The sequence below is a fragment of the Mus musculus genome, chromosome 13 (genome assembly GCF_000001635.26).
Source record: "Mus musculus strain C57BL/6J chromosome 13, GRCm38.p6 C57BL/6J".
Taxonomy (NCBI): Eukaryota; Metazoa; Chordata; class Mammalia; order Rodentia; family Muridae; genus Mus; species Mus musculus.
In genome coordinates this window covers 98527624-98599712 of record NC_000079.6, presented here as the reverse complement: position 1 = coordinate 98599712, position 72089 = coordinate 98527624, and the positions used below count along the sequence as shown (strand labels likewise).

Here is a 72089-nt window from a genome sequence, read left to right as displayed (position 1 = left end):
GAGCGACTATTCCTATATTGGATACAGAGTCGAGTACCAAGAGGAAAGAAAATGAAAACAGCGCCTGTGACTGCTTTCTGAGAAGCCCAGTGGGGACCTGGCAGAGAAGTCACCTGTGCCTTGATGTCACTGCCACCCATACATCTTGCTTCAAAGCTCCCATAAACCAGAAAGAAAAGCTGTTGACATTTGAACCTGTGTTAGATCTAAGTTGTGATTCTCATAGCTCAAAGCCCCTTAGTGTCAGTGGGCTAAGAACATCTCTTGGTTTTGGAGTGATGGACACCATTTCAAATGCTTAACGATGCAATTATAGTAATGACCACAGACCCTACCTCCTCTCTCATTGACGAGCCAAGTTGCAGCAGAAGGCAAATACCAATGACTCCATCATGTGTGAGCTCTTGAGTCTGGTTCTTTTTTTTTTACCAGTTCACATTATTGGAAAAAGCGGTGGTCAAAGTGTAGGCTCTGAACGTTTTCATGAGTCCACCATCTGCTGACTTTATGCATCTGCCTCAGTTTCTTCATTTGTAGTTAGTTTAATATTGTTAGCTCAAAGTTTTTAGATAAATGAATTTGTTAACTATTAGTAATCATTCACAAATATATATATAATTTTATTTATATTCTTCCTTTATTTTTTCTTTCTTAATTATTTTTTGCGACCTTAAGATTTTGTTTGAGGACGAACTAAGTTAACATGCAGTGTGGCAATGTTGGGGTCGATAGTATCCCCCCACACTGTGGTGATCTCAGATTATAAAGGTCTGGAAAATTCCTTTTTCAAGTGATGACATAGCCATTGTGCCGAGGAACTCATTGTTTGCATTTTCTTAGTGGTATGGTGCTGGTTTATAAAAGTATAGCACATGTACTTATATACAGCCCATAATACGTCACAATGATGGTAACATATGTTGCTGACGTATGTATTTATTATACTTGTTTTTTTAAAAAAAATATCTTTTTGTTTGTTTTTGAGATGTGCTTTTAATATGTAGTCTTGGTATCCTGGAACTTTAAATGTACATCACGGTGGCCTTAAACTCACATAGATACACCTGCTTCTTGCTCCTGAGTGCTGGGATTCAAGGCTTGTGCTGCCATGCCTATTCATGGCCACTCCGCTATAGTTTGTTTGTTACAGAGCTTGATGCAGCCCTTGGAACTCGTCACATATCAGAGGATGACATTGAATTCCTGACCCTCCTGCCTTCAACTGAACACCATGCTAGGTTTATGGGTGTGTGCCACCACACCCAGCCACTCAACTACAGACCTTTAGTTGTTATTCTAGAGTGTAGTACTATATCAATATTAAAAGTGGATTGTAAAGCTGTATACCTTGCTATCCCTACAGCAGCTTCATGCATCTCATGCTTTCCATATCTCTTGATTGTACCAGGAGCCCATGTCTCATAGGTGACCTGTGCCTTGTAGGTTGTATAAGTGCACCCCGTGATGTTTGCAGAGTGACGAAATCACCTAATGACTGGTCTCGGAATGATCCCAATCCCTGTCGTTAGGTGACCCGTGATGGCGCATCATTTGGGACAGTGACTGACAGGCCAGAAGAAGCTCAGAGTTGAGACCGCAGTGATTCCTGCGGACCCTAGCACAGCTCTCGTTGACGAGGAAAGCAAATGGAAGACCATCTGTGTTCTGATTGATTTAGAGGAGACAGTATGAAATTGGATTCTTTTCACCAGTGAATACAAAAGCATATAATTAAAACCTCCTCCTCCTTTTGGGCACTCAGGAATGGCCGCATAAAGCAGAGAATGAAATCCAGCAATGGCACTGCATGAATGAAGACAACAGTGTCCTTTTGACTGGGAGCAGAGCTGAGTGAACTTCTACTGCCTCTGCTCTTGAAACATGGTCATGTGTGGCTTTGTCTAAACAGGGCATCATATTTGTGGTGTGTTTTCCATTGTTTTAAAAGGGCTATAGAACCTTGTAATAACTGCTGGGTCTGTTTAGTAAGCTCATTGGTATGCAAAGACATTACATTCTGAACTAGGAAACTAACTTTCTTTTCTTTTTCTTTTCTTCTTTTTCTTTTTGTCTAAGAAATTGGTTTTCTCTCTCAGACAGCGATGGTATACATTTATGGCACTCCTACTGACTTGGACCAGTATGGGATCCCTACATTTAATCCCACACTTCCTCACTGCCGTCCTGCTGGGTCAGTTCCTTCGAGTCACCAAAAGTCCATGCCTATTCGAGGCAACACTTTTCCCTACTTCTTTCAACACCTACCATTACAAGTTCACTCGTCTTCATTTTTAAGTTAACTTTCATGTGTTGCACATTATCTAAACACTGCATATATCTGTAAGGAGCCTTGCTCGGGTCACTGAAACTCCTTGCCTTCTTCAACACGCAAGCTTCACACTACAGTACCAGGTCCTGGTCACAGCAAAGGAGATACTTGCACAGCTGAAGAGAGCAGATACGTCTCTGAGTCTTAATAGTTCTCAGAGTAGCAGTGCCAGCTGGACTGTGGCTCTCCTTTCAGCATAGGTGCCCAACACCATGCAGATCCCCCACATCATATGAGTCCTTAGAGCCTTTTGTGTGCCATGAAACCCTCTAAATTATATTGGCTCAGCCAGGCTCCTGTTCACCCATCCTCTCTCTGGTTCCTGGGTCTTCATCAGGATCCACTCTCCCCTGGCCCTTGGCCAGCCCCTCCTTGCATCTGGTCCTCTGTGTTTCTTTCCTGGCTGGTCTCCCAGCATAGAGTTTATTCCCTGTCTTCCACCCTGGAAGGACTCAAAGACAGATCTCAAAACTGTAGCAGCTCCCCCTACAGGATAGAGGAGGGAATTCTTAGGGTCCTAGAGCCCTCTCAAGAGGAACCCAGACACACACATTGCTGTGCTCGCTCTATAGTGCGTATATGTTGGGGTGAAGGAACAGAGGCGTGCAGTGTTCACCTCAGATCCTACCCCGAAAAATGCTGTAAGTTTGAGCTTCTGCTGTCATCAGCAAGCAAGAGAACTGACAAGTGCATCTCATGCAACTTTGTTGAGTATTGTCAGAACTGGAAAACACACACACACACACACACACACACACACACACACACGCCTGTGTGCACCCCCCCCCCCCCCAGTCTACATCGAATGTCTCCTTCAGTTGCTCTCCACCTTATTTTCTGAGATAGAATCTCTCATTGAAATTGAATCTCTTTTTGATTCCACTAGACTGGCTGGGGAACAAGCCCTAGAAATCTTCCCATCTCCAGTGTCCTCAGTGCAGGGAAAACAGACCCATACTACCACATCTAGCTTTTATTTGTGCACTGGAGACCAAACAGAGGTCTTCATGCCTGTACAGTAAGCACTCAGGTTTGGACAACAAGCACTTTGCCGTCTGAGTCATCTTCCCAGTCCCTCACTTTTTGTCATCGTTAGGATTTCCATTGTTGTGAAGACCATGACGCAAACTTGGGAAAGGAAGGATTTATTTAGCTTATACGACTACATTTCAGTCCATCAGCTAAGGAAGTTAAAAGAGGAACTCAGTCACAGAGGGGGCGTCTGGACACAGGAGCTGATGAAGAGGCCATGGATAGATGCTGCTTACTGTCTTGCTCCTCACAGCTTGCTCAGCCTGCTTTCTTACAGAACCCAGGAACACCAGCCCAGGGGTTGCTCCACCCATTGAGAGCTGTGCTATCTCCCATCAATCAGAAATCAAGAAAATGTTCATTTGACTTGCCTACAGGCTGACCTTAGGGGACCATTTTCTCAATTAAGACATCCTCTTCCTAGATATGACTAGGTTCAGTCAAGTTGACAAAAGCCAACCAGCAATTTCTTCATTGTATTTCTCCATAGTTTGTTTGTTTTTGAAATAACCAGACTTGTTTTTCCTCTCCTGGTCTCTGCTTTGGATGGGGTCTTCCCCTTCTCTATTCTTTTTTTTTTTAAGTTTTTATTTGTTTTATGTATATGTTTTCTATCTACACATACAGCTGAGTGCCAGAAGGAGGCATCAGACCCCATTTTAGATGATGAGCCACCATGTGGCTGCTGGGAATTGGACTCAGGGCTTTCTGGAAGAGCAGCCAATGCTCTTAACCACTGACCCATCATTGACCCATCATTGACCCATCATTGACCCATCAATCATTCAACCCAGGTGCAGAGCTCTTTACCCAGAATCCTTTCTGCTGAGCTCAAACGCAGCTTGGCTCCTCCCTGTCCCTCAGTCCATGGCGCCTGAGCACAGTGCCAACCCATGCTCAGGTCTTGAGATAAATGCCCGTGAAATGCCTGGCTTCTTCCCAACTGTCTTCCCTCATCTTCCCCTCTTGTGTACGGAGCATTTCTCAGGTGCTCCACATACAGGGAGTGCTCAAAAGCTCCAACTCAAGCTGTTGCATATGGACAACCCAAGGGACTGTCCTCCAGGATGGCCATTCTCATTCTGAAACCCTCGAGAGGGCTTAAGGGGGCCCTACAAGCCCTCTGAATGAGGCGAAATCTTTGGTAATTTTAATTTTATGGTAAGAGGGTTTAAAGACTTCTTTCATCTCAAATGAGCCTATGACCTAACAACCGTGGAGAACTCCTGACCCTAAGTCTGCTGGAGTATGACAGATAAGCAAATGAAAGCCCAATTGTTTCATCGAGTGACCTCATGGCAGGCACTTGCTTGTGCGCATGCTCAGTAAACAGTAATTACTGCTTTAGTGTCCCTGTCCTGGTCTCAGAAATACTCCCACTCTTGGCCCCAAGTCCTAGGTCGGGGGCGGGGGGGCGTGTCCAAACTATCCCAGGGGAACTCCTTTTAACTTATTTACTTAGTGTCTGTGGGCGGTACGCCAGAGCATATGTGTGAAGGTCTAAAAACAACTTGCTCTAAGTAGCCAGTTTTCCCATTCCATCACGTGTGTCCCAGGACCTAGCTCCGGTTGTTAGGTTTGGCAACCAAGCCCTGTACTCAATGAGCCATCTGGATGGCCCTGGAGAACTTTAGAACATATAGATTCCTGGGCCCCATTTCAAGGACAGAAGAATGGACTAACTAGGAGAGGGCCTGATTCTCGGCGCCTTTGTCATGCATGTGTCCTTGGATGGTTCCAGCAATCAACAAGGCCTGGGGTCATCATTCTGGGGTCCTTGTGAGCGCCACACGATCGGCCATGCTCACCCCATCTTTCTTGCTCTGGGAGGTACCTACTCTGAGGGTTGAGGCAAATTGCCTAAGCCTTTGAGGAACTGTGGGCTGCAAAATCTTTCCAAACAAAGGATGAAGTATCTTCATAATTATATCCAGGCCTAGATCTAGGCCACGGCTCATATGGCCTCTTGAACTTTAAATAAATACCTATTCTGTTCCTTGTTTAAACAGGTGTAAGAGCATCGGCGCAGACTGGATTCATCCGGGCAGGAAGGCAGCTCTCGCAGCTGTCAGAAGTGTGCGGCTCTTTCATTTCTTACGAGAGAGGAAGCTAATTATACTGTCACTGAGAAAAATAAATGTACAATTCCTACCCGAAGTTCAATGAGCAGCAAGATAAACCTTGTGTGTCGTGCTCTCCAGCATGGCTCGGTGGCTCAGTGTCAACCCAGGTGGCACAGGTCACAGGGACTTTGAGGCCATTGCAGTGGAGAGATTGTAGGCTGGCAAAACTTGTCCCCAGAATCAATCAATACTCAGTCTCTCTCTCTCTCTCTCTCTCTCTCTCTCTCTCTCTCTCTGCTGTCTTTCTCTGTGTGTCTCTCCGTCTGTCTGTCTGTCTCTGCTGTTTTTCTTTCTGTGTCTCTCTGTCTGTCTGTTTGTCTCTCTCTCACACACACACATGCACACCCCCCCCGCCCCCACATATCTATCACTGTCATGCACATGAACACACATGCAGACACTCTCACATTCTACAGTGTAACTCACATATACCATCAACACACATGCCTTTCTCAAACATACTCTCATGCATGCACTCAAGGAGAACTACACACACACACACATAAAACACACACACACACACACACACACACACACACACACACACACACACACACACACCCATCCCCAGCTCTCACCTCGGATCCCAGGGTGCCTTCAGATCTGACCAAGTAATTATGTCTACGGGCTTCTGTTTTGCGGTTCCCTATTAAGACGCCTGGGCAGTTCGGAGTTTTCACATTTCCAAACCTCTGACTCTGCTCAACCACATGAGCTCTGCTCAGAGGGGCACTGGAGAACTGGGACTATTCTCCAGCACCATGGCTACCAGGTCTGTGCATCTATTCACGGACCTGGTACCCACCCCCCGGGGAGACTGAACAGGACTGGAAGCCCAGGCTTTACCAGGCTTCATTGGCTGGGGTGGACCCTGGCCATTGACAGATAGTTCCGTGGTGGTTGCATGGGGGCAAGGCTGAAGGTCACTGAATCAGAGCAAAGGGTCCATCCATGAGGTCCTTCCCTGGACTTCCTTTCCCTCTGAAGAGGCACTTTCATGAAGTGACGCTAGGCCCTCTGCCGTGTCACAGCGAATGGAACTTTCCCCATCCTGGCCTTTGAAGGGGAGGATAAGTCCACACACAGACCTGTGCATGAAGTGAGCAGAAGTTCAACGTGCCAGCAATTTCCCATGATGCCACTGGCCTAAAAACTTTCAACGGAAGCCTTATTTGCAGCCTAATGTGGTTTTAGAAACAGCAGTAGGCAGGCTGCTTCCATAGAGGAACCCCCCAAGGAAGACGAGGGAGCCTTCTGACTAGGAGTGAACTGGGTAACTAGGAGTTCCTACAGGTGGCCTGGGGTGCTTGCTGGATGTGTGAGCTAATCTCTGAGAAAGGAGAAAGAAGAGCATCGTTGGGATTTGCTGAGAAGGCACGTGTGTCTGAGGGTGCAGCTTCAAGGACATCAGTTAACCATGTTAAGCCCCAGCTTCATCCTCCATATGAAGTTCCTCCCAGCAGGTCCTCAAACAGACCTTAGTGACGAGACGGCAGATGGTAACTCTTCCCCTAAGGGAATAGCTGGGGACACGGTTTCATTCTTCATGTTGTATCGGTGTCCCCTTCAAAACAAGAACGGTATTCTTTTATCAAGCCGTGCTAACAAGCTAACCGGCGCCGTGATGTCTTACTATTAAAAAGCAGCTACCAACTTCAGTGGCTTAAAATAATGCAGATTTATTAGCATACAGTACCGGAGGTCAGAAGTCTGAAATGGGTCTCACTGGATTCAAATCAAGATGTTGGCAAGGCTTCCTCTGCGGAGCCTCTCAGGGAGAATCCATCTTTTTGACTTTTCCAGCTTCTAGAGGCTCCCTGCATTCCTTGGCCCACGGCCTCTCCCTTCATCAGAACTAGCAATTTGGCATCTTCAAATTTTTCTGTCTGTCACTCTCCTGCCTTCCTCCTGTACTTACAAAGCCCCTTGTGACTACATGGGGTCCACACAGATCATTCAGGAAAATGTCCCCATCTCAAGTCATAGACACCTCTGCAAGCCTTCTTTGCCAGGAAAGGTAGCAGCCACCACTCTATTATTAGCATGTGGACCTGCCCGGGGAGGCCTACTTTATCTGAGAGTATAGTGAAGTTAAAGGTTTCACTCTTCCAACTTTTGCTGCCAACTGTGGACGCTCACTGCTGCTTGCCCAGTAACAGATGTCGATAGAGGGCGAAAGAAAATATTCAACAAATAAACTTCACCAGGAGATTCACAGACTGCCAGTTGGGGAGTTTGGTCATTTCCCTCACAGAGACAGGAAGGTGTGAACCTGTTTACTTCTGGCTGTGATTTTATAGCTCCTGACACACCAAGGTTGTAGTTTTCGCTTGTAAAATCATGCCTAACACATTTGAGAGGTCTGATGGTCTCCGTGGCAACCTGCGGAGATGACTAATTTTGCAGGTAGTTTAATCTTTGGGGAGTCTACCGCCTGGGGATTAGAACCTGACTGAGGCTAGTCCTCCTCCGAGACAAGAGCAAGCAGGAAGAGAAGACTACCACGCACGTCAGTTCGGAATATGTGACTTTTTTTTGTACTTTTCCAACCAGTCAAGAACTCATATGTGGAGTTTGGACTGGAAACTGGAACTCAGTGGGAGGTCTGTGCGAGTGGAGGATGGGGTGTTCCAGGCTTTCACAACACAAAACAGGTGGTTTCAGCAGTGTTTTGGTGTGGAGGCAGAGGAGGGAAGAAGGGAGGGGTAAATACAGAGGGGGGAGGGGCTTCTGGGAGGATGGGACCCAACCTCCCAGATCTGCTCTGAACTATACAGAGTAAGAGATGAGACTGTGAACCTTCCTGGGTGTTGCTGGGGACAGCATAGGACTGTCCAGAGGCCCAGGTAGGAACCCAGAAGCTGGTCTGGCAAAGGCTTTTCTGTACGGGAAAACCAAAGTATAGCTCAGAGTCCTTAGAATGAGAGACATAAAGAAATGGAAGTCTAGCCAAGCAGGAACTTCCCCCAAAGAAGACTCGAGAGCCCAGTGGTAAATCTTTCCTCTTTCCGAGCTGTGATGTGGAGTCCAGCTACAGGCAGGACCAGCCCAGCCTGTGACAGGCTTTAATTATTTTAGCGTAAGAAATGTGTGCTTTGTAAACATACCAGATGTCTTTCTTTTGTTTATTTTAATTTTTTGTTTGTTTTATTTTTGTTGTCACGGATGTTGTTGTTTTAGTAGAACTTTAAGGATGGGGGGGGGGGGACAGGGTCCTTACCCTTGTTTGGGAAGGTCCAGCTGGAGAATCAGAGAATCTTTTTCCAGCTCAAGACCCTGGGGAGGTAAATCATGAAAGTGTGATAAATCAGGACCCCAGAAGTGGCTGCTCTGGGATTCCCTGGGGGGCTCTTAGTAACCTCCTCAACACATTGCATGGATGGGGGAGGCAATGGGATTGTGGAGGATAGAAAGGAAAGCACCAGGGGCTGGAGAGGTGGCTCAGCGGTTAAGAGCACTGGCTGCTCTTCCAGAGGTCCTGAGTTCAATTCCCAGCAACCACATGGTGGCTCAGGACCATCTGTAATGAGATCTGATGCCCTCTTCTGGTGTGTCTGAAGACAGCTACAGTGTACTCATAAAGAAATAATTCTAAAAACGGAAAGAAAGAAAGAGAGAGAGAGAGAGAGAGAGAGAGAGAGAGAGAGAGAGAGAGAGAGAGAGAGAGAGAGAGAGAAGCATCCCCTGTTAGGCATCAAAATGAACAAGTGATCAGAGCCCCACCTTTTCTCACAAGCCCAACAACCTCCTTACAGAGCTTCCTGGACAACAGGAAGTTGTTCATGGCTCGTCCACCCAATGCTGTTGCTGATCATTCCCTCTTTTCCACGAAGAGCACAACACATCTAAGCCTGCAGTCTTTGCAGCAGAACTGCCTGGCATCAATTAGCACCAACTTCTGGCGAATGGCAATCCTTAAACAAGCATGGAGATGTTCGCAGTGTGAGTATTTAACACGATCTATAAATGAGCACCCATGACTTGGCCCCACAAGGCAACCAGACTCAGGCAAATTGTGACCCTGTGACCCAGGGATAAGCCCGTGACCAGAATCAAGTCCAAGGGTCCAACTCCCCTCATCTTCATCAAGCTTTTCAGCCAACCACACAAAAACAGATTTCCCAGGGCTGACAACAGACGGATTAAGCCCAACTGCTCTTGTTCTAAGATGTCTTCAAAAACAAACAAACAAACAAACAAACAAACAAACAAACCAACCAAAGCCCACAACTTCCCTGTTCACAGTGGGGGAGAAGCTGTGGGTGTGGAAGCAGAGGGGGTGGGTAATTTATTCAGGAGCTGGGAAGCTGAGAAACAGATTTGAAGACAAATAACTTCAAAGCCCTCAAGAGAACGTCCATAAAACATAAGCCAGCCAGCCAGCCAGCGAGTGAGTCAAGCCCACTTGGAGTTTCTAGGGAGGAACGTTTACCAGCACCACGAATAATTTTTCATCTGTCACGAGATCCTGAACCAGCAGAAACCTGGATGACCACAGGGAAATGAGTCTCCATCTGCTCTTGGTTTCCCAAGCCATATTCGTCAGGGGCGCAGCAAAAGTCAGGAAGCCTACCCTCTTCAAGCACATTCGATTTTCACCTTGTTTGACAAACGGAGGATAGTATATTTTTTTGGCAGCTGAAATCCAGAAAGGCCACGCACCCACACTCGACCAGATGCGGAAGTCCTTTATAGGCAGTAACCTGAAACACATTCTTGTGCCTGGCCCTGCCAAAGGGCAGCCAGGCTGGTTCACCTGGGACGAAACTATGCCCTTGTCCATCTCCTAACTCCATACTGTAGATCCGCTGTCCTTCCACCGTAATCACGTGACTGCCCAGAAAGCCAGCCAGGTCCTTGGTCAACTGCCTTAGATGGCCAGCTCTGGAGGACCTTTCTCCTGTCAGAGCCCACAGGGTCTCCGTACCTCGGCGTCACCCAATCGACAGTTTTTCTGCTCGGTGCCCCCCCGGCCCCTGCCCCCCCTGCACTAACTCAAGTGTCTCCCATCGGGTCTGCGGCGGCGGCAGCGCTGGTCCTAAGTGACCGAGAGACCCACGCGGTTTTCCCTGAATGGCCACGAGGGGGCAGGAAAGAGGCTCGAGGCCGCAGGTCAACCCAGCTCCTGGTGGCGCAGAGGCGCGGAGCAGGGACAGAGCTGGCAGCCAGGAGGCGGCGGGGGCCCCCAGGAGTCCCGGGAGGACAGTGAAGAGACGCAGCTGGGTCCGCACCGACGCCGCCGCTCTGCGACTGGTCCGAATCCCTGGGTTCTGCTGGCGCGGCGACTCGAAACCGGGAGTCCTGCAAGTGGTCGCCAGGGAGCTCCTGGCTCTCTGAGCCGGGAGGTCCCTTCATCCCTCACACGGACATTTCATCCTGGGAAGAAAGGTGTCCATTTCTTCCCGCCTTCCCTTCTGCCTCTGAAACCTCCCTGCCCCGAAACTGGAGACCACTGTTACCCTTCCACCCGCCACCCCAACCCCACTATATATTTGCATACGCGGAGTGCAGAGTTGCTGAAATTAGCCCATTAGACTTTTGTGACTCAGGAGCCAGCTTTTGATATATGATTCACATTGGCTCCCTCAGCTACCAGTTTCCACAGGTTTCTGTCACCTCGCCCCAAGAAGATACCGTTCAACCGGTTCTCCTCTCTTTGCCAAGCTTTGTCCCTTTTTCTTCTCCCGGATTCGAATGCGTTCTGAATCCTTGGAACTGGAGCTAAACAATGGTTCTGGCTCAGCAGGGTCAACATAGATTTAAAAACAGACTGATCAAAGTTCAGTGGGATATTTGTGTGCTTTTGAGCGGACATTTAATTCTTTGATTAAAAATATTTTCCAGTTTTCTCTTTTAAGGAAAAAGAAAACTCTTGGCTTTAAAAATATTTGCAGTGCTTTGTTTCCTTGGTGATAATTATTTTGGAATATCTAATAAGATATATAAAAATGATAATGTAAAATTTTATTGTTTTTTTCAAAACAGACCTGGCTCAAAGAGACTAGGGAACTATTCTGATGCTAATAAGCAATCGAGTAAGAATATGATTTTAAAAGCCTTAACAGCAAAACCAAAGAAAGCCTGCTTTCCTCCTCTGGGCCTAGCTATCTGATGTTGTGTCTCAGTGGAAGGGAGCAGGTGGGCCCCTCCCAGAGCTCGGCTTGTCTGGGGCTACAGCCCCCCGCCCCCCCCCCCAGCCGGCCTCGGCTTCAGGCTCCACTCTCTCCCACCCCTTCCAGGAGGAAGCTAGTCCAACCTGACAGAGAGCAATGATCTCAGTGTACCAGCATGCAAACGAGGGACAGCGAGGCTCCTTCATGACACTGTGGCCCAGGGCTCCTAATATCTGCGCCAGTGGTTTGCTCCTTTTATGTCAGGATCTTCGGTTACTCAGTGTCTAGTTCTCCAGCAGGGCAGTGGCCCAGGCGGTCGGATTTTCCACTCGCTCTTCTGCTGGCTTTCTACCTCCACCCCTTGGAAATTCGGGCGATTTGCTTGCATCTCCAGCAGAGGGTAGGCAGGAGAAAGAAAAAAAGCTGCGGTTCTGAGTTGACTGTTCCAGGGTTGGTGGGAAAAGAGCCGCGCTGTTGGCTAAAATGAGATTTGGGGATTATCAGTGGATTTAATCTGGTCTCACATTTACCATCTCTGCAAATAATTAGAGATTACTAGTCACATTCAGAAGTTGCATTAACCTCAAAGAATTCACAGAAAATCTAAATAGGCTTAAATCCCATCCCGGGATCCAGAATGTGAAGTGCAAGCTACCGTTCCAGATAATTAACATTTTAGGCTCTCCCCTCCCACGGGGGCGGAGCTACAACGACACCTAGGTGTGTGAATAGACTTGAAATACAGTATGAAGGAGAGAATAGCCCAATAGGAAGAGGACCAGCCGTGCAACACTGCTTCCTTCTCTAGTCTCCAAGAGACTATTCTGATTCGGGAGGTGTTGAGAAGAGCTTTGTTTTTAGCATGTGTTGGAGGCCACCAGGCAGCGGTTGATTCGCAGGGCAATACCCACTCTGCTCCTGAAGATCATACTGGACATAGAGGCCTCCTGTGGGGACAGGGAAGGGGATTACAGAGAACTTTAGTCCAGAGCCCTGGTGAGAGAGCACCCTTACATTGGCAGTCAAGTGAGAATGCTGTTGGTCCTACAAAGTTCGTGAGAACTGAATGTGCTGGTGTCGCTGTGGTGGTTAACGTTTTCGGAGACGTTTCATAACCGTTCTTTGCTTGATCTCCATGGTAACTATGAGGTAGGAGAGGAGCTCTGACGAGGAAAGACCCAAAAACTAAGAATAGAGCAGAATTGGAATCTCAGCCTTCACCTGGCATCCGATTTTATAATACTCTAGCTTCTTATTTGGCTACATTTTCATCCTTGCTGTATGTGTTTTTTTTTGTTTTTTGTTTTTTTAAATGGCCACTACACTAAAATGAACTCACTTCTATTTGCTTAATTACATCGATTCTACTCCCGAGACAGACATCAGGGCTACATAAACATTGTCTCTCCTTTGGAATGCAAGCCCACTCCTTCGCTTCTTCCCACTGACTGCGTTTCTCCACCTTCATAATCAGCAGAGCAGCTCCTAAGTGACTGATGACATGCCATCCAGAAGCCACTTCATTCCCCAGGGCTTCCTTTCTGTGCCTGGAATTTGAGTGGGGACTGGGATTCTCCAAAGAAAATGAGCAAGCTCACCCAAGAATCCCCAGGCTCCAATAAAATGTTTAGTGTGTAATAACTTCAAATTGTTATATCCATTCATATTTTTAGAAAGATTTTAAAAAATACTCTGACATACCTCACAAGCTGATAGTCTGATCCATGCTCAAAAAAAAAAAAATCAGAACCAATCAACACCATTCATACAGTTGTGGTAGAGACCTCCAAAAGTGTTTCCTTCAACCTCTGCCAGCCTGGAGGTGGGGGTAAGGAATGGTAATATTATTATATAAATATCTGCACTGAGTTCTTGGAGAGAATTGCATGATGACCATATATGGTAAAAGGTACATCCCCACCCCCACTCCCCCAAGATGCTGCTATTGGAATATGTTAAAATGCATATGTCTCCGTTCTGTTCCCGAGAAGCTGGTGTGCAGATGTGAGGGGCCGGGCTTGTGGAAGCGCTGCTGTCTACAGCTTACATGTTGTCTACCAGGCCCCCAGAATGTTTTTTAAAAGGCACTGTGCAGAATGAGGCCCGGACCTTCTTTGACGTAATTGTCTTTCTTTGGAGAGACATCTTGAAGGAAAAGATGAAGATTTGAAAAGGGGATTAATCTCCTCAAACCGATCTGTAACTTTCCCTGTACTTTGTAGGAACTCTTTAAACACAACAATAACCACAGCAAATCCATCTCATGGTGGATACCTACCTGAGCAAAGTCTCTGTTTAAGGGGCTGGACGTCCCTCTCTGGTTTCTGACCCTGCCCAGCCAACTCTGTCTTAGCTGCCGCTGTGAATGGAGACTCGAAGCCCAGACTGAGTTCTTGCTGGGGAGTTTCCATTATAAAAGTTGAGCTCTGGTAGCCTGCCATAATTCAAATATAATTTCCTCTCTATTTTCTGTGCTCAATGGACTGTTACTAGCACAATGCACTTTGAAACGTGGTACGGTGAGGCAAGGAGGGGAGATCCAATTTTAAAAGATCCAATTTTCTTGGTACGCACGCTGGACAGATGTTGCAGTGGTTAATAGGTTTGTACCTATCTTCTAAATGCAATAATCTCTAACCACCGCTTGATCATTACAGATTTACAGTCACTATAATTTATGTTAACTTATATCTGGGATTCTTTCCCCTCCAATGTTTGGTGGCCAACTGCTGGCCGACTGGCATGTTTCACATTAGTCAGCAGACCTCTTAAATTATTCCTGTGAAGTAATTTATGGCGGATTACAAATTCTTATATGGCATTTTAAGTTAGTGATTAGGCAGGGAGATATATCAAAAGCGTGGCTGGTCATGTTATGTGTCTGACTTGTGTGGCTCAAACTCTATGTGTGCTGTATAAGGGTTGCTTTTCACTCCGGGGAGTGCGTGCTTTTCCAGTGAAAGGCAAAGTATTTTTAAAGGAAAGAGGAAGAAAGACGGGCACATTCTTCCAGGCTCTCTTCTCTAACGAGAAACACTCACCAAATTACCTTCTGTTTCACGAGAGCCGTTTGTAAGAATGGTTAAGCAGCGTAAGCTCGCACGAGGTGATGATGGCAGCAATCTGTTGTTTCCTATTTAAGGTCCAGTGTATAAAACTTCGTTTAAAAGATGAGATTTTTATGGACAATATTAATGTCTCTCACAGAAAAGGAGCTGGTCATGAGATGGCAGACTCCTAACATGAGGAGAAGCGGGATAGAATCCCCATCTTCCTCATTCACGCCTTCTTTTCCCTTATCCTTTATCTCTGGTGTGAAGACTCTCCACATCCCATGTCATCTATTTCCCAGGATAGATATGCAGAAGGACGGCCCTGAGATCATCCTTACAAATTTGTTCATGTGACAGGGACACCAGGAGGACCTCTTTGCATCCGAGGCACCTATTTCTTTCTTTTCCCCTTCTTCTCTCAGCCCGTGGCTTTAACACAACTATTTATGATTCAGTCTATGAAGGGCTGTTTTTCTCTGCGGTCCTAAAAAGTCTTAAAGTTGTTTTAGAGACAGGCAGCCACAAGGACCATCTTTCTTCATGCCATAAAACAAAGTCATTGTCAATAGTCTACAGCCTGCAATAAACTATTAAAAAAGGAATTTATGATGGCCGGTCATTATCCTCCTGAAGAAATGTTGTTCTGAGTGTGCCCTTGTTGGTCATCCACAGGAGTCATGTGTTGAACCTCAAACAAAGAGAGTGGTCTGCACCCACACAGGGGCTCAGGCAAATTGCCCAGGGAAGGCTTTGTCTGATAGTCCCTTATGCCCTTCTTCACCATCTCAAAGCTGAGAAATAATAGCCACAGACATACTTCATACTGATTGCTTGAAAAGGCACCAGTTTGCGAGGAAGAGGCAAATGATTTGCATAGTCGGTGGCAGTGGGTTGTGTGGGAGGCCTGGAGGGCGAGGGTGGAAGACATGATCCTGCGTTGCATCCTGAGAAGTTCTCTCCTTTCTTCTCCTTACTTATAAGCACTTTCCTTTGATGAAGCTCTATATACTGCGGAAGCTATTTGGGAGCCCCCAGGTCAGCAGGGGGTGGAGAAGGAAGGGGAGGGGCTTAGGGCGGAGGACTGAATCCTGTGGCCCTAAGACAAAACAACAGAAGGGTCTGCTCATCTAGCCACTACCTGCTGGAGTCAGAGGGGTCACCTAAAAGCAGGAGTTATGGACAGTGACTTCCAGGGAAGGGGATTTAAAGTGTGTTTGCTAGAGTGGAGAGTAGTTGAAAGTGCAGTGAGGTCAGGTAGAAAGCAAGCAGGAGGATGTCTGAAGAGGACCAAAGGCCTGGTATGCTTGGATTCCAACCACTGAAGATGTAAAAAAAATCCCTTCATAAAATCACGTCTTCAGTTCCCAAAGATTTCCTAAGTGCTGTGTCTAACAGAAAACCCGATTTCCTTTTACAGGGTAGTAGAATTTTGAAGTGAAAGGCCATACAAAGAAATATAGTAAAACAATCAATGCCCAACCGATGCTCATTTACATTAATGTGTTCAGCTTCTTGTGCAATTTCAGAGCAGGCCCTCCACATGTACCTTTATAAAGCAAATGCTCTGTTTCCCTCCAGGGAGAGTAGCAGAACCTCACTGGCAAACCGACTGCTTTCCGTACTAAGAGGGAAACATAGGGTGTGGTTGCCAGTGTGTGCTACAGGGGAAGCAGGGGAGGTGTCTCAAGATGTAGCAGACATTGCTTAACGTTACATGTGAAGACAGTGAAAACTGATTTTAGAGTGAGAGTAAAAATTGCAAGTTTTACTTTCTTATATCTTGGCTATTAATTTAAACACTGTGCCGTGTGTGTGACTGGCTTCAGAAAAGTGTCCGTGGTATCAGTGGGTTATGGCTTTGAAAGTCAGACTATAATGTCTGCTGGTAGTGCCCAGGGAGAACAGAAGGGCGTGGTTAATCATGGTTAATCCCATTGTCTTTTAATCTTTTTTTTTTTTTTGAAACAGGGTTGTTCTGTGCAGTCCTGGCTGTCCTGGAACTCACTCTGTAGACCAGACTGGCCTCAAACTCAGAAATCTGCCTGCCTCTGCCTCCCAAGTGCTGGGATTACAGGCATGCGCCATCACTGCCCGGCTTGTCTTTGAATCTTAGAAAAGGCTTAATATCAACTGGAATATTAGTTTAAGGATTTTAAATGGTGGACAATAGAAATGCATGTAATAAAATAATAAAATATGGCCCTCCAAAAATGTTAATTTAGACGAGATGTTTTGTTGTTGAGACAGGCTCTTGTTGCGTAGCCCTGGCTGGCCTAGAACCCACTAAGTAGAAGAAGCTAAGACTCATGGAGATCAGAGATCTGCCTACCTTTGCCTCCCAAGTGCTTGGATTAAAGGCCTGCATCAATGATCAGCTAGTGTCAGAGCACTGTCTATGCCCTGGCATTTAGGGAAAGTTGGCCAGGGTTACCACCCCTGCCCCGTCTACATCACATACCTAGTCCATGCTGGAGTGCTTTCCACAGCTTTTATCAAGAGTCATTTTCAAAAGATTGAAACAATCAATGGCCTTTTAGTGAACTGTCTACCCTTGACCAAATGTTGACACAGAAGTTACCTCACTGAATTGGCACAGATTAGACCTGCAATTATGTTGTCAAAACAAAACACATTTAAGATATGCAAAGAAGAGAATTTTTAAATTAGATTTCAGGAAAAAAAAAAGCACGAAAAAAAAAAAAACCCATCAAGACAATGCTCACTTTTGTGAGACAGCTTATTACTTGGTATTCTCTACATAAGCAGCGCAGAGGAGGCCTAAGCCAGCACCTCTCTGGTCAGATGATGGAGAATCTGATCTGTTTCACTCTTGAAAGCTTACCAGAACTTGTCACTGTGCTAGAAAAATAAAAATCCAAATAGAATATGGTTTTCTAAAATATTTTTCTAATTATCACCTTGGCTTTCTGTGGTTGTGCAAATACAAATAAATAGAAAGTGAAGTCCTTCATTTCTTCCCAATTTCCAGTGAAGCTCCAACAGCCCTGGATGAGAACGCAGCACTCTGGCATTCTGAGATGTCAGCCGGTGGAAGAGCAGCCACGGCAGGGCTTCCGGGGAGGGCTGTGGGGGCTGCGCGGCAGGTGGGGGACAATTTTGGATGTGCCGCACAAAGCCCGTGTTTCAAGTTGTCCCCTCCACACTCAGATGCATTTGCAGCGATTTGGAAAGGGCCATTTTGCCATGTGGCCCGGCAAACAGAGTTTATTACTGAAAGAAACACTGAAGCCACTATGACCAGGGTTACCATAACCCCCTTGTAGCAAGTAAGTGCAGGATCAATCAGAAGACGTTGAATGTCTGGAAGACACATTGAAAGAGGCTCCTGGGAGCAGGGCTTAGCTTAGGGATGTGGTACAAGTAGCCTAGCACGGGCAAAGTCCTGTACTTCATTTCTGGCATTAGAAAAGGGGAAAGAGAGAAAGCGATCTTTCTGGGTACAATTTTCAGCTAACAATAGGACACTCATAAAATGCAATAATTGTTTATCAATTCGCAGCTGTTTAAAATGTAGCCAGTAGATGAAACATTTTAACATCCATTGTTAGATTTGTACTGAATTAATTAATTAATTGTATTATAAAATTGAGACCAGCTCCTTAGAATCCCAAATTAAGTCCGTGTCACGTTGTTCCCATTCAAACCATGGACACTAGTGCTGCTCACTAGAAGATACACACTGTGGGTCAGCTATAGACTTTAAAACTTTCTTATAGCCCCATTTTTAAAAGCTAAAAAGAAACCGGCAAAATCAGTTTTACACTTGACCTTAACCAAAGTCTGCGAAGTAACTCAAGATAAATCCTTAGAAATAGCACATTCCTTATTTGATGTTGCAACAATTTATTTCAAAACCTCGCTGTAAAACCTTCATGGTTTGTCCGTGAGTTAGCCACACACGAGTGGCCACACACGAGTGGCCACACACGAGTGGCTGACCTTGACCTTGGCAGTCCTGGCTTGGGGTTTCTCCTAAGTCTGCAGTCACACTGTGGGCTTGGTGACAGCCTTTGCAACACTGACAGGGACATAAGAGTCCTTTTGCAAAAACCTCCCTCACTCCTATGAAGTCTCACGCCTATGGCATAGGCCTGTTGCTGGCTGTCACTAACGCGCCTCATTTCTCTTCCACAGGGCCTCTCATCGTTTTTTTGTCTTGGTTCATTTTGTGTTGCTGCAAGAAAATACCAGGACGCTAGGTGATGTGTAAGGGAAAAAGGTTTATTTGTTTTCTAAGGTGGTAACTGGGACCTCTAATCTGCATCTGATAAAGATTCACCATCGGCGGCATGGCAACGCCCTGGGGGAGTGAGAGGCCATAGGAAGGACAGAGAGTTAACTGAGACCCCAAACTTCTCTCAATAACCAATCCAGGTCCTCAAGACTGAGCCCCCACTTAGGGGACAGGCGGGCATGACATGTCCTTTCTGAGGACAATGCCCCCATGACCTGATTATCTCTCTTAAAGACACTATGACTTTAAAGTCATACCCTCGGCCTCAAGACTCCAGAACATGGAATTTTGGGTGGCAGACCAGAGCTGTGTTCTCTCTGTTTGGCATCTTCAGCATGGCATTCCGTCCTGGGTGACTGGGATCTGAGATAAAAAGAGAAATAGGGAAGATCTTGAGGTAATGCTGCAAGAAGGAAAATCCAAAATGGCAGCCACAACCTCTTTCTGATCTGAGCCTGGGGATGATATGCCATGAATTGAACCTTGTGGTATACTAAGATTGTGCTACTCTGTAATCCAAGAGTAGTGGCTCAGCACCGGATAGGCTCAGACCAGAGGGTGGCTGTGTGTTTGAAGCCAACCTGGGGTATACAGTGAGTCTGAGACTCCACCTCAAATTAAAAAATAAACAGGAGATTGGAATCAGAGGGGACTAAGAGGTCACCTACCACAGATATATTTTATCTAACCTAATACATCAAGGAATTGTATAATATAAAATTATTGACATACATTATAATTTTTCATACTGTCCTCGCTATAGACTATGTTTCCCCTCTGATACTTCCATTCATATGTTGAAGCTCTAATCCCTAATACAAAGGTATCTGGAAGTGAGTCGTTAAGTAGAGGCAGTTAAGTAGATGCAGGCAGAGCAGTGGAGCCCTCAAGGTGAGATCAGTGTCCTTGTATTCTGGTATGCTAACCTTGGACTTCTGAACTCCAGGCTTGTGTGTATAAATATTTGTGGCTAAGGCACCCAACCTGTGGTACTGCATCAGCGGATTCCAAACTGACTAGCCCAGGCCACAAGTTCCATTTACACCCATAACACAGATGAGGGTGCACTGGCCAAGGCTCAGGAACTGTGGGTGGCAAGTGGCTATGTAGATCAGAAGAAATCTAGGTCTCTCACAGACACCTGCGTGCTTAAGCCATTTGCGTGGCCTATTGTACAGGTGGGGGATGAGCTGGGCACATGCAGGCACATTACTGAATGTGGTAGTGGTGATGCCTCCAGCATAGCCCTGTTCCCAGAGGAGGATCCAATCACGGTCCTGATCCACCAGGATCAGTCTGTTCCTCTGGCCTAGTCTCTCACTAGGGTCTTTCTGGCTTCCCTTACGTTCCAGGAAGAGTGAGCCCTGCAGGCTTATCCACAATGATAGAAACCAATTTCTTCAGGCACCAGTGGGGCTCACAGAACAAGAACTGAGCTGATGGTAAGCCAGACTGCACTTGACTCCTGATATTTATTTATTCTCTCAGCTTTTTGCTTTCTTCTTATAACCAGATGTGGTTACCCCATTTCTTCCCAGTGTGGCCATAATGAATGACCTTCCTTCTTGGTCCAACCCTCAACTCATCTTTTTGAATGGATAGACTCTCGGCAAGTGACCACGTGTGGTGGTCTGCTGAGACCCTGAGAGTCAAGTCTTTTACCTTAACCCCAGTAATAATATTGTCAGCTGCGTGTTCCAAAGGAACTCAGACCAAAAGTTACCCTTTGATTCTAGATCAGCAATGCAGGGCTACCCCAGAGAACTCTAATCTGGAGTGCACTCTAGAATAATGCAAAAGTCAGTCCCTCCACTCCCCTTGACCTCCAGAATCTGCCTGGTCCAATCAGAGCCTTTGCTTGGGACTGTACACATCAGTCACTCCCGGACCTGACCTGAGCCATGTGCTCTCGCCCTGAACTGAAGCCCATATGTTGCCCTGAAAGCTGATTTGCCTTGGATGTGGAACAAGTTAAATATTTGCTTAACTGAGTACATTGTATGCTATACTCTCTTTTTCCACAGGCAGGGCTTGTGCAGAAGGCAGCTATCCGGGTTCTCTTCAGCCTTGCAGGCTTTTTCTAATGCATTAGAAGAGACTACGGAAATATGAGGGCATGTCACATTGTGCCAAGCTTCAAACCCGTGATGAAACTAATGTGGGAAAAATGCCATTAATTATGTCACTAGCTACGCGAATGGCTTTGGCCAGAGACGTGATTGTCAAATTGATGGCTTGTGCTTTGACAGAATGTGACAACGTATTTGACTTGTATCTTTTCTCACAGCCTGTGTTCTGAGTCATATTTACGGGGAATTAGAATCGTTCTCAAAGTCTAGCTGTATAGCCAGCAAGCCCAGGGCCCAGTAGAGAAAATGCTTCCTCTTCAGAAGCATTTAAATGCCTTTCACACCCCTAGCCGTCCTGTTAAAGAGTTCTCAAGTTTCATTTGAGGAAAACACAATATCCTTTACATGAGAAGTAGAGCCGCTTTCTGAGTGGTCTTCCCACCAATGTAAATGGTAGTCATTTATTTAAAGTTAGAGCAAGGGCCATGCCTGTCAAATGGGAAGACATTTGTTTCATTCATGTAGTGTCTGGAAAAATGGTCACAGACCTTTCTTTATGAACTTCTGTCCTTATTAAAACACTGCTTATAAAGAGGTAAGGCAAATGTGAAGACAGTTTCAAGTAGAGGACTACAAAGAAAACAATCTATCTTTCTGTCATGTCGACCCGGTTCCAGAATTTTTTTTTTTATCATACAGATGCACACAGTTTCATCAGTGTTACGGCAGCTTCGTCTTTAAGAGACAATGTCTGTTCCCCGTGATGTGTACACAGCTTTCAAAAACAGAAGACGGCACACATCTCATTTCTATGCATGAAATTTGGGCTGCTCTAGTCCTGGGCTTAGTCACATAACCTGGAAAAACACTCAAGAGGGGCTGGAACACAGACAGTTCCCCAAAATTGCCTGGCTGGAATGCAAGGGGTGAACGGAGCGCTTCTGTTCTGTGTGAATCTGTCCAGATTTATGTCTTACAGAACCAGGCAACGGTATTGGTGCCAAGCCCTGGCTCTGCCTAGAGGCCCCTCGGAGAGGCGGAAACTCCTGTGCCCTGAACTCAGGTTCCATAGAGGCAGAAGTGAATTTCCAGCATTCCACTCTGGATACAATTTATATCTGTCGTCTTTACACATGTAGAGTGACTTCGCTCTGCCATAAAGTTTGCTCTTGCTCTAGAGGTCCCGTAAGGACGAAAAGTCAGGAGCATTTTAAGGATACCAGGCACTGTCAGGTTAGGCACGTGCAGCCAGGATATCAAACTTCTTGCAGCGCACCAAACTTTTTGAGGCATTTTAGAATGCAAATTTAAAACTACATTACAGTTGGCTGGAGAGATGGCTCAGCGGTTAAGAGCACTGACTGCTCTTCCAAAGGTCCTGAGTTTAAATCCCAGCAACCACACGGTGGCTCACAACCATCTGTAATAAGATCGGATGCCCTCTTCTGGTGTGTCTGAAAACAGCTACAGTGTACTTACATATAATAAACAAACAAACAAACAAAAAAACCCTACAGGACATATTTCACACACACATCTGCATCTATCTTTATTTTTTAAAGATTTTTTTTATTATTATACATAAGTATACTGTAGCAATCTTCAGATGCACCAGAAGAGGGCATCAGATCTCATTACCGGTGGTTGTTAGCCACCATGTGGTTGCTGGGATTTGAACTCAGGACCTTCGGAAGAGCAGTCAGTGCTCTTAACCACTGAGCCATCTTGCCAGCCCTGCATCTATCTTTATACTCACAGATAATACTTGACTCATTTATAGATACACAGGATCACATCTCTCTATACATCCACTTCCATACAGACCCTGGTAAAACCCTTCTCTCTTTTATAATTTGTTTTTAATCATCATTTGTTATCTTCCTGCCTGAGGGTGAAGCAGCCTCCATGGAGGGAGAGTATGTGCAGATCTTTGTAGGGAGGAAGAGAGTCCAGAGCCAGCTTTCCCCAGCTGTTTTGCATCTCTTCATAGATGGAAAAGGTGCTTGAAGTTTGCCATGATTGTGATTTTACTGGGAAGGCTGAGGTAGGACAAAGATGAGCCCAAGGCCAACTTGGACCCAAGAATGGCCTGTGTCTCAAAACACCAAAACAGTAACAGCCCTCAAAAGTGGAAGCTGAGCTCCTCTGCAGACAATGGAGCCTGCAATCGGCTCTAGAATTTAATGTCCTCCATTTGTGGGGGGCAGGTGGCTGCCAGCAGTCCCCCAAGGCCTCTAACTCCTAAGGGGTATTAATCTGTTTAATAGCTTGGTTCTAAGCCATGGGGGGTTTCCCAATTCCAAGGTCTTGTTTGAACTTTCTTTCTAAATCTGGTACTCTGCTTGCCTTATGAAACCAGAGCTGCGTGCTGGGCAACAGACAAGTAGGCCTGTGTGTCATTTGCTCTCAGGAGAATGGTCTTGGAGTTGTGTCTTGTTGCTGGCACTCAAAGGGTATGGGACCTGGCGGGTGGGATGTAGGGGGTGGGCAGACTTGCTAAGCGAGTTCCACAGGGGACCCTGTCTCTCCCACCCCCATCAGGCCACCTTTGACTCTGGAGCTGCTGGTGGTGGCTGGAGAGGCTGCCTCCCCTAACCCTCCACTGCCAAGATTCAGCAGCTCCTGGTTGCAGGGGCTGAGGACTAAGGATTCTATCTTTCCATCAGGCCTTATAGGGAAAGCACCTTAAGTCCCTTAACTCCCGGGACGTTCGTAATTAAGCTTAACGTTTTTCATTCCAAGGCCAATCTGTGTTCACTCCTAGAACCAGCAGGTTTCCTTTGCCAGAGGAGCCAATTCAGGGCCATCCTAGTGCAGACAAAACTCCATAGCGCTTTCTAAGCAAGGAGAGGTGGCCCAGGCCTGTTAGTCAGCACTTGGGAGACAGAGGCAGAAGAGTCATGACTTCCTGGCCAGTCTGTGAGACACCCCTCACCCAGTTTAAAAAACAAAACCAAAGGAAACGGACAAAACAACCTACGTTTAAAACTTCGAGCTAATTTATCTCCAACGTCACAAAGCTTCACATCTCCACACCTCGCTCCCCACAACCCTGGCGATTTTGGAATGACTGCATTCAAAAGGCTGGCAGGCCCTCCCTGTGGGCTCTTAGGAGCCCTATGCCCACCTCCTTGCTACATCCTAAGATCCACACTGGGATCTGCTGTGCTCCTACCCAGCATTCCTTGGTTATCAGTTTGTTTGAGGTGCGGCCTAAACCCTATGGAGTCACCCTGGCACACCAAGCTTGGTTTTTGTAGGGCACAGATTCAGACATCTTACATCATTTTCACCCCTCCCTTTGGAACTGGCTCACGGGGACCTGGCCCACACAGCAGTTTAAGCAAAAATGTTATAATTCTGATTTGGTATATAGTCTATGGGAGTTCTTGCTGTTTAATGCGCTTCTCTCTGTCTCTGTCTCTGTCTCTGTCTCTGTCTCTGTCTCTGTCTCTGTCTCTCTCTCTCTCTCTCTCTCTCTCTCTCTCTCTCTCTCACACACACACACACATACACACACACTGTGGCATAATAAATAATTCCATCTCTTAGCCAAAGCTCTGGAAATGAATATTACATTTTCATCTCTTGGGCCAACACTCTAAAATTGAATGTTCAATTCCATGGTTTTTAAAAGTTGTTGAAGCGACTGTGGCATGATGAAATATATGTAGTATTAAATCTCAGAAACAAAACAAACCCCAAAACCCAAACCGAAGCTCTCTCTTCAGGACAGCCTGATTAAGGCAGCTGGAGAAAGAAGGGAGCTGGCTGTGGAGTCAGGAGCAAGGAGGTCTCTCTTGCTGTCATCAGAGTCTTCTGCCTAGCCCCCCTCGACAAATAAATAGAGCACTGATTGTCTCTAAACATGAGCTAATCCGGGAAAACATCCCCTGCCCTCCCCCCAGCAGCCTCTGTACCAACCCATTTCTCCACAAGGAAATGTTTGTGACTTTGAAAATAAGCAATTTATAATTTCCTGAATTTTACTCTTCCTGGACAAACTACACTTTTTCTTATCTAGAAACATGATCTTTTCTTCTCTCAGATCTTTTCAATTATTCTAAAGAAACCAGGAACCTACAATTTAAAAAGTAAAACCGAAGGGAGGGGAAATCCATCTAGAATTATACACTTTATACTGTATTGTAATTTATACTGCATTTCAATCTCCAATGGGCTGTGTGCATTTTAATAAATGCTGGCGATTAGGGCAATGAAAAGAGATATTCAGAAAACACGATTTTCTTTCTATTCTTGGTAGCCAATCATGCTACCCTAACTGGTTATGTTGTTGTTTCCTTAAACCCATGGGTGAGACTAAAGAGGGGGAAAGAAGTAGACAAGTGGGCAATTGCCTGGATATCTTTGTCAGTGATGGTAGCAGTTGCTATGAACTGGGATCTGGTATCCACAGGTAGCCAGTGGCAGGCTCGGGGGGATCACCCCAGTCACTTCTCCACCCAGTCCCAGGCTGCATTGGAAAAATTCGAAACCTAGAGTTTCTTGAAAGCCATAAAGCCACGTCCCCTCCGCCGACCAGGAGGCCCTAGGGTGCGTCCACGACAGAATGGGGTGGGGGCCTGGCGTCAGCTGGCTGATCTGTCTGGGACACAGCTGCAGGGACCGGAGCCCTTCTCGGACTCGGCTCCTTTCAGAAAACATTTTCCCCCTCGGATGTGGTTTTCCGTTAATTAATCACTCATGGGCCTGCGTCCGTGGAGCCGTTTTCCCACTCATCCTTCGGCTTCGCTACAATCCGCGTTTGGAAAGGGCCAATTGGCTCATTTCTTAGGGGTGGCTGGGCTGAGGATTCTAACATGGATCTGCTCTGTGGCTACTGCCCGCATGTTGCCAAACGACCTTGTAGAAGGTCTGCTTCCCTCTCCAGATCTTCTAGCCTGTAGGCCATGCTAGTCTTGAGCCTTCTCGGGTCTAGGCTGCGGCCTGGGTGGTCCAGGTGCTCAGGGTGGTCTTTGCACCGCATCATTCGTTCCTTTAGGATCCTTCGGCATCCCGCTGACACCAGCCCCGTTTCGCTCCTCCCCTGTCTTCCTTCGAGGGCCTCTCCGGGCCTGTCTTGGCCTCGGGCACTAGAACATTCTGAACTAGGCCAGACAAACTAGCCAGGCTGCTGACTGTGGGGTACCCTGAGGCTGTCTTCCCCTGGCCTTAGCTGTGCAGTATCCTCTTGGCAAAGCCTGATCCAGGCCCCAGCATCCTGCGGGCGGGGCAGGAGAGTCCCCACGTAGTGGGAGAACGCTAACTCTGTTCCCTATTTGTGTTTTAATGCTCTCGCCGCTTCCGAGCCACGAACAGAAGCCTCCTACGCGGGCCTCAGCTTTAAGAACGCATCCAGATGTGGCTGGGACCACCCTGTGCCTCGGGTGTCTCCAAATGTGGCGCAGGCCACCCCACGCCGAGCGAGGTGGGATCGGATATTCCCGTGTGTGGGTGTTGGTGGAGATTTTGGGCTGCTGGGCCTGTGAATTTGACTAGTGTAATCGCACAGTCTGAGGCCGTAGGAAACCTCTGCGTCCCGGGGTCCCTGTGCCACTATCAGCCGCAGGCAACGACGCACAGGGCATTCGCCTGGTGGCGCAGTGCTAGCTGGGGGTCCCAGTACCGCAGCGGGCTTCCCAGACCGCAATTCCTGGACGACAAAGTCCGCAGTGTTTGCGATCGGGGGATGGGCAAAGCGCGCACACGAATGTGGTGCGTGGACACGTCCCGCGACCATCCCGGAGGGTCTTCTGCCCACCCGCAGCCCGGCTCGGCGCGGTTCCCACCAGCCAGTGCTCGCGCTTCCTCCCTCGGTCAGCGATCCAAGCCGCTGGTCCAGCTGTCAAAACAGGGGGTGTCTCTTTCATTCTGGCTCACAAAGTCCCAAAGGGGAACAAGGGGGCCTTAATGCTTGTGTTTGGACACAAGCAATTATCCCTAATTATTCTTTTTCTTTTGAGCCTGCCCGTCCTGCGGGCGAGCCCGCCGAGGAACAGGCCCCGTAATCCTCCCCGGCCGGCGAAGCTCAGTGGGTTCTGTGCGGCCCGAGGCCCGGGCGCTTTCATGTCATTGCGGGTTTAGAGCTGATTCAAACTCATTGCGATGGGGGAATTAACCCCGAGGCCCTGGCTTTCAGGGGCCTCTGATAAGAGATTATACGTGTTGATGGCAAGCTTTTCCTGGCAAAATGTTTTCAAAGGGCTTGGAGTTGTTAAATCAAAGCGCCATTGAATTGCTCCGGGGGGGGGGGGGGGAGCCGCCCCCTCCCGCCCCCTCCCCCTCCTCCCGCCCTTCCCCCAACTCCATCCCATTCCCCTTCATCCATCCGCCCATGTCACAGCCCAGGACTGCCCACAGTGAGTAGCTCAGCCTCCTCAGAGCTGCACACCACCTTCTTTTTAGACAGTTTCCCTCCGTGTCTCACCCGGGGAGGGTTGTTTTTGTAGGCGCCTGCAACACCCTTCTCTCTTGAGGTTCCCCCACACAGGCGCAAGCTCTCTGGTCAAGAAAGCCTGCCTCAAGTGAAAAAGTTTCTCCCCAAAAGTGTGTTTTGCAGAAAACGAAGGCAACAGGGAGGGATATCCGGAGAAAGGATGGGGAATTTTCTCCTCCCAACCCCTACCAAAGGTCAGAGGAGTCAGAGGGGAGCCCCGGGGTTAAAATGTGCTGTGAGCAGAGTTCACACGTCCCAGTGAATCACCTGGTCTTTTTAGGAGTGGGTGGCAGCTGATGACAAGGGGCTAAGGTTGGAAGACTTTGTGGATGTGGATTCTGAGCTGGAGTAAGTCTATTCAGCAAATCTGTTCCAATTGTAATATACAAAGGATTAATTTGTACTCTGCAGCTCCGCACTTATGTGCAGTGTTCCGAGAGAATAAATAAATAAATAAATAAATAAATTCCTCCAGGGGTTCAAAAGGTACTACAGAGACCAGATAACTGTGTGCCTTTGAAAATGAAGTACTTTTAAATGTATAAATTTAAATATATACTTAGGCTTATTTATTTTGTGGGTAGGAGTGTTTTGCCTGCATGTATGTATGTGCGTACCATGTGCGTGCCTGGTACACACAGAGCTCAGAAGAACGTTTTGGATCCTCTGGAAGTGGAGTTACAGATGGTTTTGAGTCACTATGTGGGCGTTGGAAATCAAACCTGGGTCCTCTGCAAAGGCAACAGTGCTCTTAACCGCAGGGCCCCAATGAAGTAATTTTTAATGTCAAATATGTAAAACTGATGAGGACATTGTCTCTTGTCACTTTGTGCTCCGCTCCCCCTTGCACACTTACCACACTGTGTTGGTCGATATGTGTAGCCAGATTTCTTCAGCCTTCTCCAATACTCTGAGATTGAAACCCAGCCCTTTGAGTGCCTGCCTGCTCTGATAGCCTGCTTCTTTTCCCTTGGATGCCTCCCTTGGGAGAACTGAGGTGGGAATGCTGTGTTCTGCTGGAAACGGAGGGGTTTCCTGGAGAGCTGACTTCCTGCCTGCCTACAGCCCCATCACCCAGGACTTAGCTCTGACCACCACTGGCTGTGGACATTCACTGGAGTCTTACCTAGAGACAGTCTTACCTAGTGAAAGGCTTGATGGCTTCATGAAGGGAGTGGGTGCCCCACCCACTCCCTTCCTGTTTACTTTCCTCTTGGAACTCTTAACCACTCACATTCAATACGCCTGCCCATGAGCTGGTCCAAGTTATAACAGAACTTGGTGTTGAGCTGGCACCCACTGTGTCTGGCAGCTTCGAGAAGGATAAGCTGGGTCTTTGGTGGAAGTTTGTTTGCTGATGGCCTTTGATGGGCCCTATAGGAAGCAAGTCAGTTATGGCTTTTTTTTTTTTCAACATAGCTACAGAGTTTTGGCTCTTTATCTCCTAGCAGCTGGCTACTATGTACCTCCTCCTCCCCCCAGTTCCCCTGACCTTCTTTCCCCTCCCCATTTGTGTTATCTCTAAGGAAAATTTGTTTTTTTTTGTAATTTTAATCTATTTAAATAATAATGTTTAAAATTTTGCATCGCGCAGGCAACAGGCCCCAAAACAGGCAAGTGGGGTTACACCAAACTGAAGTGCCTCTGCACAGCAAAGGACATCAGTGACAGTGAAGAGAGAGCCCACCAAACCAGGGTAAATATTTCTAAATCAGTCATCATATACGGGAGTGAAAGCCCAAGTCCTCAAGGAAGGCAAACTACTCAGTAATAAGAAAACAAACAATATAGTCAGAAAGATGGTCAGTGGCCTGAAAAAAAAAAGATTCTTTTTCAAAGAAGATATAAAAATAAATGGTCAACAGATATATGAAAAAATGAAAATGGCGCTTATACGGTGAGACCTTCCATTCCGAAACCGTGCTCTCAGTTCCAGCACACAGGAGGAGCCAGTCTGGGCTACATCAGGAGTCTCCAGAAACCTAGAAAACAAACAAACCAAACGATGGAAAATCAGTGTCCACGGGGCATGGAGAAGAGGGAACGGTGTACACAGTCACATTGTAAAATTGGTGCAGATGCTTTGAGGAATGACATGAAGGTGCCCCAAAATAACCCAGCAGAGTTCCCGTGAGATCCAGCCAACCTATTTCTGTAGATTCATCTTGAAGAAACTGAAATCTCTGTGTCAAAGTGCTGGCTGGGCTCCCATGTCCGTAGCTGCCTAGTTCACAATGCCAGATACAGAAACAGTTGAAATGTTTGCTCAGGGCTGGGGAGAGGGGATATGAAAGAAACATATCCTGATTGTGGCTGATTCCAGTGAGGTTTCTTTTAGGGACAACGCAATGTTCTAAAATGGATTGTGGTCATGGGTGCACAATTCAGGGAGGATACTAAAAAGCAGTTGAATGGAGTGCTCCGTGGATGAACTGCACGGCATTGTGTCAGGTAAGCTCGTTTTGTGCTGCTACAAGACTTGAGATCTGTACAACTGTACAGAGCCTCCTTTGGCCATTGTCTAGAGGCAATGAGGTCCTGGAACTTGGTTGCTTAGCATCTTGTGCAGGTCTTCCCTCTGTATTATAACATGACAAAGGAACCTCTTGGCAAGATGGAGCAAGAATGCTAGCGTGGGTCTCTCTTCCTTTTGTTACTAATGCCATTTGGAGGCTTCACCTAGATGCCTCTCCTCATCTTAATTCCTTCCCAAAGGCCTCACCTCCGACAACCTTGTGAGTTGTGGACTACATTCCAGTGAATGAATTGGAGAAACGCGTACCCTCAAACCACAGTGTGGATAAAGTAGGGCGTCTGCAAAGGAATGCCACAGGAAGGGGAAGCAGCCACAGCTCTGGGTACCCAATGCACAGCTTGGCTGGTGTGAGTGGACTGGATTGATGGAGAAGGAGGGAATCGTAGCAGAAGCCAAAATGAAGTATGGCGGCTGCCGAGGGGGTGCTATGAGCCGTCTACCCAGTGAGGTATGAAGGGTCAAGTAGAGGATTGCTGTGGAACGCCTTGGCTCTAGCTCTCTAGCAGGGTGCAGTGGTATATGTGCTCTAGCGTCTATCACACTGTGAAGAAATTTGCTAGCATCATCATCATCATCTTTATTTTTAAATAATTGATCAGTCTTTCTTCTTGGTAGCTTCTAGGAATTTAAATCTTGAATTTAAGAATATAAGATTCCTTAAATTATGCTCTAATTTTAATAAGTTAGCTCATTAAATTTAAAGACCACTAGATGATAATGAATACCAGAAAAAATGATATTCAAAACTACAGATGACATTAAAGGCTTATTTCAAATTTAAGAATATTCTTTTAAATATTTAAGAATATTCTCATTCATATGATAGACCTGGAGATGTCTTTATTTTGAAATATACTTTAATTTTTGAAACCATTACTGCCTTTTATTACTTTTGATTGTCCAAATAACGTTTCGTGCACATGCGTGTGTGTGTGTATGTGTGTGTGTGTGTGTGTGTGTGTGAATGAGGAGGCCAGAGACTGAGCTCAGTTGTCTTTCCTCAGGCGTTGGCTCCCTGGATTTGGGGGGCAGTGCTTCTCACTGGCCTAGAACTTGCTGCTGATTAAGATGGTTGCTCAACATTTTATTGACTGAGTCCCACCGTATCCCCTTCCTCAGCTTTTGACTGAGATGCATGTCACATTCCATACCTTAGCGTGTTCACAGTCACATGACCATTGCCCGCCAGTGTCTTTGAATACTGTTTTCCCACCATCTATTTTTAAAGGTTTTATTGGGTTTAAAAATTTTTTATTACATGTAAAAATTTGTGTGTGTGTGTGTGTGTGTGTGTGTGTGTGTGTGTGTGCATGCATACACACATGTAGAAGTCAGGAGGCAACTTTTAGGAGTTGGTTCTTTCCTTCTACCAAGTGGGTCCCAAGGATCAAACTCAGTCATCTGGTGTAGAGGAATTTTAATCCAGCAACATGGCCGCTCTTGTAAGGCATCACACCCAAAGAACTTCTAGGTCTGTATGATCTGGCTTGAATACAGATTTGCCTTTAATCCCAGAAGTCAGAGTCAAACAGATCTCTGAATTTAAGGCCAGCGTGGTACAGAGCAAGTTTCAGGTAAAGAAAATCTTAGGTCCAGGCATGGTGGTGCATACCTTTAATCCTGGAACTCAGGAGATAGAGGCACACTGCTCTGAGTTATAGTCAGTCCGTTGGGTTGAGTCAGTGAGTTAAGAGGTTGTGCAATGGAGCGGAGTTTGTGGCAGTTCAGTTCATGGAGTTCAGAGGCAGTTTTTATAGGGACAGTTGTACTGAGACAGGAGGAGGTTGTAGAGAGAACAAGCTAGACACAGTCGAAGACAGAATGAGCCAGAGAATAAGAAGGAACCAGAAGATTAGAACAAATTGCCAGAGTTAGTATGAGGTCAAGCAGAGCAATTCAGAGAAGCTGAGATAAGCCAGATTGAATCAGTCAGTTTAGTGAGGTGTTTGGGCCAGAACAGTTGAGTTGAACCAGCCAGCCAGAGTTCAGAAAGAGCTAGAAAGGGTGAGCAGATTCATCAGCAAGCCTCTGAGATTACAATTGAACCAGGGGAATAAAAGTTACTTTTCCAATCAGCGTTGGTCGCAGGTCTCATTACCTACTGAGCCACCTCACTGGTCCTCCATGATGTATTTTGTTCTGCCTCTGGTGTCCCTTTTAAGTGTATGCTACATTCTTGGGATTTGAGGGGCCTAACGTATAACACCCTTTCCCTGCACTGAAAGTCAAAATTAATTAAGTTTGTTAGGCAAGGAAATTAGACAGATGGAAATAAAAAGAATAGTTTTATAGCTAATAAACGCAGGATTTGAGGATGTGGCTGGGATGTGTGGCAACCATGGGTTTCTCAAAAAACTGAAGCTTAGTTAGAAGCACCCATGCTCTCTGCCTCAGACAGCACGGAGCTGCCACATGGTCCCCACATGGAGGCACCTCTGTAAGATGTATGGCTGAGTTGTACATTTGGGAAGCATGGGCAGTGTGGGCAGGCTGGCTTTCAGGAGGAGGTGAGGAACCATGGGCCTGCTTAACCACAGCTCACCAAGAAGGCAAGTCACAGTGACAGACAATGAAGAGTTCACACTGATAATGTCCCCCTGTGTGTATTGGAGCTGGCCAGGCCAGAACAGTCTATGAAGAAAGCATAATTCTGACACTAAGTCTGATAAATGCAAACAATAAAAAAAATATCATATTGTTTCATGTTTACATAAAAATATATAAAATGCATACATGTATACGTGTATATAGTTTAAATGAAGTTAAGCTATTCATAATAATGTTCCATTCAAAAGCTATAGACTATTTAACAAAATCCTCCGGCAGCAGGGATAAAAAACCTCCTTCCAAGCTGTTGGTCAGGGGAGCATAAACAATATTGATGCTACCTTTGGTTAACTCCTGGGAACTGAGAGTAAGCCTCAGTTGCTGAAGACACCATATATTTCAGACACAAGACTTCCAGGAATCCAACTGGATTTGAGCTTTAAAAGCCTCCTCCTTGATAGTTTTCACAGCACCAGAAGATGGTATGTAAACTGCCAAGGGAGAAAAAGCATTTGATAGCCCTACCCAGCTGTGACCCTGTGAACCATGATGATAATCAGCCTGGCAAGATCTGTAAACGTGCAATAGTGGTGCGTCCATCTTGGTGATAACTTAATAGCTGTCTCACTGGACTTAAGGCCTGGCCAGCAGAAGGGAAATCATGCCTGCTAGCGGACACCTAGCCTAACATTCATGGCTAGCCAGCTGTATGGATCTCCATGGAGAAGCTACTACTGCCACCCTCTTAAACCAGTACAATTCCTCCTCACTACACTCTAAATGCTTACGCTTATACTCATGGGTAAGTGAGTCTCACTACTCGTCAAAATTGCTCTTGTTTTCTTCAGTAGACAGAGACCACTACAGCGAGCCACAGGTAACCAAAATGCAAAGAAATTCTGACTGTTCTAATTAATAATCTACAACACAACCCCCACACCCCAGGCTCAGGGAACATCCTGGAAGACTGTAAGAGCCAGAGGACGAGGTGTCTGCGCAAGAGGGTGTCTTTTAGATACAGTAGGAACCTAGAGAAAAGCACAACAAATGAACCTAGTGGCTGTATTTTCAGTTTCCTGATGGCAGGACACGGAACACAGGAGAAAAAGAGGGATGGTAGAGGTTTGTCTCTGCTGGAGATGGACACGCTAAATGGTTATGTAATGCAAAATGGTCAGCCCTAAAAAGTATACACACAAACAATACTAAGTGGATCCAGCAGGCTGCTTTTATTTATTTACACACACACACACACACACACACACACACACACACACACACACACACACACACAGAGAGAGAGAGAGCATTTTTTAGTTGATTGTAGCTCTTCATCGAGGGGTGGGGCCCCAGGTACTTTCCCACATCCACACTGACAAGTCAACTGGTCTTATCATTGTTCAGGTCCTGTTTAAGCATCCATATTGCTGATATTTCAAGAGTGTAGCTTTCCTGTCACATCTAGAAGACTCTGTGTGTGTGTGTGTGTGTGTGTGTGTGTGTGTGTGTGTGTATAAAACAATAATTAAAGAATAAGAGGCTATAGATTTGAAAGGGAGAGGGGAGAAAGGGGACAAGGTAATTATGTTTTAATTAAATAATAAAAGGGGGTAAAAGAAAATATAAAACCTGGGGAAGGAGAGCTGGGAGGCAGAGCAGTGGTAGAGGACCCGCTCAGCTTGATGAGGCCTTAGGCTTCACCCCCGACACTGAACCAAAGCAAAAGCAAGCCAAGTCAGTAGGAAAACAGACAAATATCATATGTTGATTATAAAAGCCAATTACATAAAATATATACAAAGTTCAAGGATATTACAACTTAGATATATGAAGATTGAAATAAAAAAGGTAGCTGTATTTGTTTTGTATTGGGCTAGTTTTTAGTGTTGGAGATAAATCCCAGGGTCTTGTGCATGTTGAATATGAACTCTACCACTGAACTAAATCCCTAGCTACCAAAACTGTACATTAGTGTCACTAAGAGACACTATAATAATTTTAGCATATACTTAAGTTAAAACCCACAGAGACAACAGAAGAGGATATTTCCTTGAGCCAATATCAAAAATTATCCAGCGATGCATTCAACACCAGTTACTGGAAAGTCTACAATGACCTTGACCTCAATTATGTTAAGATTATTGAAACATTTTGAATAATACAAGATAAGTAATACAACTGAGATAAATAAATATCACACATCATCAGTCAAAATATCATTTTTGGTAGATGATTATTCACCAAGAAGAAAACTAAGGAAGATTCAACAGAATAAATGTCAGCTATCCCCAAATTGATCTGTAGTTTTAGCACAATCCTATTTGAAAAAAAATCCATATTTTCCTAATACTGTGTGAACTTTTATCAAATTCGATAAAAACATAAATGGGTAAGAAAATGAAATCATTTCTATTTTATTTATTTGCTTGTTTATTTAGAGACAAGATTCCACTATGTAGCCCTGGTTAGCCTCAAACTCACAGAGAGCTGCCAATCTTTGCTTCCTGAGTGCTGAAATTAAAGGTATATACCACCACAACCCCTCTCAAATCATATTTTAAAAAGAGGAGCTCTGGACATACATTATTGAGACAATAATAATGGAAATAAGACCCAAATATTGAAGCAAGACTAAACACAGTTTTCAGTTAAACAGAACAGAATGCTCCCAAATAAATCTTAGCACCCCTCAGAATGTGAAAAAGAAGTAACAAACAAAACAAGCAGAACCCTCCAGAAAGGTTTAACAGATAACAAACTATAGGGGAAAACTCAGTGTGTATTCCACTACTCTCCCTGGGGTGTTAAGTGTTAGGTAAAGAACTGGGGTAAAACGAAAATCAAAGATCAAAAAGTCACCAGGACAAACAAGCAAGCAGGAGTGGATGCTCAGCTCCTTGGGAACTTGAACATGTTACCTGCTTTGAAGTAACTGAAGAAAGGACAGAAAGACAATGAATGGATTTAATTTTACTAAGAAGCTTACAGTTCTGCAAAAAAAAATAAACAAAACAAACAAACAAACAAACAACCCAACCAACCAACAGTGACATACATCTGCAGCGTGAGCCCACTTACTCAACCCTGACAGACACAGAGTTAATGTGTATCCCTCCGAGTGGAGAAATAACTTGTGGTGTGTGCATACAGTAGGATTCAATTTGGCTATTCCAGTGAACAAGTTGCATCTCACAGTTTGTCAAAATATATACTACTGAGTCTGAAAAGAGCTGGGAATTCTAAGTTTAGGAAATTATCAGGCATATAAAAATAGAGAAATCACAGATCAGTACTTTAGAGAAAGAGAGAGGGAGGGAGGGAGGGAGAGAGGGAGGGAGGGAGGGAGGGAGAGAGAGAGAGAGAAACAGAGAGAGAGAAACAGAGAGAGAAACAGAGAGACAGGGAGATATGATTAAGTGTAGAAATATTACATTTAGAAGGTACTCAGGAGGCCTGGAAGATGGAGCTTAATTGATATAGCGTTTGCCTATCCTGAAACAAACAAACAAACAAACAAACAAACAAACAAACAAACCAGGTGGCACATGCCTGTAATCCTAGCATTCTGGAGTTGATAAAAGGAAGTTTAGAAGTTCAAGGCTGGGCTAGAGAGATGGCTCCGTAGTTGAGAGCACTGGGTGCTCTTTCAGAGGACCCAGGTTCAGTTTCCAGCGCCCACCTCAATGGCTCATAACTCTAGTCCTAGAGGACCCAACGGACACCATCTTTTGGTCTTCTTGAGCACCTCATGAATGTGGTGCATATACTTACACTCAGGCACAGTAAGTAAATAAATAACCTTAAAATTTAAGAAGTTCACAGTCATTTTATGCTAATTGGTGAGTTTAGAGCCAGCCTCAGACACATGAGATCCTATCTCAAAAAATATATATGTGGGCTGGAGAGATGGCTCAGCGGTTAAGAGCACTGACTGCTCTTCCAGAGAAGATATATATATATATATATATGAATCTTTTCTATATATATTAAAATAAAATTAAAAAATATTTTATTATATATATTATATATAATAAAAATCTTTAAAAATATATTTACTTATAAATTTCGAAAGCAGGCAAATCAGCCTCACAAAAATGACCAAAATATGTATGTGATGATCACACAAACAACCTATGAAAAGGAAATACACACATAGACAAGATTTATAACCTTTGCAGCTATCAAAAGTTATGATTAAATGGAATAAGAATAACTTCTAGTAAGTTAATAAAGAAGCGCATTTCTCAAATGGTCTACAAATCAGTACGGTGCTTTAAAAGACGTATGTAGCCGGGCGGTGGTGGCACAGCCTTTAATCCCAGCACTTGGGAGGCAGAGGCAGGCGGATTTCTGAGTTCGAAGCCAGCCTGGTCTACAGAGTGAGTTCCAGGACAGCCAGGGCTATGCAGAGAAACCCTGTCTCGAAAAAAAACAAAAACAAAAAACAAACAAACAAACAAAAAACAAATCAAAAAAGACGTATGTGGCACATGGAATCTTTAAATTTTGGAGATCCCATATGGCTGGCCAGAGCAAGACATCAAGTGAGCTGCAGTCAGGGGCGGGAGTCCTGTTGTGTGCCCTGTAGTGTCCCTGTCCAGTCCCATCCAGTCCTGTTCCCCTTTACCCCCCATTTAAGTCCCTACTCATCACAAGCCTTTTTTTTAAAAAAATATTTATTTATTATATGTAAGTACACTGTAGCTGTCTTCAGACGCACCACAAGAGGGCATCAGACTCTATTTCAGATGGTTGTGAGCCACCATGTGGTTGCTGGGAGTTGAACTCAGGACCTTTGGAAGAGCAGCTGGTGCTCTTTACCGCTGAGCCATCTCACCAGCCCCCATCACAAGTCTTAAATCTCAGGAGCCAGCTTCTCTTTGAAAGAACTTCAGACTTCAAAACAAAGGAGATTGGTGAAAAGCGGCTGAGAATGGAGTCTGGTCCTTAATGCTCCCCAAATAGTCAGCTCTCAATCTGTAAATGCCCTCAAATAAAACTTCTAATTCTCAAATAATTAACCCAAATCCTTAAACTTTCCTCAAAACATTCTCGACAATTCGCAGTCCTACAAATCAAATCCAGACTTTTGTTGAGCTCCAACTCCAGTTCACCCATTGGCATGTGGGGCATGCGCATAAGTGCGTGCATGCGTGTGCGGCCACACACACAACACACACACACACACACACACACACAAGTTTACTTGTGGGTTTTTTTCTTCTTATTCTTTGTAAGAACTTGTCAGTCAAGACAGAATCCCTCTTTTGTGGACAAGCATGTCTCTTCTACAGCAGGGACCCGCCCCTTCCCGCTACCCCTGTCTCTGGCCCAGCAATTGTTATTGACAGTTAGCTTTTCCCATTTGTTTTCAAAGAGAGTGGTGGGGGGCATCCGCTGAGAAGGAGATGTGGGAGCAGAAGCAGGCATTCTTATTTTTGTTTTTGTGTTTCCACAAGGGAGCCCTAAACATATTGAATTTCTGGCTTGTCTCTGTTCCTACAGGGCTCCTTCGGGACCCCAGTCTTCTTTATCACCTACCCTTCCAAGGTGGCTGAAAGGAGAAGCCTGCAAAGGGAGAATCCAGTGTCCCTTCAAAGTCTAAATGTTTGAGTTCCTGAGTAAACAGAGTCAGGTTTGAGCGGCAGTTCGCACCAATTGATGCAGAGTGATGTCTTCCTGTGAAACTTAAAGGGGAGGCTGGCAGATTGAGGTTCAAAGATGTCCGTGAGAACTCCCAGGGTCTAGTTACCATACACTGATTTACCGGGAGGGAGACGAAGGATGCCACAGTGCTCCAAGGCTTATCTCGAGGCTTATCAGGCTGAAGTTCTGTGAGCAGCTCAAAGCAGATGCTTTCAGGGATTCGTGTGCATGTTCACGTGAGTGTGTGTGTGAGTGTGTGTGTGTGTGTGTGTGTGTGTGTGTGTGTGTGTGTGTGTGACACCTCAGTGAAGGTAATGTCAGGAAAAGGGCTAATAGGAACTACTTCCCCCCTAAGCTGCACACTAGTATGAAGTATCACTTGCATTTTACAGTGCAGAAGACTAAGGCATGGAGAAACTGATCAAGACCACACGACTAGGAAGTTACAGAGCTATGCTGTCACCAGGTGTTCAAGTTAGTTAGTAGCCTCGCTCCAAATACTTGATAAGAAACCAGATGGGAATTGAAGGAGGGGGATTAGGTTGGATGTGCTGAGTGAATTACTCGCAGGTGTCTTGCATTTCAGAGCAGAGATTCCACACTGTTCCAGCTGTGGGATCCCATAGTGCTCCAGCTGTGGGATTCCACAGTGCTCCAGCTGTGGGATCCCATAGTGCTCCAGCTGTGGGATTCCATAGTGCTCCAGCTGAGACATTCCATAGTGCTCCAGCTGTGGGATCCCATAGTGCTCCAGCTCTGGGTGACATGGATGTAAAGCTCCTGTTTTGTCCCCATAGGGCCCAAAGGTTCTGTTGATAGGTTGTGTGTTCAAAAATATGTTGTGGGTTTTTTTTTTTTTTTTTTTGCCATCAACCTTTTATTTTAGATTTGTAGAGAAGTTGAAAAAATAGTAAATAAATTTCCGTGTGTTCCACAAGCAATTTTCCATTATTAACATTTCATATTAATCATTAATGTGGTATATATAGCATTTTATAAACCTGTTTCCATACAGTATTCTTTAAAAAAAATTTTTTTAGGATAGGATACAAAGTAATGAGTTTCACCGTGGCATCTGCATATTTGCATGTGAGTGTATCATTATATATAATTATATATGTACATATATGTAGATATATGTGTATATGTATGTATGTGTATACACACACACACACACACACACACACACATATATATATATAAAATTATTCCCATTCAGTACCCTCCCCCACTGCCATCTCTCCATCTCCCTCTCACACAGTTCTTCTTGTGGTTGTTGGTTGTTTTTTTGTTGCTTTGTTTTGAGACAGGGTCTCTATATGCAGCTATGGTGGTGTAGATCAGGCTGGCCTTGAGCTCACAGAGATCCACCTCTCTCTCTGTCTTCTGAGTGCTCGGATCAAAGGTGTGGGCCACCATGCCTGGCCCACACAGGTGTTTTGAGTGGAAGCCCATGCTTACCCTTCCTTAGTTTTTTCTGGTGCTCTTTTCCATTCCAGACTCGTGTCCAGGGCACCTCAGTGCATGTAGTGGTTATTTTTCCCTAATTGGCTGTGGTTTCTCAGGCTTTACTGGTTTGGGGTGTCTTTGATGATCATTGGTGTTTTGCTTGTATTTATGTCTACATTATGTGTGGCTCAGTGCCTATGGAGGCCAGAAGAGGGCATCAGATCCTCCAGAAGCAGAGTTACAGATGGTTGTGAGCATCATGTAGGTACTGGGAGTGGAACTCTGGTCCTCTGGAAGGGCAGCCAGTGCACCCAGCCATTGAGCTGTGCTCTAGCCCCCAATCTTCATAACACTGAGGAGTATCGGGCAGTGTTTTTTATACAAAGCCCATTAACTGAGATTTCATGTTTATCTTACAGGTCAGCTTGAGGAATGAATATATGTTTCGGGGAAGAAGGTCCCATTACTGAACTGGCTTTGTCATAAAAGCCTCTCATGGCTACAGGTGCCAATGTGACTCATGACTGCAGAGGTAAACCTTGAACACCTCACTGAGGACGTTGGTTTCCTTGTTGTAAAACTGCTCATTTTTCACACACTTGGAAGAAAGCCATTAGCTACAGGCCACACTTCCAGAAAATAACCAGGTGACTTGAAATCAGCATGGTGGGAGGGTTTACCCGGCAGTGAGCACTGGACTTTATGAATCGGGGATTAGGAGGAGAGCTAGTTCCCCAGGCCACCACATGTATGGCTTGGGCTCGCTCCTAAGAGATGACTGGTTAGACAAGCAGAAGAAAGGGCGTAAGGTCAAGGGGCAAAGGTGAAGAAGGTTCTGAACTTGAGATGAATTAGGGGGACAAGTCTCAGCATAGACATGCAGCCCTTAGAAACCCAATTGAGACCATTCTCAAAGATTTTACTGGGCAGAACCTTGACTGACCCTTTCCCACAGCAGTTAGTGGTAGCTACCATCTATTGAGCACTTCCTCAGTCTGGGTATTCTCATATATTGCTCCACCTAATCTTCACAGGGCCACATTTTACATATAAGAGAAGAGACCAAGTGACTTATCCAAGAACAGGAGCAGCAAACTGCCAAACCAAGATCTAACCCCGTGTCCCTCCAGCCATGCTCTCCTCTATTTCATTTACCTCCTCTTGCCTGGAGCGTTAGTTACTCCTCAGATTCCTCTCCAGAGGGAGGGGTGATGGCCGCCGGTGACCTTCAGGACTTGGTTAGTGACTGGAGTGTGTCACCATTTCTTAGGCAGAATGTTTCAACCCTGCTCATAGAAATGTGTAAGAACTGGGACCACAGGCTCCTGAAGTTTCTCTCTAGGCCAGGAAAATGGGTTGCAATTTTACTATCCAGCCCTTCCAATCCAAATTTCTCTCTTAATAATATTTTCTTCTTCTTCTTCTTTTTAAAAATATGAGTATCTTGTAAGGGAAATTATGGGTCCCTAAGCCTTGGAGATTGATTGAGCTCCGTAAAGTCACTATGATTTAATTCGATGCATGACTTCATTCTTTACCAAATCAATTTTTAAGAAACAGACTTATAAAAACTCGGCACTAGAGTTAACCAGTAGGGAGTGGGGAAATTCCATAAGACTGTGCAATCTATATGAGCAAAATGCATATAAAAATGCAGTGTAGTTCATTTTTAAAATCTAATAATGAAATTCATTTAGACTCCATGTAATATCTAAGGCAAATGAAGCACTAATTCATCTGTTTTCATTTCAAAAATTTATGATGTTTAAAGTTTTTTTTAAATAAATAACCTGAAATAAGATTAGACATTTAGAATGGGACCTGTCTAAATAATAAAGAACATTATTTTGCCTTAGTAAGCTTAGGTTACTATTTTTAGCTGAGATTCCATTGATCTTATTAAAGTCTGAACAATATTCAGAATTGTGCTCATGCTCTTTTGACTTTTCTTCTCTCAGATCAAGAAGACTCCTCAAATCGAGCTATTCATGATCTGCATTCTGGTGTATGAATCAAGTTATGGTACACATTAGAAGTCACGAGGCATTTGCTTTATAGTAAATAAGGCAGTCTTAGTCATTAGTAGATGTTTAAAGATAAGCTATTAGGTCTGCCCTTTCCCCTTCTCAATTCCAGAGGGCATCATTTCTGTTTCAGGGATGTACTTTTGTGGTTCTTCAAATATGCCACCAGGTATCCTCTCCCTGATGACGCCGTTGCTTCTGTTGGCACCCGTGTAGAAGAATCCAGAGCCTTGACCCATCTTCCACCCAAACAGACCATGGAGATTTGGTCCAGTCTTACAGTTGTCTCCCTTTCCCATCATGTGGCAATGGGCACACTTTTGAACAAAAATCTTCTTGCCTTTCCCAACATCATCCATTTTTAATTCACTCCCAGATTTCTAATATCACAAATGTTTTAACCCATAGACTGATGTCTGCTCTCCCAGTTTTTGTCTTAAGGAAGGCTTGGGAACTACTCTAGAGAGCCAGGTTCAAGGTAGGTCTTAGCTGGGTACACCTTTAATACCAGCACACTAAGGAGGCAGAAGTAGGTGGAGCTCTGTGAGTTCAAGGCCAGCCTCTTGGTCTACAGTTGTCAGGACAGCCAGGGACACACAGAGAAATCCTGTCTCAAAATGAAACAAAACAAAATAAAAACACCTGAAGTAAATCTTAATTTTTAAAAATTTAATGCATAATTATTGTATTAAACCCATTGTACCTATACATAGTTTGTTTTTAAGATTAATATAATCTCTGAATATTCAATGTCATGGGCTTCATAATGTCCAAGTGTGCCATGTACTTTGATTATTGTCAGATCCATTTCCCTTCCTCCTCCTTATCTTCCTCTTCATGGCATGCATGTGCACATATACCACATACTTGCACACACACTCATACATACTCACATACACTCTCACATGCACAGGTGCACACACACATACACACACACTCACATATACATACACACTGTCACATGCACAGGTATACACACACAGGTACACACACACAGGTACACACACACACACACACACACACACACAACCTAGATTCCACATATGAGAGGAGAAATACATTTGTCTTTTTGGATCTGGCTTCTTCAACTAATACATTAACACACCGTTCTGGTCATTGTCTTGCAAATGACAGAGTTTTGTTCTTTGTGGATGAAGAAAACATGATTGTTGTTTACACCCTGAGCTAAAGTGGCTGACAGCACCTCACCCATCCTGACCTTGCCTTCAACAAAAACCCAGTGTCAGGACAGAATTCGATGGCCTTGAGCATTCAATGACTTTGAGCCAAAACCTGACCAAGCAGCCTAGAGACTCCTGAAGAAGAACAGAAGTGGATGCTGCGGGTACTAGAGAGGGGCACTGGGCGAGTCCTTCCCAGCATGCACGAGGCCTCTTGGATGCCTCCAGATTGCCATCTGCCAACTCTCCTTCATGTGGGTGCATTAGTGCTCACATACATGTACATACATGCAGTCGTGCTCACATACATGTGCATACATGCAGACAGAAAGCAAAATAGATAATTCAGATTTCTGTCACTACCCCGACCTCCTCAAATGAAGACTTTCTTAGTGTTTACATTTTTGAGCCAAGGCAGTGTGCAGCTCAGGGTGTCCTGGAACTCCCCAGTGCTGGGATTACAGGAGCGGGACTTTTATGTGTCTGAAAGAAAGCATTGTATTATTGTCTGCCCCTGCCTTCCAAAGGGCCAACCTCGTGCTCCCCTTTCACAATGTCCTGTCTTGTCATTGGCACTCTGGAGTCTAGCTAGCTCATTTCGAGCAATTTCAGTCATTCGACCAACTTCTCATGCTTCTAACTGCATGCTCATGAGCTTTTCCCAAGTTTGCAGAATGAATGCCCACTCTCCTGTTCAGCTGCACTCCCACACTCAAGGAAAGCATTTCTTCGCTGCTCTCCTCTCTTCCCCGCTTCTTCATCCCCAAGAGAAGCCCCTGCATCTATTTATGGACAATGTTCTAGAACTTACGCTGCCAGAATCATTTTCCTAATGGGAAATCTAATGGGGCCTCCCACTGACAGAGAAGACCACCCCATCTGCAGCTAGGGACAAGAGACACTCCCAGCCCAGATGTAAAGAAATGAAGCAGATCATGGCGTGGTGTGTATGCATTGCTTATTTAATATTTAAGCATCGGTTTTTTTTTCCTGAAGATATTTCTATTGAGCTCAGTGGTGGAGTCAGGCATCTGGAAGGCATCAAGCCTCACCCCACTGAGGTAAACCCCTATTGCGTATTTCCTCTTTAATGTGAGCCCAGTGGGCATGCAGCGTATATCTCTATGTTTAGCACGGTCCCTTGCCACGGCAGTTCTCAAGCACATGACACTCTCTAAATAAATCAGTGTTGTGCAGACCCATTGAACACCCCTCCTAATTGATGCTAACAGAATATTTAAATGGGGCTCTGAGGAACCTCATGGCTCCTTGATGTGAGGTCCCTTTTACATTCCGAAGCAGTGGATTGCAGCTGAAGGGGGTAAGCAGTGGGAAACATTGTTTGTTGGCCTGCGGTGCCGTGCGGCTCAGTGGCCCTGTGTAGACTAAGTAGGCGAGAAGGACCTACGTTTGCTCCAGCATCCTGCTCAAAGAAAACCCCTAAACCAACACTTTTATTTTTATTAAGTGAGTTTTTTTTTAACTTGACCCAATCTTTTTTCAAGATATAGAATTAAATTGGTCTAAGTCCACAGGCAAAAGGTTCAGCCCCTTCTCAAGGACCTAGGATGGACAGTGCACCAACTGAACACTGATATAAACGGAAAAGCCACCTAAGTTAGTCAAGATAGATGGACTAAGATGAAATTTTATCCCTCAAGGAGGAAAATGCTCATGTTTCTTTATTATTCTCATATTCTAAAGGGTTAATATAGTTAATTTCTGTTCTCTGTTTAGGATGTGGTCGAGTTAGTCAATGGTCACAGCAAAAATAACCAAATTTTTACTAAATTCTTCCAGTTACTGTGGTTAGCCTACTGATAGGCGGGTGATGTAGCTACTGGAGAGCACTTGACCCTCTCACTTCCTCCCAAGAACATGCTCCTTAGCACATGGAGCTGGTCCCAGGGAGATGGGGTACTGGGCGCTGTTCTATGCCTGTGCCTTACAGTAGCATGCTTCAGGCCACGGCATTGAAAAATTACCCAGTAATGTGGTGATAAACTGATTTTCCCCTGTGCTCAGCCAAGATTGCAATAGATGTGTTGAAAAAGTAACTCTAAGTAAAGGAGTTAGAAGGGAGAAAAAGGGAGAGCCAGGCAGTAGATGTGGCACACACCTTTAATCCCAGCAGTTGGGAGGCAAAAGAAGGTGGTTCTCTGAGTTCAAGGCTAGCCTGGTCTACATAGCGAGTTCTAGGTAGTCAGAGCTACACAGAGAAGACAGGATTATTCTACTTTTTAGAAAAAGACTTTATTTTATGTTGTCTTAGGGTTTTATTGCTGTGGATAGATACCACAACCAAGACAACTCTTATAAGGACAACTTCAATTGGGGCTGGCTTACAGGTTCAGGGGTTCAGTTCATTATCATCAAGGCAGGATCATGGCAGCATCCAAGCAAGCATGGTGCAAGAGGAGCTGAGAGTTCTACATCTTCATCTGAAGGTTGTTAGGTGAAGACTGGCTTCCAGAAAGCTAGGATGAGAGTCTTATAACTCACACCCACAGTTACACACCTACTCCAACATGGCCACACCTTCTAATAGTGGCATTCCCTGGGCCAAGCACATTCAAAATCACTACATGTATGTATAAGTGTTTTATCAGCATGTATGTCTGTGTACCATGTATATGCCTGCTGTCCATGGAGGTCATAAGAGGACATCAGATGCCCTGGAACTGGATGGTTATAAAGCACCATATGCGTGCTGGGAACCAAGCCTGGGTTCTGTGGAAGAACAGACAGTGCTCTTAGCTGTACAGCCATGACTCCAGTCCCTTGCTCTACTTTGGATTTGAATCAACAGAAGAATTCATGATGTTGTTACAAAGAGGTTTACTCTCAAAAGAACAGTCACTCTTCAGAGCTACAGGCTCCCTTTCCTTATTCAGTTATTCCAATGTTATAGATAAGTCCTCCTTTTATGAGAACAACAGACAGGTTTGCCTATGTAGGAAAGACATCAATGAACAAGGTTAACTACACAATGCCTTACATTCCATTGTTATTGCCTTTATCCTTCTTGTACTCTAAGGTTGTCCTATACCTTTCTGGCTCTCTTTGAGAGGCCCCACCCATGCCACTACATGGTCACTGATTTTGTCATTTGCATCAGTGTCCTTCTTTTGTGGCAGTTCATTTGGTGTGGAGCTGAGCAGTAACTTACTGTCAGCATGAGGTTACATAAAAGCATTTTGTTCATGCAAGGACTGAGAGAGACAATGTTGGAATCCAGGTGTGATAGTATGATGTGTTTGTCCTATACATCTGGGAACTGACGTCTGTGGGTTTTGCTGTTCCCTAGGATAGTTAGATAAGAACAGATGAGCAGATGTTGTCTAGTCACAGTTTCTGGATGCTTGCAAATACTGAAGTAAAGTAACAGATCTTGAAAGAGAAGTAACCCAAGAGAATACTGATTTCCCCTTTTCTTCAGCAGGAAGAGCTTCAACTGGGAGACAGCTGCTGACAAGGTTTCCACTAGAAGGTTTTTTGTGGAGGAGAAACCCAACCCACTCACTTCATGAGTATACATGGTCAATGAACACTTCAGAGTCTGCATGTGGTGGGTGAGGTATTGAGTACTTAAACTAAGAGATGCTGAGCCATGCTTCTTTCTGCTCTCAAGGACCTGGAAGACCAGAGGAGTGACACACAAGCCAAGGTATGAGCTTGTAAAGAGTGTGATAGCATGCCAGTGGAAGATAACGTGAAAACAGAAGTGTGTATCCATGGAAAATGAGGCTCTTAAGCCTTTTAACTTGCTTCTCTCTGGTGTCTGTCCTAACAGTGAACAACTAACAAATACTTCCGTTGGCTTTGTTATATTGACTATGACAGGGGTAAAGCCTACTTCATCATCGCCTGCAGGACTTTATCAAATGTTGTTGGGTTCGGGTTGTTGTTTCTTTTCCACAGCAATGCTGAGGATCAAGCCTGGTTCCTTGTTCATGTGTGTAAACAATCTGGGCTGGGGATCCATCCACAGCACTGGGTTGCTAATACATACATACATACATACATACATACATACATACATACATATGTACATTCATACATACATACACACATATGCACATATGTACGTACATACATACACGTCCAATCAATTTTCTAACTATCCCTGGCGTCTTTTGAGTCTGGTCTGATTTCCACATACTTGGTTGTGAGACTTACCACTGTTCTCTTGGATCATCACAAAAGCTTCCAACCTATTGGAGCAGCAGTAGCTGTCTGAGAACCACAGCACCATGAGCTTTTCTGAACTTTTACCCGACTTGAAAACCAACACATTAACCTGAATTCCAGGAGCTTCACAGATGTGGACACAATCCACGGCGTCCTGGATTTCTAACCCCCAGAATATCAAGCCAGGAGGCGTTCACATTCTCTGTTTTCCAAGTATCCCTGAGGCATTCTCAAGTGACCCAGGTAGGTGCTACACATTTGCTGGTGCTCTGCCTCTGCAGAGAAACCCAGGCCTAAGGAACCCAAATCTTTCCAGGGGTTTAAGCAGGGTAGCTTTCCCCCTTGTTCTGGAGACCTCTACCCTCTAAAGATGTTTGCTATGCAAATGTTGTCACAAAAATAAACGAGAACCAAAGGGCAGTTACCATCTCGCTTCTCCCAATAACCCATTAAATCCAAATCAGGTCAACCAGCAGCCCTCATACCAGAAGAAGGAAGACAGCCTTCTCCTTCCCCAGCCTTGATGCTCACTCCCCCCCCCTCACAACATGGAAGTGAAGCAACCTGGAACACCCCCAGCAGCCTGTGTTCATCCTGCCCTCAGGTCTTGGCTTGGGTTATCTTCTTTGCCTGAATCCTTTGCCAGATATAGCAGCTTTGTCTTAGACTTTCCAGTCTCCAGAACTGCGAGCCAAAACAAACCCATCTTCTTTATAAATTACCCAGTCTCCAGCATTCTCTTATAGAACCAGAAGGCTAGACCAAGACACTATCGAATTCCACTCCTCTTTCCAAACAGACCCAGAGAACGGGTACAGGACAGCATAGCTTTGCATGATACAGCCTTCCGAAATGCTGTGAACAACTACTAATTCGTTCCAGAAACACTCTGGTTATTTGATCGTTTGTGTGATTCATCAGCTTTGAAAGAGCCTCGGGAGTCGCTGCCTGCTCCTCTTACACAGGCCCTGCTTTTCGGTTTTGCTTTCTGTGAAACGGAGTTAATGGCATTAGCCACTGATCTGGCTTAAGAAGAGAAAATGAGGAGAAATAGCAGGAGGCTTACCAAGCACTGGCGAGAACACATTGGAAAATCTGAGGCAGACCCGGAGGAGGTGAGTGGTCCCACTTGGCATCTCCTTTATTGGTTGTGTCATGTTTTGCACTCTGTGCCTCGTGGCAATGGCCCAACCTATAGATTGACATTTTGGTCTCATACTCATGGAGCGTAACTCTGGCCTGTCTTCTACCACTCAGGGATCTCCCTATGCTACCCAAGTGCCCATTGCACTGCCTGGGCATTCTGAGTGCCCACTGCCTACTTGTTGGATTGAGGATTTGAGGAGAGAGTCCTCTCAGGTTTGTGACTGGGTCAGAACTGTGGGCAGCCTCTCTCATGGAAACAGTGGGGTAGGTGTGGGAGCCTTCTGTCAGATACCTGAGAGTAGTCTGCTCTTACAAAGAAAGGTTGTTTGCATTCAATTCTGGAGTTTCCCTTCCTGTGTGGTCAGTTGACCTCACTGCTTTAGCCTGAGGTGAAGTCTCATAGGGCAGAGCAAAGCCATTTGCCTCAGAACCAGTTGGTGCCACAGACACATCCCCAATGACCTCGCCTACCCCTCTAGGTGTCACCTTTAAAAGGCCACCACCTCCCAGCAGCAACTCACTGGACACCAAACCTTTATCACATGGATTTTAGGGGCGGGGCATTCAGTGCCAAGCGATAGCAACTGGAAGTAGAGAGAAACATCTGGACCGAGAAACTCGGTCTGGCTCCTGCTGACTCTCGTTTCCCCAATTGAGCTATAAACCTTTTCTTTGAAAGAGTTTTACCCCTTGTTCACAGAACCTCTAGCACGCTAGCTCACGGTGCACAGCAAACCTGGAAGTTGACGTGGAAGTAAAATTCCAGGCGCGATGAAGTGAAAAGCGAGTCACTCACCAACAGTTGTCACAGACCTCAGATGGACTGTGCGACCCGTGGGAACTCCACAGTGAGCTAGCCAACAGTCACCCCTTCTCTCCCACCCATCTGGGCTTACAGGCATGTCCTGACAGTGATGTATGGTCACTGGAGGGGCACAGTGGGGGACAAGGCATGGTTAAGCAATAAAAGTCCATTTTCCACAGAGATGCTTGATAATGTGATACAGGAAATGTCATGGCGGTTGTGCCGGGGGCTGACAAGCATGGTCCCGATGGGTTTTATTCTGCTACCACAAAGTAGAAGCAAATAAACACTATTTTATGCCACCACTGACCCATGGAGGCACATAAAATGCATTACTACAGCGTGGTTAGAGCAGGAACATGGAGAGATGATAGGAGCTCACGTACAGCTGTGACCCTCCAGCCCAGCCATGGTGGTGAAGCTTTCTGCAGATGATGGGCTGTGCTCCATGTTGTTAAGAATTGACTTATTGAGGTTCAGCTGGTGACATTTTGGTGTTACCACCCTCCACTTTGAGCATTTGCAAGATGACCCTTAAGTTAATATTAGGTGTGCAGCCAAAGAATTCATGTAGCAGTGTGGAATACAGGGAATTCAGATGACAGTAGAAAATTCCAGGCAGAACCCAGATAGAGACATTTCCTTGAGCCACACCCAGCATAGGATTTTGCCAATATTTAGTGAGAAGACTGTATGAGTCGGTGGCTTTGGCTAAAATCAGTCCTCTGCATTTATAGATAGCAGAAGAAGCAGAATTTCTCCGAAGCAGCTGTGCCCTCCCCAGACCCCGCTTATCTTTCCCACTCAGGTCCAGACTGAAGGAGTAGTTCCTGTCTGAGATGCTGTCATCATGGCAGAAGGTGGAGGAAGGACAGAATGACAGTCCAGCGTTAGAGCTTCATTTCCCGCATCCCCATCTCCAAAGCACATTTCAGCGGCCCAAACAAATTCAAGTCCTACCTGCAATGGGGCAGGAAATTCGGTCTGCTGCAGACAGAGCCCTAAAGCTGGGGTTGAAACAGGTGGGATGTGACAGTACAATACGCAGCATACAGTGTAAGAGAGAGATGGCTGAATTTCTAGGACCAAATCTTCTGTTAATAGCAGCCTAATCACGTGGTTAATCATAGCGTTTGCATGCAATGCTTAAGTGAGCTGAAAAGACAATGTACAGTCTCACTCAAAGTGTGGGCAACACCACTTCTAATTACTTCTTTTGTGATTTGACAATTTGGGCATTAGAAACTCCTTTACGAATTGAAGGAGTCTACAGGGACTCCTGGGGGGATGCTTATCGGGCCGATGAGGTGCTTACCATGCAAGCATGAGGACCTGAGTTTGATCCCCAGTACCCACAAAAAGGCTGGGTATGGTAGCCTGTGCTTGTAGCCCTAGCACCAGGAATGCAGAGGCAGGAGGATTTGCCAGTGTTGCTGAAGAGAGTTCACAGAGAGATATTGTCGCAAAGTGAAGGTGGACATTGATAAGGGAAGAGATTTGACACTGATCTCTGACCTTCATATACCCCTCGGTGATGGTTTGTATATGCTTGGCCCAGGGAGTGGCACGATTAGTAGGTGTGGCCTTGTGAGAATAGGTGTGTCACAGTTTGAGTAGGCTTTAATACCCTAGTCCTAGCTGTCTGGAAGCCAGTATTCTGCTAGCAGCCTTCAAATGAAGATGTAGAACTCTCAGCTCCTCCCGCACCATGCCTGCCTGGATGCTGCCATGATTCCTGCCTTGATGATAATGGACTGAACCTCTGAACCTGTAAGCCAGCCCCAATTAAATGATGTCTTTTATAAGAGTTGCCTTGGTCATGGTGCCTCTTCACAGCAATAAAACCCTAACTAAGACAACCCTCATTCCAGTGGTTCTCAACCTTTAGTCACAACCCCTTTGGGGTCACAGATCAGATATCTGCATATCATGTATTTACATTGCCATTCATACATGTATAAGGTAGTAATGAAATAATTTTATGGTTGGGGTCATCACAACATGAGGAACTGCATTAAAGAGTTGCAGCACTAGGGAGGCTGAGAACCACTGTTCTACACACACATGAGCATGCGTGCACACATATATCACACACATACAACAAACACATGAACCTCAAGTGGCAATGTCTGGTGGGATCCTGAAAGCAGGAAAATAACCCCAATGTTGTCTCCCAGAGGAGTGTCTCAGAAAGTAGGAACCACGCTCGACCAGTTGTTGAATGAGCTAAAATGTAGGTGCAGTGTGTATGCTTCCGGGCTTGTCCCTGGATACACTGAACTGAATAGTGGCAAGATCTGCAGTTAACTCGCAGTCCAGCCTCATTCCCCAGACCAGCCCATCTTTCTCCCCAGCCTTAAGGTTTTACTACATAAGTCAGTCTGTTCTCAGACTCAGAATCCTTCTGCTTCAGCCTTCCAAATGCTAGGATGATCAGCGTCCACTACCATGACATGTTCTAGGTGATGGATACAGCAGTCTATGGAGATTTGCCCCTCTGGAAGCTGCAGGCTTCAGCAGCGCCCACCCCTGCCAGCATTTACCCAGCTGAACTCTCATGTCTTTATATTTGCCTGTGTTCTGGTCCTCGAGGGTTCCACAAGCAGAGCCAGCTCGCACGCACAGCCAGCACAAGTGCTCTCAGTCCTGGGCCACGAATCCTGCAGGGCCTTGGGGTTTCCTGGCAGGAATAGGAGTCGGGGGACTTTCTACAGAATAGTTTCTAATGAGGGCCTCTGTCCCCCTTCAAATACATTTTAGTTTATATACTTTACTATTTTTCTTATAAATTGGCATCTGTGAATCATTTTATTTGTCTATTTTTAGAAAGAAAATGTAACTACATTGAACAATGTTCTCATTAAAAAAATCCTCTTATAATAGTAACGATTGCTTAGAAACGTGTATTGTTAACTGTTTTTAACTCAGCAAGGGACTCTTGGAACTAACTCCAGTGAACATTTATGGTGAGTTTTCAAGCCCGATTATTGTGTGATTTGCAGTTGGGTAGATATTGCAGTGGTTGGCTCCTGGGATGGAAATGAAACCCAAAAGTTCCTGTCTTCCAGGGCTCTGCTTGGAACACTCCAGAGCGGCTCCATGGGACAGGACAGCAGTGCTCCCTGGAGCAGTCTTTGGAGTTCTCTTGCAGTGGAAGAGGTGCCACCAGATTCCTTAATTCCAATATACTTTTGCTTCCAAAGGAAATTTTCCTGTTCTGGTGGGGGCATAACTGGGCCTGGCTTGGTGACAGAGGCTGCCCTGAAGTGGGAGGCTTACTTCAGGGTAGTTCCAACCCCTTTGGTGTGTGTCATGGTCACGTGGGGGTGATATGGACCTTGAGTCCAAGCCCTTCAGAGGCCTGCGTTAGCAGGCAGGCTCCTGGCTCTGCCCAGGCAGGACTCAGCTGGAGGAACTTCCGGGGGCAGGGCATTTGGTAATGAGGAATGGCATCATCTTCCCCAGGGCTCAACCCACATCTCACACACCAGGTAGTGCCTCAGCAGCCGATGCTAACATCGCAAGTGCTCTTCTGAAGCTAGTTCCATCTTTATCAAGCCACACCTATGGTCAAAGCAAGGAGTAGTCAGGTACTACAACTTTAGTTGAAGAAAAAGAAAGATAGGAGAGAGAGAAAAAAAATAGAGAGAATCAAGAAGTCAGGTGGGGAGGAAAAAGTTTGAGATGGGAAGATTGGAGAGAAGGAGGGAAAGAGAGAAGGAGAAGGAGAGAGAAAGAGGGAAGGAAGGAAGAAAGAAGGAAGGGGTGGGGAAAGGAAAGGAGAAAGGATGGAAGGAGGAGATGGATGGATGGATAAATGGATGAATGGATAGATTGATGGATAGATGGATGGAAGGATGGACAGGTGGATAGATGAATGGATGGATATATAGATATTTGGATGGATAGATGAGTGGATGACAGAAAGGGGGAAGGGCACAAGATGGAAGGATAGAAGGAGGAGGAGAGAAAGGATGGAAGAGCAGAAAGGGAAACGTGTTTGTGCCCCTCTTCTCTGCCCTGCAGTGCCATGTTCTAAGTACTCCCCAGCCCATTATAAACACACCAGGTCTATGTCTCTCTGGCATCTGATTATTTTCATTCTGGATCCTGTACTCTGTGAGTTGAGCGCAGCTAGAACTTTGTCTCAAGAAGAAAACTCACAGACCCAAGGCCCAAGGAACAACTGGATCTCCAAAGGGTTGGTTCTGAAAGGACAAAGGGCAGCATGAAATCTCACCTGACCCCCTCCCATCGTGTCATTCAGCTGTGAGTTTCACTCCCTGGGAAGGGCAGGCTGCCTCCATCCTAACCACAGAACAGGCCCTCGTTAGCATGGCATCCTGCAAGTCATGCAAGTGGCAGCGACCCTGTGCCAACCACAGGCTCTGGTTTGTATCCAGTTAATGGGGGCTTCATTTGGTTTCTTGGGATTAGAATGTTTCAATATTGCCTTATAAAAATATTCCATTCTGGTTCGTGGGCAGAGCTTCAGTGCAGAAAAGCTGCGAGGCGGGGCTGCCAGCTCCCACATTCCTGGTATTGTCTGTAATTTCTAAAGACCAGTGAGTAGACATGGCACTGTGCAAATACACAAAGACAAGGCCCTGGCCTTCCATCAGAAAAACACACCCTAATGAAAATAATCCAAGCAGAAGCATAACAGACAGTTTGAGGGGGCAGGAAAGGGGGAGACGACATTTAGAGTATTTCTGTTTTTGTTTTTGTGTTGAGTTGGGAGTGACTGGAGGAGGGGGAGCCAACTACATCCTGAGTTTGCTCCGTGTTTAATCTTTCCAGACTCTTGGTCTCAGGAGGTCACTGGATTCAAAAGCCAAGTTGTTCAAACTGACACCCTCCCCTCCCTCCCCCACCCCCTCCCCCTATACCCTGCAAAGAAATTGCTCTCTATGGCAGCCAGCTTCTTTTTTTTTTTTCCAAAGGCTTTGTGGCTGACCTCAGCTCCCCAGACAAGTGTAGGCTTAAATAAGATAATGACTTTCTAAAGCACTATGCCTCCCCATAGGAAAGCCTCTAGAGCAGAGAGCCCAGCACCTCTCCGTGAAGAGGACCACACCTGACGTTCCATCTCCAACCTCTTTTTTCTTATTTGCAAGCTGTCCTCACTGCATACACCCAACGCCAGGCCTGGAACTCCCAGAGACCCACCAGCTACTTGGCACTGTGGCAGAGTTGGTTCATCAAGACACATTTTTTTTTTATGAAAACCTCAAGTTCTAACCCACATGTGGTGGCAGATCATTATCCTAAGACTCTAAATTGAAGCAGCAATGCACTTGGAGGCGGATCTATCATAATCTGGACATTTTTTCTTTTACTGGTCTATTTTAACAAGTGTAGGGAGGAAATCAAACTCGAAAAGCATAAACTGTTTTACATTTTGAATTGAACTTGTATAAAAAAAATGGAAACACTCCAAGATAAAGGGATATTGGCAGAAGAGGAGGGAAAGATGGGGCGGGCGATGTGGAAATGGAAAGCTTCTGTTGCGGCCTTTACATTTCCTGATTTAGCTCAGTGGAAAGGGGCAGGGTGAGCGATCAGATGCAGACAAGATCCCTAACGAGAAGGATATGACAGAGGAGGGGGACATATGTAGAGAGAGGGGTGGAGACGGGCATGTGTGAACCCTAAAGCAAAACACTCAATAGCCCCCAGTAATCATCTCTGTGAAAGAGCCAATCAGATTTGCAGGTCGTTTGCTTTGTCTTGAGGCCTTTTTGTGTGTTCCAGACTCTCAGTGGCAACATTTTTTTTCTTAATCCATCAAATGCATTATTATTTTTTGTTGTAGTACAGTAGTTGTAAAATGTATCTCTTGACAATGCCGTAGCTGTACGTAATGGATTCTCATTTCTCTCGATCCAGTCTGCTTTCTCTTAAACCGCATCAACAACCCTGCCCCACCATTCCGGGATACAAGTCCCTTTTCACATCATGTTTTACTGTGTTCTGTGAGCCACCGAATTAATTAATTAATCAAGCTCGTTTGTGTGGCCATGGGCTTGGAATTACCGAATGGGGCCTATTGGACTGAAGATAGTAGCTGTCCCTCTCCCATAATCCATCAGGAGCCAATAGTCATCCAGGAGACGAGGGTCCTTTTTTGGACATATATTTTTAAAAGAGTTTTTTTTTTTTTTTTTTTTTTTTTGGACTCCAAAGGCTACAACCTTGACTTCTGAGCCTGAGCCCACACAGTGGATAGAGGTTGTGGTCATTAAACAGGGAGGTTTTGTGTATGTTAGCTCGTGCTTGGGCCCAGGGACCTGCAACGTGCTCACCCTGTCACTCATGCAGCTCGCAGAACTGTCTTCTCCAGCCTATGAACTCTTTAATAGTTCCCGTGCCCAAGGCTTCAGTGACATGAGACCCATCGCCAAGTGTAGCCACCATTCACAAGGTCAAATCCAACTGAATGTGAGAAACGGCTCGCTCTGCTGGAGAGGAAGCCCAGCTCACCTTGGCTGGGGCTGTGAACTGCACTGGCCATTTTAGGAGCCGTGATGGCTAGATAGTGAGGCATGTCATGGCCTGGCTTGGGAGCAGAGAACATCCTGAAGTCTCCATACCCACCATAGAGCTGCGTGAGCAGTGGCTAAGCCACACAGAGGACTGCAGAGCATCTTGCAGGTGGGCGGGGTGGGAAGGCTGCCGGACAACGGAGATCAGCGGGGAGAGGGAAGGGTCCAAGGAGAGGGAAAACGAGGATGTTTGAGGATGATGTCTGGCTTTCCCTCTGCTCCTCAGAGGAGCGCACTCTGCCTTCCTCCAGGTGAAGGAAGTCCACAGGGAACATGTAACCAGCTGGACTGACTCTCAAAGTAAGTCCACCAGCTCACCTCCATGTTTCCACCTTCCTTCTTCCTGGGCTTCCTGTCTCTGCCACCGTCTCTTTGGTGACCTCCCTACACTTCCTTGGCCCCTTTCTCTCCCACCTCCCACCTTTCTCTCCCATCTGCCCCCTTTAGCCTGCCATCTAACCAAACAAGCCACACAGGGTCCCTCTAAAATCACCTCTTACCCAGCCTTGCTGGGCTGGCTCAAGTTTTCCAGGGAAGGCTCCCCGAGGATGTGGCTGGTGAGGTTTTCTTACCTTCCCTCTACCTGCTCCGCCTGGCTTCTGACCCCTGCTGGGAAACTACTTTTGCCCAAATCTCCAGTGACACTGTGACAAAGTGCGATGGGAGCTGCAGGCTTACAGGTCTTCTTGGTCCTTGACCTTCATGACTTCTGCCTGTTTGTGACTCTTTCTTCCTTGGCTTCTTGGGTCTGGCTGTCCTTGGGGAGACGCATCAGCTGTCCACACAAGCCTGCCTCCCATGTCTGTGTTCAGCATGGGCTTCCTTGCTAAGCCACACACCATGTACCAAGTCACCTGCAGGCCAAAACATCTCATCAATAGAGCAGGCAACATTTTCATAACGGAAATTATCTTGTCTCTTCTAAGAAGGAATCCTATTCCTTCCTGACTTAGTTAGGGTTTTACTGCTGTGCGCAGACACCATGACCATAGCAACTCTTATAAGGACAACATTTAATCGGGGCTAGCTTACAGGTCCAGAGGATCAGTCCATTATCATCAAGGCAGGGACATGGCGGCATCCAGGCAGGCAAGGTGAGGAGGAGCTGAGAGTTCTACATCTTCACCTGAAAGCTGCTAGCAGAATACTGGCTTCTAGGCAGCTAGGATGAGAGTCTTATAACTCACACCCACAGTGACACAGCTACTCCAACAGGGCCACACGTTCTACTTGTGCCACTCCCTGGGCCAAGCATATACACTTCCATCACACTTCCTATCCCCCAGCCTGATGCCAGTGCCCTGGGGATTTTGTGTGTATGAATCCCTCTCTTGGGAAGCATTCTTCTTTCCCTAAACCCTCTGAGCCTTCACCTATGAATGTTCTATTTACATCTTTTGGGTCTTAGACAATGCATTTTTCTTCTGAGAAGCCTTCCTTGGTACCCCAGACTTAAGCCAGGTGCTCCTCTTATCTTATATGTGTCCATTAGTAATTCCCACTGAAGAGTTTATCCTTTCCACTAAAACGCACTGCCGAAGGGCACTGCCTTTCAGTCTTGTTCATTACATCCCCGACTCAGCACAACAGCATAGCCTGTGATCCAGAGGGCACACATTAAACGTGTGATTATACTGGGGCTGTGGAAATAGCTCAGAGGGCAAAAGCAAGTCTGGTGATTTGAGTGCTGAGCCCAGAACCCAGGCAAAAGGCAAACCCAGCTACACAGGTGTCTGTAATTCTGTGGCAGCTTTACAGAGACAGAAGGCAGAGACAGAAAAGACCCCAGATGTGAGCCTGGCTTACACAGGGAAGAGACCCTGTCTCACACAGGATGCATCAATGACTAACACCCAAAGGTTGTTCTTTATCCCCAACATGTGTGCCATGGTATGAGTGTGATTATGCCCTGATACATGCACACACACACACACACACACACACACACACACACACACACACACACGTGCAATTATTGGAAAAATAAACAACCTATTTTCAAGTGATACCCAGGGCTCAGGAAAAAAAAAAACAAAACAAAACAGGAACCAGGGATCTCCTTTCCCATCTGTCCCTAGAACAAGCTGGGAACCTTGTTCTAGGATCCAGGATGCTTTCTCAGGTGAACAATTTTGCCTGTATTAGCTCAGTTGCCAGCAGAGCAGCCCTATGCATATCTGCCCTGGCAGTCTTAGTTAGTTAGGGTTTTATTGCTGTGAAGAGACACCATGACCACAGCAACTCTTTTTAGGTTTATCCCATTATCATCATAGCAAGAAGCATTGTGACAGACAGGCAGACATAGTGCTGGAAAGAGAGCTGAGAGTTCTACATCTGGATTGGCAGGCAGCAGGAGAAGAACTGAGCCACTAGGCATGGTTTGAGTTTCTGGGACCTCAAAGCCTGCCCCTTAGTCACACACATCCTCCAACAAAGCCACACCTACTCCAACAAGGCCACACCTCCTAACAGTGCCAATCCCTGTGGACCTATGGGGACAATTTACTCAAAGCTTCACGCTGGCCCTTTCCCCACCACATGCAACAATTTATTTCTATGAGAAGATGTATTTGATCTTTCAAATGCCAACTCAAGACGAGCTTTTGTAATATTTTTTATGGTTGAGGACTGTCTCACACGTAAATATATGTCATTCCGCACGCAGCGGTCTAGGCTGCTCCTTCTCAGTAAAACAACCCATCTTGCTATAGGAAATTATTAAAAGCGCTTTTCGTTTACGCCTGTGTTTTTTTTTTTTTTTCCTTTTTGGAGTTTAACCTCTCTGAAGAAAAGTACTGTCCAATTTAACTCCAATACGGCCACTTTAAAGAGCGTTTCCCGAGATGCAGAGGCTCAATGGAAGTTCCTTTTGCTTAGGCTTATTATGACTTTATAGGTCCAAATACATATCTTTTGATGCTTTAATTAAGGCTTGTGGGTAAATTATGAAAGAAAGAAAACATTTTAATCAGCTTATAAGGAACGAGACCCATGACGTTCCCAATTGAAGCCACAGCACACTGCCCTGTAGGACATCCGACTGTGTCTTTTCATTGGTCTATCCCAGGATTCGAACAGCAGACTTGAAAGTGACAGGGCTAGGTATCAAACGGTTGCTCGGGCTGTTTCTTCAGTCACGGCGCCTACCCAGGAGATTTTCTTGGGGGTGCGGCTGACCTTTTAAACCAGAGATGGGCAAGGAAACATCCTGGTGTCTTGGCCACAGAAAGGGGTTCATCCTAAGCAGATGGGAGCAGGGTAAAGAAAACAGAGTAAGTGCTCTGTGACTGGTTTTGTTTGCTATCGCTGATTGAGTTTGCTCTTGGCACTACAGGGCTACCTGTCCCCACAGTGAAGTTTTCTAGAAAGAACCTCCTAATGCTCCCTGGGACAGTACTCCCAGGACAGTGCTCCCTAGGACAATGCTCCCCAGGACAGTGCTCCCAAGGACAGTGCTCCCAAGGACAGTGCTCCCAGGACAGTGCTCCCGAGGACAGTGCTCCCTAGGACAGTGCTCCCGAGGGCAGTGCTCCCGAGGACAGTGCTCCCTAGGACAGTGCTCCCTAGGACAGTGCTCCCTAGGACAGTACTCCCAGGACAGTGCTCCCTAGGACAGTGCTCCCCAGGACAGTGCTCTCTCTCTCTCTCTAGGACAGCCACAGTCTCACGGCCTAGTCTTCCAAGTGCCCTACTCTTCCAGTCTCATGTTCATTTTCAAGGCATTGGCTCTTGCCCTAATCTCACTGTTCCCCACATTTGTTCTCTGTTTGGAAGCCAGGTCTGAGACTGGCACACAGCCTCTGTGGATCCAGACCCTGCCACCAGCTGATGATGGAGGAGGACACCCTGTGTGACACCCCTTGTCCTACTGTAGCCTTCTGCACTCTCTTCTGTGAGGCAGATGTGTCACATGCCTCATAGAATTTATGTTTGTACAGACTCAATGCTGTTCGTACAGTAGAGCTAGTCTCACCTGAGACGACCTTAAATGAACAACCTCTATCCTCTCCTAACCCTGGAGAATTGGGATTGCTGAGATCTGGGCTCTGGGTCCCTATTCTAACAGCTTCTCCAGGTGACTCTGACACAGCATGAGAAGCGCTGCCTAGTGTATGTGACAGGTAGGGAAGGGAGACTGTCTTTGCACAAGCAGGAAATCAGCATGTTCATTGTAGGTGATGGAGCAGGGCTGAGGGAACATCAGAATTCACCCAGATCTTACTTACACCTTGATGTTACACATTTTAAACTAAAATATTAACTTCAAGCAGTGTTACCGACACAATTGTGTCCCTGAGCACATGTCATTTGAGACAAGCAAGTACCCCACAAGGGTCCAAGGTTCTGTCAGTCCCTGGGGCTAGAACATGTCAGGTTCTGAAGTAAGCAGCAAGGATTATGGGATGCGCTTCGCCAGCTGAGAGCAAAGGATCTGTCCATTTCTTGCACAGAATCTGACTTCCCATATAAACATGTTACTAAAACTAGCCTGTTCTGTCCATTGGCAGCTGGTGTGGTGGCTTCTTTGCCCCGTTAGGTGATACACCCCCAATTAGATAAACTGCGGCTTATTGCTATTAATGCCTTTTGAAGTTAGGGTGAAGTTAAAATTGTAGGCTAGCCAGTAAGTCTAACAAGGCATTTTAATAACTTCCCAAAGTGGAACAGACACATGCAAGCCGGCCAGGTTTGCCTCTGTGTCCAGTGGACTTCTGGAATCTCTGGTTACGCAATGTTGGGAAACATCCTCATTTGGATAATGTGTTACACGTGGTTAAGACGGGCTTTTGCTGCTGTTAAGATAGCTTTCCTTGCAATCTTAGCATTCTTTCTCTTAAGCAGACAGCAGGGCGGCTTTATCCTGAGTTACACATGTAGGGTTTACAAAGCAAAATGTGGCACATGAGATATTTGATTGCATCTCTTGTTTCTTTATGCATTGTATTTTAAAAGAGACAAAGACAGTTACATCACAGTTTTTTTGGGGGGCCACTCAACAAAATCTTTGTTGCTCCTCAGAGCTGTCCAAAGTCACTTTATGGATAAAAGTCTAAGATGATGTCCCTTATGCCCGTCCTTTGACCTTGATGGTCACAGCCTGCTGCACCAAGTATCTCCCAACCCCGTTGTTTATAGTTTATGTGGACATCAAAACCTCCAAGAAGATTCCAAGAGCCTCTTGTTCAGGATAGAGTCTTCTGGAGCAGGAGTTCTGTTTATCCTGCTTCAATGAGTTGCAGACTGGAATTTCCCCAGAGCCATCATCTCCCATGCTCCGAGGAAGGATGCCAAGCATCGAGCACTGGGCAATGGCGAAGAGCTCGAGGCCACTTTGCCTCAACTTGGTGCTTGTCCATCACTGGTCCCTGGAAACAATCTGGCTTTTCTTTCTGCAGCCAAGGCTTGGCACTCAAGTGCAGCTTTGCCCAGCTTCTCTTCTGTCGGGTCTACTCCCAGAAAGCAGTTGCTCATTTAGATGAACTGCTCCTGGCATGTGCTCATGTGTAACTAACAAAGGGATTCTTCTGGGGTTGTGGGGGTAGGGCAGCAGGGCAGAGAGAATATGTTCCTGCAGGAGAAGCCATTTATCTAAGCTGGCATCTGCAGCTGGCCTTATCTAGTGCAGGCTGTACTGGCTGATACACACCAGTGAGCCCAGCCCTGGGGAAGCTAAGGCAGGGGGACTAGTAGTTCCTGGTCAGCCTGGGCTACACTGGGACATCCTGTGTCAATGCAAACAATTAATAATAAAACTCAGGTTACCTCGAGGACCCAGTCACTGCTTTGAGTAGCAAACTATTTGAAGAGCAGAGACCTTGGAGACAGTCTGGCAAGAACAGAGGATTCTGGGAGAAATGGAACTACACAAACCAAATTACCTCTGATGAAGGAAACCTTTTCCTACCTCGGATTCTCTTTTGACCCTAGAACTAGCCGTAGCCTTCCCCTGCAGCATGCCCGGCCTGGAGACCCACACTGTACTGTCGGTGAGCTTCTCTCTCTGTCAGAGCTAAATCTGCCAGGGGCTATGCAAGTGTGGAGGTTAAATAGGTCCAAGCACATCAGGAAGGAGAAATTCAGTCCCCCAGGCTCCAAGTGGCTCACCTGATATGGCCTAGTCTCTCAGCAGCTTGCTGAGCTTGGATTTTTTTTTCCTTTTTTTTTTTTTTTTTTTGCAAGGTGGAATTTAATAACAGTATAACAAAAAATAAGAGGATTGTGAGGAAAGAGAAGAACTAGAACGCAGAGGCTTAGCTGACACCGATACCTGGAACTGGACTTTGCCAGGAAAACTAGCCCAAGCGTGATTGTGTTTTATTCCTTACTTCCTACTTGCAGTAGGATCGAATGGATTGCTTAAATATCATTCTTTCTTTCTTATCAGAAAATACTATTAACCTAAGAAGGCCACATGCTGTTGTTAGTGTTCAGGACAGACTTTTCTCACATGGTCAGCCCGTAAGAGGATGTTGCCTGTAGTTTCTCCAGTGTCTGTTCCCACTATCTGCCTTGTCAGAGGAAGTGATCTCTGCCCATTCCCAGACTCTTCTACCCTTAAGAGCAACCATGCCATCCAGTTCCGACCAAAGATGTGTTAGTTCTGACTGTGGAGTGGAGCCTCATGCAGACAGGCAGACTCAGGTAAGGTGGGCAATTTGTACATTTTTTTAAAATCTGTCTTTTTCTTGGAGTGTAGGTATGACAGCTAGAAGAATAACTACCTTAAGTCCCCGAGGAGGCCAGTTGTAGTGGTGCCTTTAATTGCCTTTAATCCCAGTATTCAGAAGGCAGAGGTATACTGATTTCTATGAGTAAGAGGCCAGCCTGGTCTACAGAACAAGTTCTAGGACACCCACATCTGCATAGTAAAGAGGTCTTGTCTCAAACAAATCATAACCAAACTGGAAGAGGTGCTCCTTCATTGATCATGGTAGAATAAGCACGCAAAGAAATGTGTGTCCTTGCTGCCCCTTGGCCAGTTATAATAACCTCTACCTGTCTTGAAATTTCTTCTCAACTAAGCAAAGTAAAAGCCTCACAGCAGCTGAGCAGGGTGGTGTGACCTCAGCATTTGCTAAGTAGAGGCAGATGGATCAGGAGCTCACCACATAGTAAGTTCAAGGCTAGCTTGGGTCACAAGAAACTCTGAAAGCAAAAATAATACATAAACTCTTTTTGGTTGTAACTTAGCATTTGGGCTTCCTGAAAAATGTAGCTAAATACAATCCTAGCTCCTGCTCTTTCAAAAACCACAAAGTTCAATTCATCACCTTGTAGCATCTCTTTATTTCATAGTCAGAGGAAAAGCTCACAGAGAGCTCCCTCCTGAGTCACACCCTGCCTGAGTCCTCAGTCCTCCGACATCTGAGCCAGCCAGCCACTGCTTCCTTCTGCTGCTGCTGCCCTTCCTTCCTCTCTTCCTCCTGGGCCATTCTGGTTTCAAGCCTGTCTGTCTCCCATCTTTCTGACTTCCTTCCAGTCTCTGGTGGATCTCTCTTTCCTTCTGCCCCTGGCATGCAGATGTCTCCAGGGTCTCCCATGCCCAACTGGGTGGTAATCTTGGGCCCACTCATGGCTTTTACTGTCACCTAGGTTTAAACACAAATGGTATCTATTGACACTGGAGACAGAAATATGGAACATCCCGTTAAGAGAAAACAGCAGCTCCCAAGGCTGGATGTGCTGTCTGATCCCATTACTGGGAAATGTGAGGAGACAGAGAACAGATATACAGAAGATATACAAAGAGGGTCTGTGAGTGGAATGGCAACACTTATGGGTAGCATAGCTAAAATCCTTGATAAATTGGGCAGGAGAAATGGCTCAGTATCATGGGCTTGGCTCCTGACATGTACTTCAGGGAGTCTGAAACCACCTGTAACTTCAGCTTCTAGGGCTGCAACACCCTCTTCTGGCCTCCCAGGACACCCTCACAAACATTCACAACACACCCATGAACAAAAATAAATCTTAAAAAAAATGCTGATTCGGCTAGTAGAAGCTGTTCCAGAGATTTTCATCATTTCTTTATTGTTTTTTTTTATCTTTACAGATTCCTCTTGTCCTACATTCATTCATTCATTCATTCATTCACTCGGCAAGCTTTGGTTGTGTGACAGCCACGTGCCAGGTGTGGTGTGAAGGGATGTAGCTGAAGCAGCACAAAACCAAAGAAGGTTTATTTAAAATGATAGGACACAGTTTAACTTTCCTATGGATAGAGGAAGGGCGTGACCACCTGCTGTGGCAGAAGGACATTGGAGGGAGAACACAGATGAGTCACACAGCAATCCTCTCCCCGGACCCCTCCCTGCTGCCATTTTCTCCAGCCCCAGGCTCTGTGTCTAGGTCCAGGCTGATATGACCCCTTTATGTCTGTAGAGACTTTCATAGGCTAAGAACAATTCAAGTCCAAAGTCCCTCGAATCTGGGGCGCCTGACTTCTCTACGTATTTGAAGAGGTCCCCCCTGGGATGTTTTCTTGCTTCTCTGATGAAAAACTCCAAAGCAAAAGGCTTGGAAAGGTTCTGCAGCCCTGTCAGTGTCAAGACACAGGAGCGGCGTTGATGAGATCTGAAAAGAGGCCAACGGAGCTCCCTCAGACAGCAGAGACGGACATCATCGCCGGCATTTAACAGTGACGGTTACTCTGCAAGGATGAGGTGGTGAGTGGAAGGATCTGAAATGCAAGTGGTCAGCCTGACTGAGGGTGTGGAACATTCCAGAAGAGGGCTGGGGTAGGAAGGGCTTTAGGTAGAACCCAGGTCCTGACCCTGCTGGTTGGGATGTAAAGTGGGTTTTCTGTATAAGTTAACTATCCTGGACTGAGCGAAAACCAATGAGAAGAGAAATATCGCTCAAACTAGTTTCTGACCTAGACTCGATTGGGCCCAGGAGGAGTCAAAGGGCTGGGGTGGGGGTTGGGCTACCTGAAATAAGACCCTTCCTGGTGGTCACAGCCCTAGTGGAACCAAAGAAGCTACCTAGCCTCTAAAATTGGTCTTCTTCCTGCCTGCCACACAGAGGGGGTTCTCTTCCTGTGTAACATAATAAATCCCCCTCTAATCTCTAGATGCAGGTAACGGCTTGGCTCTGGTGAGAAATGACTGGCTTCAGGTTTCCCCCCAGTATGATTTCCTGTTCATACAGAGAGGGGCCTGCCCCCTACCGCATACCCAGAAGCAAAGAACAAGGCTGTTTCATGTCTGTGATTAATGCCTCACCCAATGCTGTAATCCCATACACAGAACCCACTCAGCTCCAGGGGCCTGGCTGAGAACTGAGCAGTAAGGAAAAGGACTCAGGGCAGCTGGAGACTCTTCACCAGTATGGGCCCCAGCCACCCTCCCAACATCCTTTTCTGTGGGGGCCGTTTCTCAAACACACCTCATCGGGGCACCTTTTTCTATTTTTACCTCTGGCTTTGTAGGCTTTTTATGACTCAGGCAGCTGTCTGTTTACCTCTTTCCTGGTTCTTGCCTCTCCCTCCCTCACAGAGACGTCCAGCCTGTTGACACTGCAGAACTATACCAACATGTTGCTGTTCATAGCGATCGCACCCGAGAACCAGGCAATCAAAAATTAATACACAGCAACAAATAGCTGATAGCATTTCAGGCTGGTTTAAAAGTTTGTGTTGGGTCCCATTCACAATTATCCCGAGTTGCAGCGCGAACGATGTGTACTTCAGATCATCAATGCGTGGCAGCCATACTCCCCTTCTTAATCCTCCTCAAATGCTACAACTAATGCCAGGCAAGGTTTAGAGCTCAGCCAATCACAGTGGAATGACCTCATGACAGGAGACCTCCCTAGCAGGACAGCGCTGGGAGCAAGGAAATCCAGAATGAATTCCAGTCCTGGCCGGCAGCGTGCTTGTAACCCCCTCCGGCTTCTCTCAACAATAATCTCGGCTCTGTGTTATGATAAACTGCCTGCTCCTTGCCCGGCAGTACATTCAGGAACTGGACAGCAGCCAGGGAAAACACAGGCGCAGTGGTAGGACTATTGAAATAAATTAATGGCCTATGATTAATACAAGAAAACAGTGCCGGGTAATAAGCTTAAACCCCCCACAACCTCACAGGTTATTTAAGAGGGAAAGGAATTTTTAAACATAAATGCACACGGTTTTCACGTAGAAAGGCTAGTTTTGTTTTTTTTTTTTTAAATTCTGGTCCTTTAAAATTGGTATAAAAATGTTGGAAAATGTCAACCGTCTGAATTGTCTCTATTTTTCTTTCTAGAGAGCTGCAGAACTGGCAAGAGGAGGAAAATAAGATACATTACTTGGTGACCGTGCTTTTTGGTTTCAAATCCCAAATGGTATCTGCAGACTCGGTTCCTGGAGGGGGTCACCAGCTTTGGCTATGAATTATTTGTGACGAAATCCCCAAATTAAATCCACCTTCAGCCACACAAACCCTTGCGACCCCTCAGGCTTTCGAGAGGGTCCAGGGAAGTGTCTGAGCTGAGCCTGCAGATGACCATGCAACAGGGCAAACGCTGATGGCTTTGTTAAAGACCTGGCTGGCACACCACTTCAGTGTTTCTGTTAGCCACTCCCCCACAGACTGTCACCGGCTTTGCCCTGTACAAAGGAGTTGACCCGAATCAAGGAATTTCAACTTTAAATACCAGGGCAGCCACGGCATTCGGATGAGTGGGAACCTTCCCAAATCAACATGAAAACCTCAGCCCACACTGATGTCTCACCGGCTGGCCCCCAACAGGAGGCACATGCAGTGAACTAACTGGAAGCAGCCGGTTTCCCTCCTAACCTGGCATAAATCAGTGGATTCTATTTCCATGGGATGGGGGTGCACCCCAGCGGCTGGTGAACCTTTGCGTCCTCAACGTGCTGTTGAGGGTCAGTTTGCCTTCCTGGCAGAAGAATATCGGGACCCGCTTGCAGATGACAGCCAAGGCAGCCCCACCAGGTGAATTTTGGGTATTACAAAACAACCCCTTACAGGCCTCCTGTGGAGGAAAGGCTCCGCTGTGTTGTACCCTGGGAAAGGGCTGCTCAGAAATTCCTGCTACCCAAGACTTAATTCATGTGTCCCAGGAGGTCCTGTTCTTTCTGTCTTGCTCCTGCTTCCTCTGTCCTAGGAACGGTCATCGGTGAGGTTTCTGTGTAAATCCCGCTTGATTTGTGAGGTCCATAAGCTTTGTCTCCCACCCCACCTAAGGCAGCCAGCTTCCCCAGTGCCTGGTGCTCCAAGGTCACTTCCAACGCAAGTCCCTCAGCCCCACCCTGCTCCTCCGCAGCATCTACAGTTTAGACTGAGTGCACCCCAGCCATGAGGCCCAGTTTACAGGCTTTCAGGTTAGAGAAACTCCAGCTAGCATAGCTTCTGCTGTGTTACCACGGACAAATGCATGCATGAATTCACACACACACACACACACACACACACACACACACACACACACATTCACAGAAACGATCCGGTTGCTTGATTCATTGTTAGGAAGTAGATTGCAGAGATCTACAGCAAGGGGCAGACAGTGAAGAAAGCTCTATGATGTGGTCTGCACCCAAAGGCAGCCTTAGCCACAGCAGCTGAGGGCAGATGATAAGAAGGGCTGGTGACCTAAATGATAACCTTGGCAGGGGTGTGATAAATCTAGATTGGCTGATGTCCTTTAAATGATGTTTGAGACTCTTGCTGGGTTCCATGGGTTGGATCTGTGGGAATGGCTGAGACCATGACCCTGGAGGGACTTTCCTCTGTGATGGTTACAAGCGTAGGTTCTGAAACTAGACTTTGCAGGTTTTGAATCTGAGCCCTACAGCTTGACTGTGAACACACCTACAGCGTGACTTTGGACAGTACACTCAATTTTACTGTGCCCCCATCCCTTCTGCTGCACAAGGGGTAACGTAACAGGACATAACAGTCACTGTGACTGTTAGATGCATATCCCGATTGGTAACCGTGTCAACCGCGAAGATTGTTCTGTTTTCCCGATAGCTCCTATGATTAAGACACAACGAGTTAAAGGTCATACCCAACAAGGACAAGGGTGTGGCTGGCATATACTGTGGGGATGCAGAAGAGACTGGAGTCAGCCAAGTAAGGTGCCTGGAGGACTGGCTCAGTGGCAAGAGTGCGTTATCTGCAAGTTTGGAGAACTGCTTTCAAATCCCTGGCATCTTTGTAAAATGCCAGGCAAGGGTTGTGCCCCTGAAACATTACCGCTATAGGGAGAGGAAACTGGAGGGTTGCTGTGGTTCACTGGCTGCCAGCCTAGCTCCAGGTTCAGTGAGAGAGCCTATCTCAAGGGAATAGAATGAAGAATGATGTAACTGTACACCCAACACCCTCCGCTTACCTCCATGCCCTCACAGACATGTGCGAGCACACACACAGAGGAAGGAGGGGGACAGCACATTAACAGAGAAGTCAGCGGAAAGGGCTTTGTAGGAGCGGTGGGGAGACTTTGAAGCTGGGCACAATCTGCTCTCCCTCAGCCTCAGACACTGCCTTCTAAGCCTTCAGCAAAAGCCTGCCCAGCGCCCTTCTCTCTGATCCCCAGCTCTTGTCCTATTGCACTAGGTGAAAGATTAGACTTTGTGTCAAACTTCAGAACCGACCTGTTTCATCGAGGTGAGCGTCAAACAAAAGCAATATTGCCCTCAAGAGTAATCTTAGTGACAGACAAGGAACCTGTGGATAATTTTGTGTGTTAAGAATGGTTGCTATGGGAACAGAGAGAAGGGCTTGGCCCCAAGGCATCCAGAGGTCACAGAATCTTCAAGGGTGTGTGTGTGTGTGAGACAGGATGAGGGGCACAGGGAGTGGCTGTCCAGACAGGAAAAGTGTTTGAAGTTTAGTTTGGCATCCCACCCTGCCCCCACCCCACCCCTAGACACTAAGATACACTGTCATTTATCTCTTTCAGAGGGAGAGGGCCTGCATAGAGAAGCCACACTCGGAGCAAGGACTGCAACTGGAAGTTCAATGGGGCTGTAGGCATAGACCCCTCCACCAGATAGCCATGATGTCTGGAACAAGCTGTTTTGCCTCTCTAGGTTCTTTAACCATGATGGAACAGGCAGATTATATTTGGCAGAGTGGCTCAGGGATGGAGTGAAGATCTTGAAGAATAGCTATAAGCATAGGCTGTACATACAACTGGGAGGGGTTGTTAGAATCACAGCCCCACTCTCACAGTGTGCTTTCTCACTGGTGGGAAATGATAACATATCATGTTAAGTCTGAGTGTCGAAAAGATTTGCTTAAAGCCGATAAGCGGCATGAACAACCATCTACCGAGGATGTGACAAGCACTCAGGGAAGTGTAGAACTGTGTGTGCACAGTATGAACAAATGTAAAAGTTGCTTTTATTTCCTAGGATGAAGTGATGAGATGAGAGCCATACCCTAGCTGTGAGAATACATGGCTTTGGCTGAGCTCAGAGCATTTCCTTCTCTGATCTAACTACCCCTAGGCCTACACCCAGAAGCTTCTAGCTTCCATACAATCTAATCTTGTATTTACTAGGCGTAATTATCTTCTCAGAGGCTTGCCACTGAATAACCTCACCCTTTCTAGCTCTCCCTGAACTCTGGCTGGCTGGTTCAACTCAATAGTTCTCTCTCAATTTCCTCTCTCTAAGCTGACTGATTCAAACTATCTTCTCTTGGCTTCTGACTGAATTGCTCTGCTTGGCCTCAGACTAACTCTGAGAACCCATTCCGATCTTCTGGTTCCTTCTCATTTTCTGGTTCATTCTGTCTTCCCCTGTGTCTAGCCTGTCTGGGTAAAACTGTCCACACATACACACATGCACATATGTACCGTACCTGTGTCTAGCCTGAGGCTATTAGGTAGCCTCTCTTTTCTGCTGTACTTGAGAAAGTTGGGTATAGTCTGTCCTGACTCATTCTATCAAGTCTTTTCTCTGATTTGTCATTTTGTCCGCCCCTGAATTAGATGTCATTTTCAAACATGGTTGCTTCCTTCTCCTAACTAACCATACTGTTTGGGATTAAAAGTGTGAACTAAGGGCGTGTCTGTGTTCTAACCAGAACGATTAAAGGTATGTCATTGTACCAGGTCTAGGTTTTTGGATGTGATTCCTTGCCAGAACAGCCATGTTGCTGGATTAAAATTCTTCTACACACAAGCATATGGAATGCTTAATTTTGAGTCCACTTGAGGAATTGCTTAGATGGCTGGTGATATATTATATGCCAATGAGATTAGCAGAGGGATCTGTAGCCTGAGTAATGAGTGTTCACCAGTGAGGGCAGGCATCTCCTAACTGTTGTGAACTTGAGAAACAAAAACAGAGAAGGTACAAATTGGTTCTCTGCAGGGGCTGGGGTCCCATCTTCTCTTAGCTTTGGATCTCAGGGTTCCTAGTTCATAGGCCTTCCTGTACTTTTGGACTTGGACTCTTAGCTACACTACTAGTTTTTCTGCACCTTCAGTTTTCAGAAGGCAGGCAACAGGACCTCTAGGCCTCCAGAATCCCATGACTTGATTCCTTGTTACGACATGTTGTACATGCACACATACAATGGGTACTGTTACTCAAAAGTTGTCTTCGGACCTCCACATGTCCACCATCGTACACACGTGCCACCCCATCAAAATAATAACACTAGGTGTATTTTATCATACGTTTAAAAATAAAATAATCATTTTAGAGGTTTCCGGAGAAGATGGAGGATTCGAAGCCTTCCTACTGAAACTCTGAAGAAAACAGTCACGTAATACAAATGAATAAAAGCGTTTAAAAGAAAAGGAGGTCAAGATAGCACAAAGTAAACTCTTAGTCCTGCGAGAGACAAAGTCTGTAAATGGGTTGTTGTTGTGGGGAATCTCTGCTGGGAAGCAAGCAGGGGAGCTGAGATTCAGAGCAGCTGCAAGCCCGGAACTACGCTGTCAGGGGAGAGCCATAGAAACTGCAAGGGAAGCATTGCTCCCCTACACATTGGACCTGAAGGCACAGAGGAGGCCATGGTGCAGGGGGTGCAGGGGTCTGAGGGAACTACTAGAAAAGGACTTACAACCCCCTTCCACATACCCCAAAACCACCTAGGACGCGGGGGCCACAGAGAGCACTGCTTTACTTACCATGACTTCTTTTCAAAATTAACTCAATACTTATCCCTAGCCTCAGCCACCCCATTTCCCTGCCATTCCTAATCTTAATAACTAAACCCCCATCTTTGTTTGTTGTCTTAAGGTTTCTATTGGTTTGAAGAGACACCGTGGCCATGGCAACTCTTATAAAGGAAAACATTTAATTGGGGCTGGTTTACAGTTCAGAGGTCTAGTCCGTTATCATCATGGTGGGAAACATGGCAGCATGCAGGCAGGCAGTGCTGAAGGAGGAGCAGAGAGTTCTACATCTGGATCCTCAGAGAGGAGAGGAAAAATGACACCAGGCCTGGCATGACCATCTGAGATCTCAAAGCCCCACGCCACAGTGATGCACTTTCATATTCCACTCTGGGATAATACAGGGACAACACAAAGGAACACACAACCTGAGATGGGGTGCCCATTTTCTGAACTATGTACTTCACCTCTGCCATACCCAAGTACCATTGAAGAGTGCAAATGTGCCCACCAAGAGGATATAGCTGATAAAACCCCAAGCAATGAGACAACCCCAAATACATACATCTCAACACAGTAACATAAAAAAAAAACATGAAAAAACAAAGCAACTGTACACTGTACTGGCTGGTTTTGTGTGTCAACTTGACACAGCTGGAGTTATCACAGAGAAAGGAGCTTCAGTTGAGGAAATGCCTCCATGAGATCCAACTGTAAGGCATTTTCTCAATTAGTGATCAAGGGGTGAGGTCCCCTTGTGGGTGGTGCCATCTCTGGGCTGGTAGTCTTGGGTTCTATAAGCGAGCAGGCTGAGCAAGCCAGCAAAGAACATCCCTCCATGGCCTCTGCATCAGCTTCTGTTTCCTGACCTGCTTGAGTTTCAGTCCTGACTTCCTTTAGTGATGAACAGCAGTGTGGAAGTGTAAGCTGAATAAACCCTTTCCTCCCCAACTTGCCTCTTGGTCATGATGTTTGTGCAGGAATAGAAACCCTGATTAAGACAGCAACATATCACTCTCCCCAAATGACTAATCATATAGTAATAACATCTAGCATGAGTGAGTTAGATGAAATCCCAGACAGAGAACTTCAAAAGAATAAATTGAAGTACATTCAAAGACATGAAAAATAAGATCCTGATTAAGAACACAGAATGAAAGGGGAGACAGTACAAGATATGAAAGGAAATTTTTTAAAAAATAGAAATACTGTAGAAAAAAGTCTTTGTGGGTTAGAATATAGATAAAATATCCAAGCTTGAAAACAGGTGGCTGAGCTGAATCAATCTGACACAAATATAAAATAATGAAGGGTCACCAGTGGGAATTCCAACACACACATTTAACCCTGAAAAGACCTAATATATGAGTTATAGTCATTGAGGAAGAAGAATAACATTGTTCTAAAGATATAGAAAACGTTTTCAAAAGCATCATAACAAAAAATTCTCCAGAGTTAGGAAAAGAGATGCCAATCCAGATAAAGGACACCAACATACAAGACTGGAAAAGAATCTCCTGTAGTCAGA

General features: G+C 45.9%; 2 long non-coding RNA genes across 9 annotated transcripts; both read left to right on the top strand.

Annotated features, from left to right (window-relative positions):
• Positions 1-25123: 25123 nt before the first annotated feature.
• On the top strand, positions 25124-50597 carry Gm41033. 8 transcript variants are annotated; one of them, XR_873852.2, is made up of 7 exons: positions 25124-26402; positions 29005-29106; positions 29749-29861; positions 40008-40120; positions 46233-46460; positions 47105-48099; positions 49744-50597. It is a non-coding gene; the product is annotated as a predicted gene, 41033 (long non-coding RNA). The 8 variants fall into 8 exon arrangements; XR_873848.2 differs by lacking the exon at positions 49744-50597 and adding an exon at positions 48831-49733 and having other exon boundaries at positions 47105-48343; XR_873851.2 differs by lacking the exon at positions 49744-50597 and adding an exon at positions 48242-49113.
• A 12950-nt stretch (positions 50598-63547) lies between these two features.
• Positions 63548-69609, top strand: Gm41032. The gene is made up of 3 exons (XR_873844.2): positions 63548-64146; positions 65728-66420; positions 68390-69609. It is a non-coding gene; the product is annotated as a predicted gene, 41032 (long non-coding RNA).
• The last annotated feature ends 2480 nt before the right edge of the window (positions 69610-72089 follow it).